Source organism: Pinus tabuliformis, chromosome Q, assembly GCF_031772625.1.
Source record: "Pinus tabuliformis cultivar Carrire ecotype Pingquan chromosome Q, CPIR1, whole genome shotgun sequence".
NCBI lineage: Eukaryota > Viridiplantae > Streptophyta > Pinopsida > Pinales > Pinaceae > Pinus > Pinus tabuliformis.
Genome location: NC_142296.1, coordinates 1,285,267,198 through 1,285,339,286, shown reverse-complemented (window position 1 = coordinate 1,285,339,286; position 72,089 = coordinate 1,285,267,198). Strand labels below are relative to the sequence as shown.

Below are 72,089 nucleotides of genomic sequence, written 5' to 3'. Positions count from 1 at the left end.
ATGGTGATGGTGGTGATGATTTGATTCCATGGTGGATGAGGAAAACCTACGCAGTAGTGCGAATCCACAAGCAATCCAAAGTTGTTTTGGTGTGGTTTGTGGGAAAGGAAGCAATTACAATGGAGTCCTTATCGGACCAGGAGGTCATTGAGGGGTTCCTTGATACCTTATCTGCATTCAGCATGGATCTGAAGAAGGGAAGCAACAACGTTGGTGAGGGAGATAAGAGTTCTGTGATAGACGACATTCTGAGGAGTGACTGGGGCAGGAATCCTCTGTTTTGGGGGTCTTATACCTATGTTCCTGTGGGCTCAACAGGGGATGATATTGATATATTGGCTGAGCCATTGCCATATGCAGAGGATCAAACTAGCAGCAAGCCTCTGCAAATTTTGTTTGCAGGTGAGGCTACTGATAGGCACTATTATTCAACAACTCATGGTGCCTATTTGAGTGGGTTGAGAGAAGCCAATAGACTGCTAAGACACTACAACATTCTGAGCTACTGAAGTAGTTTCGCTCAAACCAAGCATGTTTGTTGGAACATAATAATAGTGTGAGTCAGCTTCTCTGTATTGAGATGTTATGATTTAAGATCTCTGCTATTAACTTTCCTAGTTGATTTGACTTTTTCAGCTATCGAACTTCGATGCATCCATGTATCCAATAGATCAGATTTCTTTTTGGCCTAAAATTTTCAGTGGGGTTGTTCTATGAATCAGTGGAGGTGTTCCATGAACAATTTCATGATGAGGAATTTTCACCAAGAAAGTGCAATGCATGAATGTAAGGGGAGAAGATAAATGCTTGAACATAAGTACACAAAGACAAAGTGCACTTGAAATTAGCAATCATTACAGATATATTTGTAGCATAAGCATACTATTACAAATAATACAAAAGAGGATAATAATAGCTATAGGTGATTGTGACCTCATAAGTTAGTTCATGTGGTTAAAGTGCTATGAATTGCAAGTGTGAGGTTGCAAAGTCTCTAGGGTGGCTGCCTTTGTGAATTTCATGGGTGCCACTCGATTTCTTTGTTGGATTAGTTTTCCAAAATTGCAATTGGATTGTTAACCTTGATTGCCATCCTTAGATTGAGGGGTGTTGGAAGTAATGCTTCCATGCCATGTGTAGTTGCCATCGTCAGTTCCCAAGCGTCAGTCGAGAAGTTGTTGATTCCTATATAATGAGTTGGAATCGTGATCTAGATGTGTCGAAGAAAATGTGTTATGTCCTATATATGTAGCTTTTGTGATGAATAATATCAGCATGATTTGATTCATGGTGTGCAATTGTTCTCTCATCTCTTGATCTCAATTTTTAAAATGGTATCAATTTTTAACATGGTATCAGAGCCTGTTCTGGCCTAACTCCTTCATAGGATGGCCAGAAAGTTGTCATTTTGAGTTCCCAAGCTTCAGCGTAGAAGTTCTTGATTCCTATTTAATGAGTTGGAATTGTTGGGCACGGGATCCCCCAAGGGACGTTTTGGCGCTTAAAGCCTAGCTTTTGGTTAAAAGATGTAAATCCGATGTAAAGACTCCGAATTTTGTGGGTGCGGAGCACAAAGTTTGTAAATGAGTCACAGGGTTTTCCGCCCTCAATTTTGTAATATAATGTTGGCTTCAAAGATACACCCATGGTTCGCGGACCATGGGATTGTATAAATAGAGCAAGGCTCTAAGTTGTAAATCAGTTAGAAATAGAATAGTAAGAATAATGATGAAATAGAAGGATAGCAGAAGATCTAAGTGTAGAGTCGAGTCTTTGGGTCATAGAGTAGGAGAAGGCTTTGTAGCTGAGTGCGCAGAGGCCTAGTAGTCCACAGCTAAGTTCACGGACCCCTGCAACTGAGTGCACAGGGCAGGTTGAGTTTGTAACCATTGAAGCATTAATAAAGAGAAGTCTTATACCATTCTTGTGTATTCACTTATTGTTTTCTGCATTGAATGTATTGGGTATAAATTACATTTCTGCTGTTTATATGATGCGCAAACATATATGATTGTGTTGATTAAGTAAATGTCAGATAAAGTATATGTTTACACGAAGTTAAATAATATATGTAAGAAGATAAGTAAGATACACAGTGTAATCTGGGGAAATAGCGCAGATCGTTGCCATAGTAGCGTGAAAGCACCTCAGCCCCTGGCGAGGGATGCACAAAGGTATTCACAGTTGGACTAAATCGACCCCTCAAACATCTCAAGGGTGCAAAAACTTGGTTCCAGCATTCCCCCATACTGCTTCAGGTGAGATTTCAGTCCGCACACCGCGTGTTGATGCTGAAGGGGCCAGTAGTATACAGATTTGTTTGGCTAATTAACTCTGAACCTGGGTTAGGCCCCATTAATCTAACAAATGGTACCATTGCCGGGACTAGAATTTGCATAGAGATGTTTGATTTCATATCATTGAAATACAACTAAGAAGGAAATTGAAGGCTGGTTGGGAAGGAGGATTCATGAGTTCATGACATAGGAGAATAGGAATATGCGACTGATAAAAGAAGAGTGGTTAGACTGCTACATGTACACAGAAATCCACGAGATATTGTTCACATCTTTCCCTACTGAGCTATACGAGTGGATCGCAAAGCTAGAAGATAACCAAGGAAGGTGGAAGCTTGACGATCCTATTGTGTGGACCCCAGAGTTGGTGCGTAGATTGGAAGCATTGTAGGATCAAATTGCATGCACTATTGATCACTGGCTCGATCAGATTATAGGAGGATTCATTACTGAGTTTGCGGTAGACACTTCAGTTAGCTACAATGAGGTAGAGTGACGCTTTCTCAAGGGACCACGAGGTAAGTACGTAAAGTCTTTGAATACTTGGATTAAAATGTTATTGTGTAAAAAGAGGGTTATGCAATTACCTTGATGTTAGGAACTACATGAAGTGGAAAAACCTATAGAAACGAAGGAAGTAAGGGACCAGAGAATAGCCCTCTGATTTCACCTCCACGAGGGGATGAGGAAGAGCTCACGAAGGTCTCTCCACAAAGTGTGATTCATTTGATAAGGCAAACGATTCCTCACATACCACCCCCACCCAGATCCCCACCAGCTTCACCGACTTCACCTCCATCTTCACTCGTACCACCTCCACCACCACTGTGAGTCAATATGGCAAGCACGATAAATTTTCCTGTGTTCAAGGGAGTGGGAAATGAAGATCCAAAATAGTTTTGGTTCGTGGCAAGAGCCGTATGGGAAGCGTAGGGAGTTATAGATGAAAATATAAAGAAAGCAACACCGGTTAGCGCCCTACAGGACCGCCCACTGACATGGTATATTAAGCACTCCAATGATAATCCAAATGCGGGAATCATAGATATTCAAACAACACTAAAGAGAGAATTTAGCATGCCAAAGTCTGAAGCACAGTCGATCATTGGGTTCAAAGAAATCACGATGCTACCAGGAAAAACTCTTTGGGAATTGGATCAGAGGTTGAAGTGTACGATTCATGAAGCTAATATGAATCTGAAGGATGGACAACATCACAAATGGTTTGTAGCATCCTTAACGCCACATTTAAGGAGTGCACTATCGCAACAAAAGTTAATGACTCAAGCAAAGGTCTTAGAGATCGCGATGAGGCTACATGATACCTAGATGTAGGATCCTAATTTGGGAGTTCAGTAGATCCACATGGAGTTGAAAAACTTATGCCTTAAGATGTAGAGTCTGAAACAGGACATGACAGCTCACCCTGAAGTGCGCAAAGAGGTGTGGTCCATAAAATACAAGGGTCAGGGTCACAATAAGGACCATTTCCTCGTGTTCGCAAATTACCTCGCGGGAGGAGGACCGATGCTGTTAATACCGGAGGCACAGGTAGGACCTAGCACAACGGTTGCTTTGCAGTGCTCAATTTGTCAAAGAGGAGGGAAACAAACTACGGACAACTACCATTTGTTACAGAAGTATGCATAAAATTCGCAACAACTATTCTGTAACTTTTGTAGGTCAGTGGGACACGATGAGCGCACTTGTAGAAGCTATGAGTTAATGATGGATAGAACTCCCACCTATAGAGTTCGGGCTAAAACAAGACCCCTAGACTAGAATGCAAGAGTGGCGCGAACAAGATTTCAGGGGCGCGGATGAGGCCGAGGTGGAGGAGGACCTATAAGAGGTAATGAACAGCTGAAATGCTACAATTACAGGGGGCCAAGGTATTATGGCTGCGATTGTATGAATCCAATGCGTCCATCATGTCTGTATTGTACCTTTTTTGATCATGAGACAGAAGATTGTACTATGCTAATAGCTAGGATACGTGACAAAGGAGTGCTACCACCTCCCCTGACTCAAAACCTGTAAATGATGAGGTCTGAACTGCACAAGGAAGATCCGAATGTGAACATTGTGCTCCAAAGTGGAATCACAACGGGAGATGATAAAGGAAAACAACTCGAAGATAGTACTTGGGTTCACAAAGCTCTAGTGACACAAGTAGAGTTTGATTTGGAGTGCGCTAAGGAAACCTTCATGGAAGCTAAGAAGAGCTTCGCTGATGCCTCCACTTCAGGAAGCAAAGATAGACTGGAGCTAGAGATGGAACCATCTATGCTTATGATGTTCCTAGAAACATGTATGAAGCTATTGTGCGATAGTAAGACTATAAAAGGATTGCAAGAACTCATTAACAGATGTGTTGGGACCGCGCTAGGAGAGACGCACGTAGTCCGAAAGATTGGAAAGCATAAGACAAGGACAGGAAGAGAAATGAGGTTAACTGCATAGATTGGAGAATAGGAGATGGACCAAGTAATTCTGGATTTAGTATCATATGTGAATGTTCTGCTGAAGCAGACATGGGAGCAGATGGGGAGACCTATGCTACAATGGTCTCCTATTCAGATGCGAATGCTGAACCAATAGAAAATAATACCCATGGGATGATTGCAGGGAATCACTGTGGATATTGAGGGAGTGAGCGCGCTAGCAGACTTTGAAGTAATAGAGATTGTTGATGACAACAATCCCTACCCTACGCTCTTAGGAATTGATTGGGCCATTGACATGAATAGGGTGATTAATTTGAAGAAGCACAAGATGATTTTTGAAAAGAAGTCACTATGCGTAGTTATACCTTTGGAACCTACTGAAGGATCACACTATATAGAGCCGATGCGCGATTATGATAGTGATGATGATTTGGATTGCATATATAAGATAACAGTGTGAAACCAAGACTAGTTGAATCCTGTTGCAGATGGACAGATATCATGGGAGCGTGAAAGCTCCTGTATGTCGGATTCTGATGAGGAAACAGAGCGATCTCAGAACTGGTTACATGAAGTGACTACACTAAATTGTAATATGATGACAAGGTCGTTGCGCTGCGTATCGAAAGAAGTAAGGGAACTTCCTACTTATGATGGGTTAAGTGAGGTAGATACCTTCTTAGAAAAATTTGAAAGGGAGGTTCCGAAAAAGCAATGCTTCCATGCTTTGAATTGGGTACTACGTGCTATACCTTCAAGGTGGTGGGGTAAGCACAAAGGGAGCTTTGAGGACTCGCACAAATGCAGGATAATGATGCGAACGTGTTTCGGGAAGCTTAAGATGTGACTAACTGACAAGTATGATGGATGGGATGATCTACACACACACTTGGCCAAGTGGACAAAGGTTTATGGAGAAAAGCCAGAACCTGAGTGGGTGCACCTATTCTGTCATACCCTAGATGTTATACCCATGAATTGGTATATAGAGACGAAGCTCCACCATGGGATAGATGAATGGGATATCCTGCGCGAAGGGTTCATGATGACCTTCAGTTTTGAGAATGGATGGTGGGACAACATTGATGAAGTGTTACAAGAGGTAAAAGTAGCTATCTTTAGGATACCATAGGAGCTTGTAGAATCGATTAAGCCTGAATGGGCTACTCAGCTGAGCTACGCGCTAGAATGTTATAATGTAATTGCTGAAGAAGAAGACGAAGATCTGTGGACAATTAAAATTCCAGAAACAGAAGGACATCCCGAGGTTCAAGGACCAAAGATTGAGAACCGTGACATAACCGCGCCGGTAAAGATGAAGCAGGTGAACATTGTTATGGAGGCCGAACCTAAGTTTTCAATGCTCGGTGACTACTAGGACGACGCGATAGTGGATAAGGTCACTGAGTTACTCTGCAAGTACCAGGACTTATTCTCGACCAAGTTTACGGATTTGAAGGGAATCCTTGGAGATTTAGGAATGATGAGGATCACGTTAAAACTCGACACGAAGCCAGTTTAACAGAGGCCTTACCACTTAAATCCAAAATACAAGGAGAAGGTCCATGTAGAACTAAACAAAATGCTCACAACAAGAATCATTGAGCTAATGGAAGAATCCGATTGGGTAAGTCTAATGGTGGTGGAGGAAAAGAAGCAGAAGGACGAGATAAGAATATGCGTGGATCTCAGAAAATTGAATGACGCTTGTGTGCATGATCCATTCCCAACTCCATTCATAGATGAGGTGTTCGACAATGTCGGTGGCGGGAATCATATTCTTTCACTGATGGGTTCTCAGGGTACCACCATATCAAAATCACACCTGAATATAGGAGCAAGGCAACCTTCATGACTGAGTGGGGTTGCTTTCAATACACTATCATGCCGTTTAGGTTAAAGAACACACTGACCATCTTTTTGCGTGTGGTTGTTCAGCATTCAAGGAATATATTCATAAGTTCTTGAAGGTTTATTTTGATGATTGGACGATATTTGGGATGGTTAAGCACCATGTAGTGAGGTTATGCTTGATGCTGGATACCTACCGAAGATACCAAATCACGCTTAACGTCAAGAAGTGTATGTTCCTCGTTCCTTTTGGGAACCTGTTGGGACATGTGGTTTGTAGACAAGGACTGATGGTAGATCCCGTGAAGATTGTTGTGATTCTGAATTTGGAAGTGCCGCGAAGTGTGAAACAGCTGCCGCTACTCTAGGGCATACGTGGTACTATAGGAAGTTCATCAAAAGCTATGCCTAGATCACCACGCTAGTGGAAAAGTTGTTGAAAAAATATGTCACGTTCTCCTGGAACGATGACTGTAAGAAAAGGCTGGATGTATTGAAAGAAAATATGGTCACTGTGCCAATTCTGGTCATCCCGAACTGGGAGGAAGAGTTTCATGTCCATGTTGACGCGTTGAGTATAACGTTGGGGGTAGTATTGACACAAGAGGGTGGAGAAGACTTGGATCACCCTATAGCGTTCACTAGTCGCAGATTACCTAAAGTAGAAAAGAATTATTCCACCACTGAATGCGAAGGACTGGCTATGGTGTACGCGCTCCAGAAATATCAACACTACTTGTTAGGGGGACACTTCCAAGAATATGATTTTGAAGCTGTTGTGAAACCTAGACAATTGAATGCAGGACTTGATCACTTGTTGCGCATTGAGACAGGAGAGGAACCTACTAGTCTAGAGGAAGGATTACCTGACACATAGTTCTTTGTTGTGCGCATAGTGGATGGACATTTTGAAGATATAATCCACTTTCTCGTGATTGGAACTGCGCTGAAAGAGTGGTCCGTCTAGTAAAAGAAGGAACTAGTGGTGTGCATGGCAGACTTCACTATCATTACGGGGCACCTATATAAGATGGGGAATGATGAGATATTGCGAAGGTATGTACCTAAATTTGAACGAAGGAATATCCTCACGGATGCTCATGGGGGCGATACAGGAGGACATTATGCAAGGAGAGCAACTGCGCAGAAGATTCTCCACACAGGGTTGTGGTGGTCGACCCTTCATCAAGATTCAAAAGAACATTGCAAGGCCTGTGATGTATGTCAAGGAACATGTAAACCATCGTGGAGGGATGACATGCCTTTGAATCTGCAAATGATGATGTAGCCCTTTGAAAAGTGGGCAATTGACTTTGTAGGACCTATCAAACCTGAAGAAAAAATGGGCACGAGATATATAATCACTTCGATAGAGTAACTGACTCGTTGGGCAAAAGCGCAGCCGGTAAAATATTGCACGACCACGATGGCTGTGAAGTTTCTGTTTGAACACGTATTGACATGATTTGGATGTTTGAAGATCTTGATGAGCAACCGTGGTACACATTTCCTGAATGAGACGATCAACGCGCTGACAGAAGAGTTTCAGGTGTATCATCAGAAAAGCACACCGTATCACCCACAAGCTAATGGGACAGTAGAAGCATTTAACAAAGTACTGGAGACTGCACTGACCAAGGTATGCAATGTGTAGCGAAGTGATTGGGACTTGCACGTACCTACAGTATTATGGGCTTATAGGATGACATGCAAGAAACTGACGGGACAGACACCTTTCCGGTTGGTTTATGGAGTGGAAGTCGTAATGCCGATGGAATACATCATGCCTAGTCTGTGCATAGTAGTGCTCACAGGTATGACAGATCGCAGAGCCCTGGAGGAGAGGCTTGCATAGTTGGAGGAACTCGAGGAAGAACGATTTTTGGCTGGCTTTCACCAATAGGTACAAAAGCAGCGTGAAAAGTCCTGGCACGATTGACATATTAAGTTGCATAACTTCAAGGTGAATGATTTGGTGTTACTGTATGATAGTAAGTTTGATAGATTCCTGTGAAAATTTAGAATGCATTCGTTGGGATGTATGTTATTAAGGAGGTCACAGATGGAGGCATGATGTAGTTGGTAAAGTTAAATGGAGAACCTTTCCTAGGAAAAGTGAATGGCAGTCGGTTGAAGCCATACACGGGTGGCCTAGCTATCTGACTAGCCGACAGAAGCATAGTCTTAGCGCTCCATGCAGCTGAAAGGAGGCACGGGACTATAAACAGGTGCAGGGCAGCAGTTCAGATACAACAGTCTCTAAACAGCGTGTCCAAGAGGTACAACAGGCAGCTGCTCAGTGCACTGCCAATCTTGCAGCAGTCCAGGTAGAGTTGGGAGGTCTCCGTACGAAGATCTCCGCACCGATAGAGTGACTCGAGGGCGAGTCATGATGTTTTTTTTGGGGGCCTGTTGGGCATGGGATCCCCCAAGAGAATTTTTGTGGCTTAAAGCCCAGTTTTTGGTTAAAAGTTGTAAATCTGATGTAAAGACTCCGCATTTCGTGGGCGCGGAGTGCGAAGTTTGTAAATGAGTTATAGGGTTGTCCGCCCTCAATTTTGTAATATAATGTCAGCTTTAAAGATCCACCCATGGTCTGTAGACCATGGGATTGTAGAATAGGAGAAGGCTCTGCAGCTGAGTGCACAGAGGCCAAGTAGTCCGCAGTTGAGTGCGCGGACCACTGCAGTTGAGTGCGCAGGGTAGGTTGAGTCTATAACCGTTGAAGCATTAATAAAGAGAAGTTTTATAGCATTCCTGTGGATTCATTTACTATTTTTTGAATTGAATATATTGGGTATAAATTACATTTCTGTTGTTTATATGATGAGTGAACATATATGATTGTGTTGATTAAGTAAATGTGAGATAAAATATCTATTTACGTGAAGTTAACTAATATATGTACGAAGATAAGTAAGATATGCACTGTAATGTGGGGAAATAGTGCAGATCGTTGCCATAGCAGCGCAAAATCACCTCAGACCCTGGTGAGGGCTGCGCAAAGGTGATTATAACAGATCGTGAAGGTATCACAGGTCAAGATAGTGCGCGAAGTGACCTACGCGAAGGTATTCATAGTTGGACTAAATCGATCCCTCAGACATCTCAAGTGTGTAGAAACTTGGTTCTAGCATCCCCCTATACTTCTTTGGGTGAGACTTCAGTCCACGCACCACAGGTTGATGCCGAAAGGGCCAGTAGTTTAGGGATTTGTTTGGCTAATTAACTCCGAACCTGGGTCAAGTCTCATCAACCCAATAGGAATCATGATCTATATGTGTCAAAGTAAGTGTGTTATGTCCTATATATGTAATTGTTGTGATTAATAATACCATAATGAGATTGTATTTGTGTTGTGAAATTGCTCTCTTAGCTCTCGATCTCAATTTTTAACAAAGGGAAGTGGCCAACGGTGGGTGCACATTTCATCAAAATATAGATAATGTGGTTTGTAGTTGGTTCAATGCCCATTTAAAGAGGTTGAAACTTGAAACCTAATTCTTTTGGTTTAGAGTATATGTAAGCAAGCATAAAATCTACAGTAGTAGTATTTTTTACATAATGGTTGATTGGCTACAACACTGATATGCTTGCTTGCTTGAGTGTTTTGGTAGCCACTTGTAAAATGAATTATTTTTGGTGATCTTCTTGGAATTATAAAATGAATTTGATCTATGTCATGTCTCTCTCATTTTACTGAATGTATTGATTTTCTTCTTATGTTGTTAAATATTTAGTCTCAAATTAAGAATAACATAAATATTCCTATATAACTTAATGTTACATGCTTAAATCTATTAGGTGTGGAGCCTGATTATCTTCTTTATTCACAGGTTCATCATATTGGATCCCAATTCGTAATGGGGTAGAAAATCCACCCATTTTTTCACCGCTAGGGGTATGGGGGGGGGGGGGTTGACGACGGTTTTATGAGCCCCCCCCTGGCGAGGGTTTGGGGACAATGCCCCCGAAGCTAAAAATAGATGTAAAATTGCCTTGTAAAATGTTGTACTTTCATAGCCAATATGGTTCGTTCATAGGCAGATGATCAGATGGTGGAAATTATGTTTAATTTAGGGTTTTTTCCGTAGAATGCAACCCCTCGCTATGTATGAGGGAATTGTATTGTGGCTATGAAGATGTGTATTCTGAGTGAGAAAGAGAGAGGGCATTGTGTGAGAGCAAAGAGGGAATTACAACGGATCTGTTGTAGGTTATATCTATTCATTTTGATGGATAATATAAAGGAAGGAATGGTTGTTTCTTCGTGGATGTACCCCAAATTGGGTGAAGCACATATATCCGTGTCCCTCTTGCTTTATGCGTTTTCTATGTTTATATTTTTGCGATATTTTGTGTTCCATTGCTCTATAATATATAATATTTCTAACAAAATCCCACTCGATGTGGGGTCTAGAAAACTAATTGGGAGTGATTCTCATTATCAATTAATTCAATATGTCAAAATACAAAGGTCAATAATAATTAGCATGAAATGTAACCACTAAACATATGTTAAAATTGTAAGCACAAATTTTGGCTAATATCCACTACACCAACAAAATATCTAAGGGGCATTCAAACACTTCCAAATCCGCACCAAGCACGAGTATCCAAAGATGCAATTGAACAGATACAAGGAAAACACTCTCTACCTCTCAATGATAACTATGTCCTCCCACAAGTACTTCAACTAACAAACGGGTGTGAAGACAAGAACCTAAAAGAAAAAAGAACTACACAATACAAAATAAACTTCATCCCTCTCTACCTTTATAGAATAGCTCTAGGAGAATAACAAAAAAATCCATAGAGAAAAGGATTAGAGTGGGAAAAATAAAGATGATAAGAAAAAAAATAACTAGCAATGAAATCTACTAATTTGAAAATGTGTCCACATGTACTCAAATATTAGAGTCCTCAAAGCTTTAATATTTGATGTGGGTGGCCTTGAAAGCATATCAACCAACTTTTTTTTGTTGCCCTTCTTATACTTGATCACCAAATGAAACTACTGTAAAAACCCCATCCACTTGTAGTGCCTAGTCTGTTGTAGCTTATTATGGGCATGCAGGTACTCTAACGACTGGTGATCTGTGTGTATTATTGTCTCCTTTCCCTTTAGATAGTTCTTCCACTTCTTTACAACGTGCACCATGGCATAGAGATCCTTGTTGTAGGTAGGCTATTTAAGAACTTCCCAATGAAATACTTCAGAATGGTAGCAAACGGGCCTTCCTCCTTGCATCAAGACAATTCCCATTGCATACCCACTCACATCTGTCTCCACTTGAAAGGGTGATTGCAAGTTTGGTAATGCCAGAACTGACCGTGCTTCACTGATCTTCTTCTTTAACTCATCGAAAGCCTTCTACTGGCATTTTCCTCACTAGAAACTCTTGCCATTTATTGCTATGGCGTGGAGCGGTGTTGCTACCACTGAAAACAAGGCTACAAATTTCCTTAGATACTTTGATGCTCTAATAAAACTCCTAACCTCAGTAACATTAGTAGACATTGACCATTTCATGATGGTCTCCATCTTGGAAGGATCTATCTTCACGTCTCCTCCACTAATCACATATCCCAAATACACAAAGGACTGTTGTGCAAACTCACACTTCTTGAGATTTGCCAACAGCTGGTGCTTCTTCAATGTTTCCAGCACCTGTGTCAAATTTGAAATATGCTCCTCCCAGATAACACTCTATACTAGTATATCATCCAAATAGACAATAAAAAATGAATCTATAAAAGGGTGCAATACATTATTCATTAATCTCATAAATGTAGCTAGTGCATTAAATAGGTCAAATGGCATAACTAACCATTCATACAAACCCTACCTAGTTTGGAAGGCAGTCTTCCATGTGTGTTCTTCTTTGATTTGAACCTGGTGATATCCAGACTTCAAGTCGAGATTGGTGAAATACTTTGCTTACTGCAACTGATCTAGTAGATCACTTATCCATTAATATATATATTAATAGTAATATTAATATTAATATAGTTATAATATATTAATTTCTATGTCAATGTTTATAATGGAGTTAAATAATTTAATTTTCATATTTATTGAATTTAAAGAATGAAATTTGTGATTGGTTGATGTGACATTATTAGGTTGACGTGTGTAATTTGTTTTTTGAATTATTATGTTTTTTTTAATTGTGAATGGTCGAATACTCTATCTCTAGAAATGCACTTGAATCAAAGTTTTTATTCACCATAGTTGTTCCTCTGATGCTTTATTCATTGTAGTTGAGGGATGTTGTAGTCTAAGACATGTTGTATTCACTGCAGTTGAGCGACATCCTAGTGTAGGCCTTTTCTTGATTCACTCTAGTATAATCTATCATCTAATATCTCCTCTCCGCAAGCTTATTTCAATTGGTCACTACTACTTCTAAAAGGTGGTGACAAGTACCAAGATTGCATAGGTGTATCTCTGCATAAGTTTCATATGTATCTTTGTTCCATGACAAGAAATCAAGTAGATATGTAGCTGAGAATGACGAAGATGTTGGAGTAACTAAATCCAACCACCTGCTAGTGTCATAATTATTACTCCAAGTGTCATAGTCAGTTCCAATTCAGTCCAATTAGTTAATTGTTTGTTGAGTTTTACTCCAGTCATTTATTGATGATGTCTCCTATGTAATCTACTTAACAGTTTGGGAATATTGAGAAGAGTGACCCTTACTCCACAATTTTTTCAATCTCTAACATGGTATCAAGGCTCAACCTACATAAGACTCCTTGAGAGAGAAACATACAATGTAATACCAAACTGGTCGTGCATCAAAATTTGAAAAATTAAAACGTATATATCGTGATATTGAAGAGTGAATGAAAATGATACCTGCAAAAACAACATGTTGCAGCTAATCTAGTGAAGTCCAAGAGGATGAGGGAGATCGTCTCCTTAGTTGAAAGAGAAGGTTAGAGGAAGTTTATTTAAAAAATAATAATAATAATTGTAGAGAGCCCATCACACCCCCAGAGAGAGAGGAAGTGCGATGAAGACGACATCCTTACAACATTCCCAAATTTGGTGATACTTCACACTGCCTTTGGGTTAGACACTGTGGTTTGGATGCACATGAGGGGGAAATTGATTCCCAAGTGGGGCATGCCATGTTAGAAAATTATATATTATAGAGCAATGGAACACATAAAACATTACAGAAAAATAAACAGATAAAACACATAAAACAAGAGAGACATAGATATATGTTGTTCACCCAATTTTGGCCATGTCCACGGAGAAACAACCAATCCTTCCTTTTATATTATCCAACAAAATGAAGAGATGCAACCCACAACAAATCCACTGTAATTTCTTCTTCACTTTCACACAGTCTCCTCTCTCTTTCTCGCCCAGAATACACACATACATAGCCACAGTACAATTCCTTCATATATAGAGAGGGGTTGCCTTCAAGGGAAAAAAATCTAAATTAAACATAACTTCTACTGTCAAATCATCTGACTAATGAACGACTCATATTGATTACGAAATTACAATATTTTACAAGGCATTTTACAACTATTTTTAGCTATGAATTCAATGCAAGATAACAAGTGGTGAAACCCTGTAGGGAGACATGAAAGTCAGGATCAACCTTAGTATTAGTATTTGTTGGAGTTGTGCTTATTGATGCCCTAAAACTAGAGCCAAGAGTAAAGTTAATATAACTTGTACCTCAGTTAATTGAGTTGGGTTCAACTATTCAGGAGTTGCAAGAATTATACTGGTTCACAAGCCATATAATGAATGTAGTTTAGGCAAGACGAATCCCATATTCTTTGCCCTCTTCAAATATAATAGTTCCACAACAGTGTATGCATTATGATTCTCAAGAATAGAGCAATGTACATATCATATCAGCATTTAACAAAATTTATCATCTCCACAGTGAGTGAGTTAAGGTTAATACACTGAAGAAAACAAGCACAAAAGGAGAGAATACTATAAAATGTTCAGTTAGACTAGTTAACTTGGGTAAATGTGGGAGGAGGGTGTTACAGTCTGGTATCAAAGCATGGTTCACCCCTTGGACTAGATGGGTGGAATGTGTTTGTTGTTTATACATGTCGGTTGCATACGTGTTCTTATGATTGGGGTCTATGTGCTTGTTGTGTATGCATGGTGGTGGTCATTGTTGTCGTTGTGATAACATGGAAAAGTTGATGATGCTGATGTCAGAATGTGTTCGTCATGAATGCATGTTGGTTGTATATGCATTTTGTATGCATGTCAATGTCTATATGTTGTTATGCATGCACTGTCATGGTTATGGTTATGCATGTATAGTAGGTCAGAAACACATCATGAGGTGATTGTATGCAATTAGGTCATCGGGATTCTATTGGTATGTTATTATTCTAATGTGTTAGATGAGATAGAGTATGAGATGTAGATCATCAAAGCGAGGTTGTAGCACTATACTTCGAGGTAAGAGCATATTGTCATATAGGCTTGTATATTTTGCATGGAGATATGTGGTTAATGGTTGTTATAATCATTAGGGTTAATTATATTCTTGTCATTATATTGATGTTATGGTTACATGTATGATAAATGCTAGTTGATCAGTGTAATCATATGCATATGTATCAAGTGGCCATGAATGATAGTAACTTGTTGTTGTATGCATTGTGGTCATATGCCTGATGATTATGGTTATTGTAGCTGAGGTCTTGATGTTATTATGTTTTGTGCTAATTTGGATTGAACTATGTAGATGATCATGGTTATGGCATTCATGTATGAGTTAATATATTGTGATATTATGTTGTACTAATCTAGACTGACTGTGCATATGTGATTCTTATGCATGAATGGAAATTGTTTATGAGTTTATGATGTTGACATGTTAGCTAGTTATTGTTATGGATAACATGACCGTATTTATGTTTCAGTTGATATGTTGTGAAGTTATATCATGCTAATATAGATTGATTGTGCAGACAAGATAGCCTCCCCTAAGATATATTAAGGTATGAATTTTCTTATGTCATCTTCTTGGTGCTTGAATGGTTGATTATGTTGTCTATTTGGTGCTTGAATGTTTGGTGTCTATTACGTTGTCTAGTTGAATTATATAACATGGTAAATTTATAGTTTGTTTGAATGTTTGATTAATTACATGATATGAGTATGTGTTTGTAAGATTTCATGAAGAAATGATCTTGTTTTAAGATGGTTGCACTAATATAATATGTTTTGAGACAACTGATATGTAGTTGAGTGTAAGTGGGCATAAGTTGTAGTATTACAAATTATGACTGTAAGTTGACTATTGATTATCACATGGTTGTTAGTCTTTTTAAAGGTTGATTTCAATTATTAGAAATGATGTTTTGATCCTTGCAACATGTGGCTGACATGTGTAAATAGTTGCAGCGAAACATGCTTAGTAATAGCATGACAAGGAAACAGTTGAATTGTTTATATAGCTAATAGTGGGGTGATGTGAGAGTACATAGTAAGACTTGATTGCAACAAGGTAAAAAGGTAAAAGAAGGGAATTGGGTGAGGATTCCTTTGGCTATGTTTAGGAACCACAATTCCAAATGAATGAATGCTTTGAATACAAGAAGTATTCTTAACCTAGATTTTATCTCACATTATGTGGATATATGTTATATTCCTAAATATGTATCTGACAAATATATTAGTTAGTTTCTAGTTATAGTTGGATTTTTCAAGAGAATTGGAATCCCTTAAGGAATTATATGGGCAGGTGTATAATGTGGCAAAGTGCTTGGCACAACAAGGTAAGATAAGTCGTATATTTTTATGTTTATCTATGCACTGACAATTGTGTGTTTATGGTAGTACGATGAAGGTGATTGGATGGCAAAAGAGACTGCCATGAAATATTGAAGAAGGCTTAGGTTGAGCTTTCCTTGCCAACCATGGGGATTGAGTCATGGTGTTGTTTCTAGACTTGTACTTTTGGTCTTTTATGATTTGTTGCACTTGATTGCGACTTTTTTTATGTATGATGCATGATCATGCCACTTTGTTTGTGGTGTTGTGTCTCTATTGGTTTTAATGGTTTTCTCCTTGTTTGTTTTTTGTTCTTTCCTTTTGTGTTTTGAGGTTCTTGGGAATGGGTTGGGAAGGAGGAAGTTAATGGAGCTTCGGGAGAGCTGTGTGATACTTGACAGGGAATGTAAGGCCTAGATGAAGCTCAGTGCATGAGTAAGGGCAACTGAAGGCAAGTGTATGACAATAATTTAGATTGGTTGGTTCCATTGATGTAAATGGATGGTGGTAGAGCAATTATGAGAGAGGTAATCAGGTAAGGTAAAGTAGATGGATTTGAGGCGTCGAATGCCTTGGCTGTGAACAGAGTTACTAATGAAATGAGAAAATTAGTACCCATTTTTTAAGGTAGCAAAAAATAACCCAATTTTGAAAAGTGGTGATTCAGAATACACATTTCTTTTTTAGCATGTTTTTGACACCTTAAATTTTCTTATGAACATTTTTTTTAAATGTTAATGATTTTCATGTTGATTTTGAAATGTGTTGATGCAACATCAACCCATTTTTTTTCTGGAGCATATTTTTAACACTTTAAATATTTTTATGTATTAAGTATACTTTTTTTTTTTAAATGTTAGCGATTTTCATATTGATTTTGAAAAGTGTTGATGCCTGCATCAACCGCTTTTTTAAGAAGGCTTATTTTTTACACTTTAAATTTTCTAATGTATTGAGTATTGATAATTTTTTTAAATGTTTGTGATTTTTAGGTGAATTTTGAAAATCATCAATTTTTAAGGCATATTTTTTACACTTCAAAATTTTCTGATGTCCTAAGTATGCACGATTTTTTTTTAAATGTTGATTATTTACCAATTGTTGAATTTATCTTATTCCTCTTCTTGTTTTTAATTCTAAGATTGTTTTTTAAAGAGATTTCCAAATATGTGATTTTTAATTATTTTTTACAATGTTTTTTTTAATGGAATTTTTAATTATTTTTGAAAAAAAAATTTAATGACATTAATATTGTAAGGTTAGGATTATTTTATAAATTTATATATAGCTAATTAATAATCTAATACACAAAAAATAATGGTTACTAAAATACACTATATATATATATATATATATATATATATATATATATATATATATATATATATAGATAATTCTAAAAAAACTAAAAAAGGAAAAAACAAAAAAAACAATTTAAGGAAATGTTTTGAAATTTTAATTAAAAAAGATAGTGAATTAGATAACTAAAAAATAAACCAATAAAAAAAATTAAATACAAACTCTTATTTTTTTTAAATGAAAAAATAAAAAAATTACTAAATATATTAAAAAAACATTTAAAAAAACCATTTAAAAAAAAACGAGTTGAAAAATAAAAAATAAAAATTATTATAACAAAAATAAAAATAACAAACATTGTAAAGAAATATAAAATATAAACTTTATCAAAAAATAAAACAATTAAAAAAATATAAATAAAAACAAAAAAAATTATAAAAAATATAAAATGTAAACCTTATAAAAAATAAAACAATTAAAAAAATATAAATTAAAATAAACTAAAAAAATTAGTAATTAATTTTTTTTTTTTAAGAGTTTGAAATATTTACATTTAATTAAAAAAATAATTAAATAATAAATACAATTAAATTTTAAAAATATAATTTTTTTTTTTTTTAAAGTTTTAATTAAAATTTATTTAATTGAACCCGGATGCGGGTGAATTAAATGACAATTTATGGAATTAATTAAGGTTGCAGGCGCGTGGTCCTGCCAGATGCAGATCAGTGCTATTCTCCAGGCTTACATCCGGCTCAAGTCGGCTCACATCTGGCTCAAATCGGCTCACCTAAGGTGAGAGCGATCCCATCTGAAAATTGACTTAAAGGCTCACTCTGTCCGAAGCATGGCTACTGCTGGTACAATCATGGCGCTTTCGGCTCTCCATCCCTTTATTTACTCCTCGTCTTCTTGCCTATGCCTGTCCCTTGTAGCTTTTCTCTGCAGCAGGTCAGTTTCAGCCTTTAGTGGGTCGCTCTCGGAGGCTCTTGCTGTTGCTATTGCGCCCCCCTTTCTCCATTCTCAGGCCAGTTCTTTGATCATTGTTAGAATCCTCCTGGTGCTGTCTCATCTCCCCTCCAAAGATTCCTGTGTTTCTGAGCCTTCCCTCTGTGGCCTCACCATGGTCCGGCATCGCATGAGAAGCCGCCATGGAGGAAGCCGTGGTGGTCGGGGGCGCTCTCAGAGGGCTCAATCTATCGATCAAACCCCGGCTCCTTCTTCTCAGCCCTCATCTCAGGCAAACTCGCCTCCTCTCAGCCCATCCCGCAGGCCTTTCCCGCATAATGCTTTTCAGTCTACCCACTTTAAGTTTCAAAGCAGCCTAAATAGGCCCATTATCTCGGCCAATATCACTATAATCTTTTCTGAAGAAGAGGCTCCGCCTCAAGCTATAGTGTGCAATTTGGCTGAGCTCTCTCAGGGTGGTCATAGTAGGGAGGACAACCAAGGTGATGAGCAGAATTTGGCAGATGAAGGCAAGATGGATGGGCGCGGCAAGAAGCATGACAAGGGGGGCGCTCCTGGTGACACTCTGCCACCAGGTGGCAGCTCTCATGGTACCTATGTCTCGATGGCCACTGCTGGTTGTTCCAGCGACACCCGTCCCTCGTCGGCTCCTCCTGGCGGCAGTGCTGCTGGTGACGTTGCAAGAGATGAAGGGACTTGGTATGGCAATGCTTGCCCGGTGGTGGAGGAGCTTCCGGACCAGGGCATGGAAATGTAATGCCACCTGGACAATTTTGTGTCTTCCCAGCTTTTTTCTAATGGTTCTTTTGGCTAAAGCTCTAACAGTTTTTGGGATGGTGGTTCTGGTTTCCCCTCGGCAGACTGGAATTTGGTTCTCTTTCTTGGCAAGGCGCAGCCTGTAGCTCTTCTGCGGATTTGGTCAGCTTCTCTGTTTTTATGTTTCCGATCTTGACAGTTTCAGATTCCTATGATATTATCGTTGTATTCAGGTTCCAATGTTCGACTCCTTGCTTTATGTATCTAGTCCTCCCATTCTTGGGACGGTTTGCTGCGTTGAATGCTCTCAGATGCTCTTGCCTGAGGCTTCAACTTGTAACATTATTTTGATTTTCCTTTAATAGAATTAGCCTTTACTGAGAAAAAAAAAGTTTATTTAATTGAAAAAATGAAAAAATAAAATAAAAATAAAATAAAACTATTTTTATTAAATTTTAAAAGAAAATCACCATGACCGAGTTTTTAAAATATTTTTTTATTACATTTTTTCCTTAAATTATATTTTTTTTAATTATAAAATTTAATTAATTTTTGGAAATTAATTTTAATTTTTTTATTTTATATTTGGTTTAAATTTAATATATATATATATATATATATATATATATTTTGTTTAAATGATTTTTTTTAAAATGTTTTTTAATATTAATTTTTTCTTTTCACTTATATATATATATATGATGATGATGATGATGGCGGTGGTGGTGGTGGAGGATAACGTCCACTGAGACCAAATTGGTCTATCAGACCTATAATTTTCTTAGTTTTTAATTCTCTAGCTCCTCGTCTTTCTTGGCGAGATTGGTGTTGTAGCTTTCTTTTTTTTCTCTATCGTCTTCCAATTTTCTTTATCTTGCATCTCCTTCATCTCTTCTGGTTCTTGGGACATTGGTGTCTTAGCTTCATGATCTATTGTGTTCATCCTTTGAAGATAGTCGGAAAATAAATTTGGTCTAGGAGATCTGCTTTGGTATTAAATGAAGATTTATTTTGTGCGGTATTCGAATCCTCATAACTGTTGATGCTTGAGGGGTTTTCGAGTTCACTCTTTTGTTGTTCGGCGGGGCTTTCCCCCTGCTTGTCTTGAGAGTTGTTTCTTTCTTGCCCGATTTCTTGTGATTCAGAGTTTTCTCGAGAGTATTCTTCTTTGATGACAGTGTAGTGTTCTTTTTGTGCTCCTTCCCACCATGTAGATCTGTGGTGATTTTTTCTAGTAGAATTTTTCTGGGAGGCTTTTGGGCAATTTTTGGCTAGGTGGCCTGTCTCAAAGCAGGATCAACATCTGAAGAGGACACTTTCATAATCGAGTTTCTAGTTCCACACATAGTCTTTACTTGTTAGGTGTATTTCAACTGGGAATCCAGCACTAAAGTCCATTTCTACACAGATGCGTGCATAGGTAGTTATGGCATATTCCTCTGTTTCTGGGCACCTGCAGTAAAATTTCCCAATTGCATTTCCAATGGCTTTTAGCGAGGACAAATTCCAGAGATGCAATGGTAGGTTTGGTAATCTCACCCAAACTAGTGCTAAGGTTATGACTGTTGTTGAGGGATCGAATGATGGGTTCCATGGCTTCATGAATAGGCATGAGTTTTCCCAATTGCATTTCCAATGGCTATATATATATATATATATATATATATATATAAAATTGTTTTTATTTTGTATTTAATTTTTTTTTATTATCTAATTCACTTTTTTTAATTTTCTTTTTTAGTATTAAATTCTTAAATTTTTTCCTTCATTTATTTTTTTATTCCTTTTTTATTTTTTTAATCTTTTTGTGTTAATTTTGTTTTTAGAAGTTTTATGCTTGTTTATATATATATATATATATATATATATATATATATATATATATATAGATATTAATATTAATATTATTACTATTATTTTTGTCTTGATGATGAATCATTGTAAGTGGTTAAAAGCATGTTTGAAAACTACTTTATGATTTCTCTAAAAGATATTTTATATTTATTTTTTTATGTTTCATTGTTTTTGGTCATTTTTTATTTTTTTTTTAATTTTAATTTTTATGATTTAATATATTGTTTTATTTATTAGTTATTATTTTTTAATTTTTTTGTTTGTTTTACTTTTATTTTTTTCAATCTTTTAATTTTTGTTTTATTTTGTATTTTTCATTTTTATTTATTTATCTACTTATTTATTATTTTGTTTTATTTTACTTTTTTTTTGTAGGGTTTGTGTCGATCATTAACTAGCAACCTGACGTTAGTATGTGTCAATTTGATAGTTTATTTTAAAGTTATCATTAAAATGGACAAGTCTGCCCCACAACGTATCAATTTCATAGTTGATTTTTAAGATTTCATTGCAATAGTTTAAGTCCGCCTACACCACATGTTAATTTGATGGTTGATTTTTAAAATAGCTACAATTCTGGCATTTAAACAAATAATTACTCTTGGTATAATGACTCTTTTATTCAGATGTTCATTTTTAAAGATTTTTTAGTCATATAATTTTTCAATAATGCCATGGTTGAAATATATTGAAAACTTAAGGTTTTTTGTAGTCATGATATTTGGTTTTAATTCCATGGTTGAAGAATTGTCAAAATTTTAATGTTTTTCTAAGTCACTATATGTTATCTTTAACGTCACAACTAAAAATTCTTTGAATTTTAAGGCTTTTACGAGACATGATAATTTATCTTTAATGCCATGCTTGAAAATTGTTGCAATTTTAATGTTTTTTTGGAGTCTTGATATTTTATCTTTAACGACATTGCTACAAATGTTGAAAATTTACCCAAAAAAAATAAAAGTAAATAAATAAAATAAAAAAATAAAAAAATAATTCCAACATCAACTTTTCAATTTCAAGGTGTTTTTTGCACCAAACAAAATGGATTTTATTGTTTTTTTTTTTTAAATATTGAAACTTTACTCCGAAAAAAAGTGGTGATGCAAAATCAACACTTTTTGTTTTCGAACCATTTTTTCATTTTTTTTAGGGTTTTTGGCTAGAACTCTCACTTTGAGGTAATAGTTCTCGTTTGATAAGTAATTGTGTTTATGTTGGGAATGGTTGTTCTTAACCTTGACCTTATGATATCTAGTAATTATGTTGTGATCATGATTATGATAATGTCTATATATGTATATATGCATGTATGTGTGTCACTATCTAGCAGGATCATGATTTCTTTATGTTAATTTTATGTGTGTATGCATGTATGTCATTGTGTGATAGGGTTTTCAAGGATCATTCTTGTGGAGGAATGATCTCTTATGCAAGTGAATGACATGACGAGGTTCTTGACTTCATGAGGAATCAAGTGGGAAGAGTAGCCTTACAAACTTATGAGGTCAGTATCATGTGGATATGATTTAATATTATGTGATTGTACTATGTTTATGTTTATGCAATGACAAGTAATGCTGAAAGATACAATAGTGGAATGAATGCAGTGTGATCTGTGGCATGCTGGGATAAGCATGGATAGTGGAAAGACACTAGAAGCAAGTTTTCTTGGAAGCGACATTGTGGTCTTAGGATGTGCAATATTGGTTTTGTGTACATGTATCATATGGAGTATTGTGTACATGTGATGTTGTATCCCTGTTGTATATATGGTGTTTTGTGTATATTGCATATGCAATGTTGGGTATAGATGGTACTATGTACATGTTGGATATGTAGTGTTGTGTACATATTGTACTGTGTGCATGATGGATATGTGGTGTTGTGCGCATGTTAGATGTGTGGTGTTGTGTAAATTTGGTGCTATGTACATGTCGTATATGCAATGCTATGTACATATCGTGTTGTGTGCATGTAGTGTTGTGTACATGTTGTACATGTGGTGTTGTGTATAGGTTGTGTTGTCTACATTTTGTGCATGTGGTAGTGTGTACATGTGGTGTCGTGTACTTGTCATGCATGTGGTGTTGTGTACATGTGGTATTGTGTACACATTTTTTTGACAAGTGGTCCAATGTACATGTGGCGTTGTGTACATGTTGTGCAAGTGGTGTCGTGTACATGTGATGTGCACACATTGTGTATGTGGTGGCGTGTATAGGTGGTACTATGTACATGTTTCACATATGGTGCCGGTGCACATGTGGTATTGTGTGCATGTCGTACATGTTGTGTTGCGGGCATGCGGTACTATGTATGTGCATTATGTAGTCATGGTATCATGATGTATATTCGCTTTGTTGTACTATGTGTACACATATGTATTGTGTTGTACACCAGATGTAGGCATATGTATTGTGTTCTATTGTACACCGGATGTAGGTGTATGAATTGTGTTGTGTTGTACATTGGTTGTAGGTGTATGTGTTGTTTTGTAAACCAAATGTAGGTGTATGTGTTGTGTTATATGTTAGGTGTAGGTGCATGTGTTATATGTCAGGTGTAGGTGCATGTATTTTATGGTGTTGTATGTCGTATGTGGGTGTATGTGTAACGAACCTCCTTAGCCTACCCCGGAAAAATACCTACTAGGCTCCATTAATTAAAATTTGCTTTTATATCTAGTTAAATTTCAATGGACGTACAGGTGGATTTAACCAAATCATTACATGCACAGTAATCATCCAGGCAACTATACTCAAAATCTTAGCTACTGAATATCAGCAAGATAATGAACCATATTTCACACTCTTATATTAGCCCTTAAGCTTAATCCCAACTTGGAAAAAGGGAACAAACAAAACTATGAAATAACTCTTGCAAGCATTAAGGGATATTAATTTAAGTTTATTGTAGCTATCATGGTCATACAACATGATCAAAATTTTGTACACATAGTCAATATGTTATCAGCCAACCTTTCATTCACATGCATAACTAGCTAGAATTAGCCTGAGTGGAGGCAGTCATATTAACACGCAAACATAGATAATTGAACCATTGGTTATAACATGAGAAGCATTTATTTTCGCAACTGTTATGCTTGCATAAGAAATTACCGATTTAGGAAATTATAGGCATACAATATTCCATTATTATTATACCATATATCATATTCATCAGATTAGAGGGAAACACCATTAAATCTATTAATACATAAGCATATCTAATTCACTCAAACCTTCTCATGGTGAAGAAACTTAAAACTCTTCTCATAAACAACTGGAACTATAACACAAAGAGAGAGAGAGAGAGAGTAAGAATCATCATACAAAACATTCCACACATCTAACACCAACTAAAACCTCACTTGGAGGGAGGAGCACCACCACCCAACCATGAATCACCTTTGATCCCCCCGAGCTAAAGATATTGCCAAGGATCAATTGTCCTCAATTGATCAATGCATTGGGTATTTAATACCCTCTTTCATGATTTAGTTTCCATTAGCGGCATCCCGCTTTTATGGATTTTTCCATTTGCCTAGGTCTTTTTCGGAAAAGCTCATCTTTATCTCCCACGAGGCTTTTCCTCATAAAATATTTCTTTTATCTCGCACAAATCTTTTATGTCTGATGGATCTTTATCTCCCTCCATCTGATGGATCACCAATCCTTACAAGCTTATCTAGAATCACATCTAGAAGCTTTATCATGAAAGATTCATTTCTATCCCATTCCTCAATGGGATTTGGAAAGAATCTCATCTCTCTTGGTGCTCCACCCTCCAAGTGATCTATTTTATAATTTATTTAATAACACATTTTCTTTTCATATTACATATCACCTAGCTTTCATCAGCTTAGGTTTAAATAGTTTAAACCACAAAGGAGGGTATCACACCTAAGTTTCCTCAGCTTAGGTTTACAATCATTTAGCACACAAGGAAAGATATCACACCTATCTTTAACTCAACTTAGCTTTACAATAATTTTTCACACAATGGAGGGGTGTTACATACTCCCCCCCTTAAATTTTTACACTGTCCTTGGTGTATCACTGCATCATGTCCTTGTTCACAGGTAGCCGATTTCTAAACCAACAGCTCTCATGGCTCTGCCATCTGCTGCAATTTTCCCAATGTACATCGGTCACAAGGAGTGCTCCTCTTCCATAGCTACATTGGTCACCAAGAGTGTTCCTCTTCCATAGCTACATTTGTCACAAAGAGTGCTCCTCTTCCATAGCTACATCAGTCTCAAGGAGTGTTCTCCTTTCATAACTACCTGTAACATTGTTTTCAAACCATTTGTGAGAATTTATAGATGCAAAATTTTAACTATGATACATATCATAATATGTTACTTAATATTACTAAAGCAAATGTTGCTCATTTTTCATTTTATCTGAAGAATGCATGTTTGCTTCTGGCATTCTTCCAAGCCTTTATGTTCTTTGTTGAACACCTACTTCTTTACAGTTTCTCTGCATACAACACATCTGTTAGCATATTTTCCACATCAATATGTGTGCAATGTCATAACATATTAGTTCACATAAAAATATATATATTCATCATAAATTCTCTTCATAATCATATGTATACTTAACCATGGTTACTTATCCTTGAACCACTTCTTTCTTTTCTTCTTCCACGCAACCACCCAGTTGGTTGTCCTGCCATACATCTACCCAATGTCTTCATGCATACCTACACACAATGTGTATTATACACACTGATATACATATCATATTTCAAACATGTAACATATGTAGTCATACAGGTATTGTATGTACTGCTGTACATAGTACCATCTATGCTACAGCCCATCATACCATTCCCATGGTATCACCTGCATGAACAAAAACTTGTCCACATATTTTCTACCATGTTAGTATCATTTCAAACATGCCTTTATATTTTCTTAGAAATTGAAACAATTGTGCTCAGTTGACAAGGAATTTATATGAGCATGGTTCATTTCTATAATCCAAGAAAGTTTTATGTCAAGTGTAGATCAATATTAGTAGGATAGTATGGTATTCACACATCTTTCATCTTATTCATACCTTTTGCTAAATGTTCTAAAGTAGACTATTAGCTCATATCTTTTTGAAGTTTGATATTCACCAGATCATTAATTCATCTCGTATGATTGATTATTGCCCTTTTTATGCCTCAACAACTTGTTGGCCATGCATAATTCAGTGTAGTCATACATGAAAGTTCTTACTACTTTCAATCCTACACCCCTTTTAGTTGTAAGTGTTTATGATCTCAGGGTGCTTTCATGTTAGCTCATCTTTAACATTAAATCACCCTTAACCAAAAGATGAGTTATCTATTTTATGCATTTTTGTTTGAATTATGCAACATTTATTATGTTGTCCAGGCACCTTATCAATGCAATCCAATAAGAGGACCTCTCAAAATTGCTTGATACAAATTATGCATTTCAATTGATATGATATCAATCTATTTAAATAGATTGTTAGATACCATTTAATTGACCCAGTGGTCCATACCATTTGTGCTACTTCATCAATTACTATGGTTTGCACTCAAGGATACTTATATGTTCTATTATGCATATCCATCGAAAGATGCATATGTCCTAGAAATCTGTTTAAGTTAAATTTCCCCTTAACCATACTTTCTTCCAACCAAAGAACAAATCACATTGTATGTAGATGCATTAATCAAAGGATTAATTTGAATGAAAATTTGTATAGTCTTGTACCATAAGTTGTTCTCATCATCATAACACTATTTCCCGAAAACCTTTACCATGGTATAATACCTTCATAGCAATTATACCCTTTATAATTTGTTTTTTTTTGTTTCTTTTGTTTTTTAACATGGTGACCATAGTTTAATCTTTAACCCGAGTCAATTACCACATATTCTCAAATAACCATGGTAAATTTCTCTTCTGGTGTTATCATAATCCATTTTTATGAAAAATAAATGTGATTCTTTCACATATGAAGGAAACATGTGGGAGTGTACCCCTCACGTAATCCTATCTTCCTTCCATATCCATTACTTGTTATTAATCTTAAAGAAAATCTAATAGCATTACTTTTAAGACATTTGCTCATTGAGGCACATTGCATGCTATAAAAACTTAGTTATAAGATTTTTTTTCCTGACAGTAAAGACTAATAATCTTCAGTTTCCTTGTCCATCCTGACTTTTAAACATAGTCATAAGTTCTTCATGCATACTTGCCTATTTATTATTGGCACATAACAACTCCTACATGTAATAACTTCAATATAGTTCAAGCAACTCAAATCCCCTACACGGAGGAAAAATCCACATTTCTGCATGCTATGCATATTTATAAGCATTGCTTAGCAGCATAACATTGATTCTACAAGTCATAAACCATCAATCCTTGCTCAACACAACTATGTCCAACATCTAAGCAACAAAACATACAGTCTATAACAACAACTCCACACTACTTTACCAATATAATCATTAGGTCAATCACACTCTTTCCTTCTATAGAACATACTCCCCATTAATAGGCATTGGGGTAACCAACATCTTTATGATTATTGAGCAATGAATTTTACTTTCTTTCAACATGTAAGAGACCATAAGGTTGACTAACGAATCCAGAATCAATACTAGAATTCAACAGGAAGTACTTACATGGAAGATTCATATGACTCATTACTATGCATGGATATTAGGCATGATTCTCTTTCAACATGTTTATTTTAATGACTACTTAACTGGACTATGGTAACAACATACAAAACAATCCATGACAATACATGGGTATATGTATCAATACACAACAATAAAACAATGATGCAAGCATGGACTTTCTCCCTTATATAATCATCCTTTAATGTATTAGGGGGAATTTTATTTAACCATGCATCTACACAACTATCATCTAAAAAGTAATACCAATTTTGCCCAAGTTTCCTTTTATGTACATCTAGTTTCTATCATGCATATATATGTATTTTACCTTTACTTCTGAAACCACAATCTCCACATGATCAAGCATGACTAGTTTAGAGAATTACATGAAAAATCAACCCAACAACATAACCTAAAATTGCAGGTAGAAAATTTCCTCAGAAATCATAACGATTTAACTCTTCTATACAATTCCATTGAGTAGTTATTTTCTTAACCGCATGCAAACTACTTTTTCCATGTAGAATTTCCAAGTCTTGCCAAAGAGTTTTGACATCTATGTTGCACGTACCTCAACAATTCTAATTTGAAATATACAATTAAACCATTAATGAACTCATTCATTGTGCTTTATTAAAAAAAAATTCCTACTCACAAAGAATACCTCAACAATTCTAATTGGATATACACAATTAAACAATTAATGAATTCATTCATCGTGCTTTATTAAAAAAAAATTCTAATTCCTACTCACAAACATTTATAGAAACAAATTCTTCATGTTTTACATGCTTGACCATTTCAGATTGCACTTGCTTACTTGTGCAACTATACTTCATAAGTTTCTTTATCTAACCTTGATCTCATGCTCCAAAAAATATGAGATGTTCATGCACTTTCTTGTCACAGGCATGATCACCTTCCTACCCCATCCAAACATCCTCATATTGTATAATGTTGTAGCAGATAATCCACCGCAACCAGAAATCTATTCAGAATGGCGATGGAAATTCACATATATTAATTTCATTGCTATAAAGCCATTTACATTCAATTCCGTATAGAGGCACTATCATCTTGTGAAGATCAGAGACTTATTTTGTAATTCCTATGAATGTATCGTCACAAACACAAATATGTGAGGTGATTCAGATCGTACAAAGATCGATGCTCTCTGTTGCAACGAAATAGTCTAATTAATTTTTCATTTTCTGAATCAACAACAATTTGAAAATTACACATGTAATTCTGAAAAATAGAGAAGGGCAATTGCCACCTAATTAATAACATATTCCCAGATAGTATCACTATGAGCACAACACAGATAATAACTTGTAGTTTTGTTATCGGTCTTTCACTATTTGACACAGGTACTGACTCCATTACAATTCCTGGGGTTCTCTCTTTCTTGATGACCTTCATCTACTATCCCTGGAAATGTGCTCCATAGGCAACCCACGAGATGAGTAGCTTTACAGTGCGAGTGTGAGTATTGAACAAATGTCAGCATAGAACATCAACTTCACCAAAAACTAATTCGACAAGCATGTTGCTTTCAGCTGTGGAGATTTCTTATTTCTCTGTATGATGCTCGTCTTACGCATGATTTAAATGGATGAAAACACATAAGCCTCAGGATTTTATAATTTATAATGGTTATTCATCTTTCACCTGTGGTGTCCGTAATTTAATTTTCTGATGATCCATTTCAAAAAATGTTAATCTAAACACCTTACCTTTTTGTTTTCTTTATAATTTGGTCTGAAATCGTCGTCAGAAATTGTTAGAATCACATATTTGGTTGACGTGGACATTGGGAGGATAGTATTTAATGTTGTTGGTACATTCCAAGCTCCCTCTATGTCCATTTAAATTTTCATTTTACCTCCCACACTCTCAGCCCACCAATGTTATCTATTGATTGTGCATTCACTTGAATTAATGGTTAATTCAAAATTTTGGCGATTTGATATGTGATTCACTAAAGAAGTGGAAGCAGGAATCACAAAATCGAGCAAATCAAGCTTCAGGGAAAATGGGAGCAATAGATATTGACAGGAGAGTACATTTGAATCAAAGACCTCTTCTGACTCGCACTCGTCCACAGGATTTTGCCAGTTGTCGCAAAGTTGATTAAGCAGTGGAAAAATACTGTAGAGATTCCAACGATGTCATTCTATTATGAGAGATCTCAAGCTTGAAATTTCACTAGAAAGGTTAAAGGTAGAAAGGGCACGGTGGTATTTCACAGGGCTTCAACACCTTGAGAGCCACAAACTTTTCCAGAGATGGCAAGGCCCCTAGTTCAGAGGAGCACACCTTCACCTACAGATGCTCCAAATCCTCGAATTCCCTAACCTTTGAAGGAAAATAGATTCACTTCGTTCGAAAATACCTTTAGAATCTTCAGGCTTTTTAAACTGATCACCGACCCAGGAATCAAAGTAAAGCCATTATTATACTCACTCTGGAGGTTGCATTTTTCCTTGTCATCCAACAGTCCTATCAGAAGTGGTCAAATTACTGTAAAAACAAATTCTTTTTCCAGACTAGAAGAATTGTAATACGAATGTGTGATGAAATAACTGGCCTCGTCCGCTTAATGGAAATATTCAAGAATCTCTGGAAAATGTAACTGTGTGCTTATGAAGGACGCCTATAAGAATGGTAACAACTAGTGCATGGAATAACAAGTGTCTTTCTTTTTTCGATTCAAATAAAAGGTTCTCAATATAGCATGTAGGCCGACTTGATCCTTGAGTTATGGGTAAAAGTAATAACACATGCCAAATTACAAAATGCAAAAAATCACTACCCAAGTGATAAGCATAATCCTGAACAGTCAAAGGAGGATAATGTTTATCCCTACCCTATAATACCAAGTGCTTCGAGATTTTAAAAGTAAATTTTAGTAGCAACGTTGCTTTTACCTTGTTATAATGGTGTTTATCGAATAAATCCATCAATCTATGAGGGAAAATACTTCTAAGGATAATCACCATCCACCCGTGAGTTTGTGCCTTACTCGACCAATGCTTGATTTCCTCCGCATCTGTGGTAAAAACAACCTAGAAGGTAGAAAGAAAACATCATTTACCCATGTGATTTTCTCCACTCAATTTGAGAAGGTGTGGTTGCCTTACCCATTGGCGTGCATCGTTCTTTTGATATTAAAAAAAAATTTAATTAAACAGGGGTGTTACACATGGGTAATATCACCCACAACAAGAATATGTTCTAATTATCCCGATTGTAAAACAATTTAACAACCAACGTCTGACAGTTTGCGTAGAAGCCTATGACTTCCTTTGTTCAACCCTTACGATACCATTTTCATCATTTTATTTGTTTTCCATGCAGTCACAACCTTGTTTAATTGGAAGGCAGAAGGAGTTTTCACACCTAATCGAGTCAATGATGTTTTAATGGCATCATTCCATCCGTGGTCAGGCTTTCATGGTCTTATTTACAGCCTTCCACCACCTTGTTGATTATTCGTCCGCACCATTTATCCCATACACATATTTTTACTATGCGCACTCAAATTATATTTTACACTGATTGTGTTTTGGTCGTTACCAGCTCGTTACCGACTTGCTAACTGCTAAGATGATGCATGCACGAGAAGACATTTCGACATAATGGATTAGAATTTCGCTCATCATCATAACGGAGTAGCATGAAATATTTTAATATTATCATCATATTTTATATGAAATGGTTTTAGCATACCCGAATGTCAATGCTTCCATATTTCCTTAATTTTAATTCATCCTGCACCATTATGTCATAATTTAATCAATTTAAATCCTTATTTTATAAGGCCCATATTCATTGAAAATATTATATACAAGTGAAATTTATATTATTGACCACTCAATAACCATATTAGTATTTGGATTCATTCTCAAAGAATCCTAATTTCCTTTAACACCAAGGAACATATTCTAAGTTAAACTTCACCCACGATGGAAAGAAGTAAAAAAATTCTTAATATTTTCCCATGATGCCACAATGTTAACTCATTTACAAGGTTCGCATTTCTCCTCGAATGCATAGAACCCTCGTCACTTTTAACTGCTTGGAAAAGTTATATAAATGTTACTTCCATAATCATATAAATCTTGGGATTCCTCCTCTAGGAATTTGTATCCTCCAAGAAATTAATGTATTATACACATGTTCTATGTTTCAAAATTTGGCTTTACCCTTTATAAATTTTGGGTGATTTTTTCTGTTTTGGTTCTCCTACTTTGTCATATCCCAGAGAGGTGGATTGGCCCATAGGCCAAAAAGATTGAACTTGAAGCTCCAATACCATTTGTAACAAACTTCCTTGGCCTACCCCAGAAAAATAGCTATTAGGCTCCATTAATTAAAATTTTCTTTTATATCTAGTTAAATTTCAATGGATGTAGAGGTGGAGTTAACCAAATCATTACATGCACACTAATAATCTAGGAAACTATACTCAAAATCCTAGCTATTGAATACCAACAAGTTAATGAACCATATTTCACACTCTTATATTAGCCCTTAATCTTAATCCCAACTTGGAAAAAGGGAATGAACAAAACTCTGAAATAACTCTTGCAAGCATTAAGGGATATTAATTTAAGTTTACTGTAGCTATCATGGTCGTACAACATGATCATAGTTTTGTACACATAGTCAATATGTTATCAGCCAACCTTTCATTCACATGCATAAATAGCTAGAATTAGCCTAAGTGGAGGCAATCTTATTAACATGCAAACACAAATAATTGAACCATTGGTCATACCATGAGAAGCATTTATTTCCGCAATTGTTCTACTTGCATAAGCAATTACCAATTTAGGAAATTATAAGCATACCATATTCCATTATTATTATACCATATACTATATTCATTATATTAGAGGGAAACACCATTAAATCTATTAATTCATAAGCATATGTAATTCATTCAAACCTTCTTATGACAAAGAAACTTAAAAACTCTTCTCATAAACAAACTGGAACTATAACAGAGACTTGAGAAACTCTTCTCATAAAAAACTTGAACTATAACATAGACTTAAGAAAATATTCTCATAAACAAACTGGAACTATAACAGAGATAGAGAGAGTAAGAATCATCATACCAAATATTCCACGCATCTGACACCAACCAAAACCTCACTTGGAGGGAGGAGCACCACCACCCAACCATGAATCACCTTTGATTCCCCCTGAACCGAAGATCTTGCCAAGGATCAATTGTCCTTAATTAATTGATGAACTCGGTATTTAATACCCTCTTTCATGATTTAGTTTCCATTAGAGGTGTCCCGCTTTTATGGATTTTTCCATTTTCCTAGGTCTTTTTCGGAAAAGCTCGTCTTTATCTCCCACGTGGATTTTCCTCATAAGATATTGCCTTTATTTCCCACAATGCTTTTATGTCCAATGGACCTTTATCTCCCATCCATCCTATGGATTACCAATCCATCCACGCTTATCTAGAATCACATCTAGAAGATTTATCATGAAATATTCATCTCTATCCCATTCCTCAATGGGATTTGGCAAGAATATGCTCTCTCTTGGTTCTCCATCCTCCAAGTGATTTATTTTATTATCTAATTTAATAACACATTTTATTTTCATATTACATATCACGTAGCTTTCCTCAACTTAGGTTTACAATCATTTAGCACACAAGGGGAGATATCACATCTAGATTTAACTCACTTAGGTTTACAATAATTTATCACACAGGGGAGGGGTGTTACGGTATGCATGTGATGTGCACTATGTGTATGTGTATGTGGTTGAATAGAAGGCATTGGGTGTTTGTCGGGTATGGAAACTGATTTGGTATGCATACTGAAAGGACAAATGATAGATGTAGAAGCTAAGGATCGATTATAGGATAAGTATCAATATTTTATTCTTGTATTAATTATGCATGTGATCTATGATTCAGGTTTATGATGGTTACATGTGATCTATGATTCAGGTTTATGATGGTTACATGTGATCTATGATTTTTATTATGATGGTTGTGTTTTGAGCTAACTAGATGTGATATGTTTATACATGATGATTTGATCAAATAACTAGTATGACTTATTGCGACATGAAGTAAACATAATTGTAGATGTACCTTGTTGATGAGCTATCAATGAGGTATGATGCGAATTTATTTCTATTTATTTTGAATCTAATGGAAATTATGTGCTTGGTACAGGAAAGCATGGAAATGCCTGGTTTAGGTGGTTGGGACTGTTTGCAAGCAACAAAAAAAGGAATTGGAATAAGCAAGTTCTTGTCATGACTAGTAGGGGTCAGTGCAAGTATTTTTTCAATTATTTTCATCTTTATGATTGTTTCAATGTTATATATCATTTATGGAAGTCTCATGAAGTTTTTGGCAGTGGCCTGAGACCTAGCCCTAAAAACGTGGCACAAAATCTTGGGTCATAGGCTTAGAACTAGCTTAAAATGTCCCTAGTTACTGACATTCCCTTGTTTTGGGAGAGATTGGAGGGTCCTAGTTATATGCATGCCAATTTCATGGGAGCGAATGAGGCTCTAGGCTAGTAAAATGTCAAGTTACCTCATGGGTTGGTGACTGGGAAGGGTTGGTTTGCTCCTAAAGGTTTTGTAACATGTGTAGGAGGTCAAATTGGTTGCTTTTTGTCAATTCCAGTTCCTTAAATGTACATGGGGAGTTGAATCAGATCACAGTAGCCTCTCATCACATGTTTACCCCAATGGGCCTATTAACTTGGGTAAATGTGGGAGGACAGTGTTACAATGATCAAGACTTCATTGGCATACAACAACAAATAAACCAAACATCATCAACTGTAAACACCAAGAATCAATTCAAACCCTAGTTTGTATACACTACTTCCAGAAGGCATATCCACATATGTGTGTGCTTACCATACAAAAAACCAACATAAAAATCTTCACATATTGAAAAACATTTCGCCGAATATATATACAACCCTATAGAGACAAATCTATACATGTGTGCTGCTATTCCAAAACATACATGCGTATAGATTTGGAAAATTTCGCTGCAAACATAATTTGCCTTCCTACAACCTTTACTGTTAATACTAGAGACTTATAAATAATTCATTTAGGTCACAACATCATTATAATAATAGATTCATCAGTATTAGCTACTTTGACAAGTAATTCAATCAAACATATATGTGAACAGACATTTAGATCTTTGAGATCTAAGTCTTCTCCTTGCTCCATGTTCCACACATGTTTCAAATCACATCACACATGTATAACCCATTACTTGCACACGTAACACATTGATATCCATCTCCTTATATAGCTTTATCCTTAGCCAATACCTTAGGCAAATCCATTAGTAATGTTGTTAGTATTCTTTCACAGGATCAAATAATCATTCTCGCTCCCATTACTATGGGCCAATACCATGGTAAAGACCCCTGGTATCTAGATTACCAATGATGGTGTGAATTCTGTACATAACTTTTCTTCATAGTACCTATGTATGTATGCGACCTTACTTCATAGGACTTGCATATACTTTCCCAAACATCACCTTTATCATTCATTTGACTTTGACCTTCCATTTCTCTTTCCATACCATTTGTAGCATCTGTATCAATATACATAATCATATAGTTATCATATTGTTAACATATTTATTAAGTAGGTTTCCATCAGGAACAATAGATTAGCCATAATGCCAACAATCTTCCCCTTTGGATTTGATGGCAATGAATTTGGTGTTTGGTCATCACTTGTAATCACCTACAAACACCAATATTTATCACCAAGCTTCTCTCCCCCTTTGACACCAAGGGAAAAGGGATGACCAATGTTGAATGAAGGATTCTCTCCCCCTTTGTAGAGAGGATCATTGTAGGTTTTATTTGTTGAATATGAAAACTTCATAATTACCATATGTTGAACCTTTAAAGATATAAAATAAAAGAACACGATTTTATGACTCAACCAAATATGACCTCTTTCTATCACTAGTGACTAATTATTACATCAATCACCCAACACAATGGGGTTACATATTTGACTCAACATTACATCAATTTACCAAAATAATGGGATTACGTACATAAAGGACTTGACCTCAATAGCCCATATATGATTGAATTTTATAATGATTTACAACATGGGTCTTTACATGAAATTTACATCAAGAGACATATATGACACTTATAACCAAAATTGAAGACCTCGTTAATGGGGTAGAAAAACCATAATAGTCATCAACATCCACCATACACCATATAGGAATCTGCAACATGAACATCTGGTAGCAGTAATCATAGAAGCGGAATGAACATCCTCATTATTAAGAAGCTATGTAAGATAAGGTAATGTAGCATCAATCTCTTCAACATCATTTGGAATCCCTGCATTATTGATAACTAGTGACATAATAGCAGCATATAAATCTTCAGAAGTAATAGTGGCGACATAAAAAATTAGCAATGATATGCAACAAGACATGCTCAAGAAACCATAATGCCAACAAGGAACTATTAGGGGCATAGTAGCTGCTCCCCCCTAAACCAAATGACTGTATAAAACCAATGTCAGAGTCAAAATACCAAACATGAAATGAGTGGATATAGGAAGCTCCCCCTAAATCTTTGCCACTCTTTATTCATCAATGAGATGTATACAAATCTGTCTAAGTCAGAAATCATGTATATATGTGGCTTTCCTTCACTTTATCAATGTACAAAAATTAAACTATAGTGATTTTTCATAATTGCAGCTCCTCCTGAACATGCCCTATTTATTTCTTGTTCACATCCTTTTCATCATATGCACTGTCAGTAATATAAACATTATCAAAATATCAAAACATTATAGGGACTCATAATCTACATACACATGCATAACTCCTCTTGATATGATACACTAGTGATCATGTGGACACAATAATCATCACTTGCTCTTCATGAGGTTTTGTACCTCTGATTCACTTATGCAGTCATAGTTAGAAGTATTCTTTAAGAGAAATGGACTATAGTAGGGCATCTCCTCTTTTACTTTGAATCTAAAGAAGAGGAGGAACTATACCTCTTATTTTTGCCTCAATTCTTCTCTATTAGCACATATAATTTATCTGGATTTCTGTATCCTCTTGCTATAATATTTCCAGTTTCTTCATCTATAACTTTTCATTTAGTTGATGTAAATACAATTATGCATCCTTTGTTAGCTATTTGACTGAGACTTAGAATATTCTTCTTTAGACCTTGAACTAATAATACGCCATCTTCTTTTTCATACTTCTCATGTTTGATTCTACCTTTTCCCATAACATTTTCTGGAGCACTATTTTCAAGAATCACCTTACCATCTTTATTTTTCTTGAGAGACTCAAACTTTTCCTTATCTAAACTTGTGTGATGAGAGAATCCGCTATGTATGTACTATTCATCTTCATATTCAAATGAACAAAGAGAAAGAACACACGTTATCTGTTCTTCTTCTTTCTGCTTATTATGAGAAGTGATGGTGGATCCATCTTTCTCAGGTCTTTCTGTAACAATATTTTTATCTAGTTTCTTGCCTTGTTGACTATGGAGATTGATTGAATTGTTCCTGCATTCTTTTGCTACATGCCCAAAATTGTTACAAGTATAACATCTTATATGACCAAAAACGGGAGAAGAGGAATTATAATATTTCTGTTTCATATTACTCCCATTGCAATCAATATATTTGTGACCAAATATGTTGCAAGCAAAGAAATGTCCATTAAAGACACCTAAGTATCTAGGAGCTAATGATATTCCTGTGAAGTGGCTATTTTCTTGAGATCAAAATTTTCTTTTGAAATTTGCTGCAATGTGTCCATAATTATGACATGTAAAACATTCAACATCATTTATGAGAGGAGATCATTGATTAATATTTCTATTATTGGGAGCAGATGATTTCCTTTGAAAATCAAATTTCCTTGGATGTTGATCTTGCTTATTTTTTGTCTCTTTATCCTTCAAGTTCGTTGCATGACCCTGTGAGCTAGAATCTCATTTTATAGTTTCATGAAAGCCAAGACCATATTTAATGGAGGGATACCTTTGATTTCTAATAATATTGTCCAATATCTTTGAGCTATCTTGAAATCTCAATTTCTTATCCTTTTCTGCTAACTTACCTTCTAGAATACTTACCTCAACCTCTTTTTCACCTCTAGTCTTTTCCAATTGAGTTCTCAACTCAATGATTTCCTTCTTAAGCCTGTTTTCTTGTTCTTCAAATACTTGAAGAATCTCCTCATATCATTTGTTTGAATTTTTCAAGATCATATTTGAGAGAGATGATTTCTTATTCAAGTCATTCACAGTGAATGATTCTTTCTTTAAACTCTTCGGTTGTTGTATCCTTTTAATTCACTTTATTTCTTAATGGTGCTACTTCATCTTCTAGTCTTTGACATTGATCTTCCTTTTCCTTATACCGATTCCTCATTCCTTCAATTCTTCTTCCTTCTTATAGCTGATTCTTTAACTCGATGATCTCTTCTTTGTAGGTATAATCCCTTTCATCAAATAGTTGTAGTAACTTTTGATGATCTCTATTCTCATCTGTGAGCCTTTTAATTTCTACTTCTAGGGACACCATTTTTTAATATGATTTTTCTGCATAATGATTATCTTAACTTTTACCCAAGAGGGAAATATCAATTAATTCATTATCATCATGACTACATAAGATGGAAATCTATAATCAATACCTGGTGATTCTTCATCACTATCTTCATTAGATTCTTCTAATCTTGATCACCATAAAGTGGGGTTTTCCTGTAGCTAAATATTCGCTGACATTAGTAATTATCACTTCATCTAACATATCTCTTTCAAAATTTTCTTGGACTAACTTCTTCCTTTGAGCTTCCTTCTTCTTTTGCTTCTTTCCCATTGTCCCTGATCCACTCTCAAGTGGTTATGCTTCTGCTGGAGTAAACTTCTCTGATACCATTTGTTAGGAAAAATACTAGGGGGGGGGGGGGTGAATCAATTTTTTAAATCCACTTCAAATTTTCATTTCATATTTTGATTTCTATATGCTACTGTCATTCATGTAACTAGTGTATGTACACAACTTCAGTGAAAGAAAAGAACATATATCCAATTAACTAACTTTTCATATATTTCATCACTTTTTCATATTTAACCAGTGCATCATTATTTCATTATTAATTCATTAAGAAAATACCATGAGAAGTAAAGAACACATATATCATAAACACACATGAACACTAGGATTTTAGGTGGAAATCCAATGTGGGAGAAAACCACCATTGTCGTCATCTTTGTCTTCTTCTTTTGTTATAAAGGAAAACATCTTACAATCTTATATTGGCGCAAACTCTTACCATCATGTAGATACTCTCCTGCAGAAGGCTATAACCTTCTCTCATTCTATAACACCAACTAGAATGGAGCTACAACCCCCTAATATTGTTTACCGACTCCTACTAGAAGGGAGAACCTACCCCCTACACAAATTTACCAGCTACCACTAGAAGGAAGCTCTGACTCCCTCATTGAAGGATCCAACCCTCAACACCTCTTATGGACCACGTTTCATAATATTTCATACTGGATCCAATTGACTCAAACCATCAATATTATAGGCCACCTTTCACCATATTTTCAAACTAGACCTACTTCCAACATTAAGCTGAAACCAAGCTGAATACTAAATATGAAAGATAATCACTTAATCAAGTGAATCACGTTAACACCTACAAACCAATCACTAAACCTCAATCAACCAATGCAACTATATCAAGTCATTACATATCAGACATACACCATCACAATCAAATCCTACCAATGCACAACCATTCATCAGTAAACCAAACCATATATTGTTATTCATAATAGAAACATAGTGTTGTTCATGCCAATCCTTATCAGAATTAAATTCAAATTGTATATGTTATTCTTTAGAATAAAACCAACATATATATGTGCTTCTTCTACATAAGAACTGTGTACATATCTCAAATCACTGACTACTGCATCATGAATCACTGCAATACTCAAATAACCACTGAATCAAGTACTGAGTTATTCACAGATCACTGAACCAATCACAAATTACCAAACTAGAGAATCATTACTAACTGATATTCCAATCATGAACAACCAACCTAATAACCATTGTCAAACATATACCAACATGATTAAGACTTCATCAATAGACAATCGTAAATAAACCATAAATCATCAACTATAAACTTCAAGCATCAGTTCAAACCCTAGTTCATATACGTTGCTTCCACAACGCATATCCATGTTTGTACACAATTACCATGCACAACACCTATGTACAAATATTCACATACTGAAAAACATTTCGCAGGATATATACATCACCCTACAGAGATAGATCCATGTATATACAGAACTTTTCCAAAACATACTTGCGTATAAATCTGAAACTTTTGCTGCAAACATAATTTCACTTTCTGCAACCTTTACTATTAATGCTACAGACTTATGAATAATTCATTTAGATCACAGAATCCTTATAATAATAAATTCATCATTATTGTCTATTTTGAAAAGTAATTCAATCAAGCATATATGTCAACATACTTTCAAATCTTTCAGATCTAATTCTTCTCCTTGCTCCTTCATGCACACTTGTTCCAAATCAGATCACACATGTATAACCCATTACTTGCACACATAACACCTTGATCTCCATCTCCTTATATAGCTTTAAAATTAGCCAATAACTTAGGAAAATCCCTTGGTAAAGTTGTTAGTATTCTTTGATAGGATCAAATAAATGTTTTCGCTCCCATTACTAAAGGTCAATACCATGGTAAAGACCCCTGATATCTAGATTACCATGGTGCGGATTATGTACACAAATTTTCTTCACATTATCTGCATATGTACGCAACCTTTCTTCACAGGAATCACTTATACTTTCTCAAACATCACCGTTATCATTCATCTATCTCTGAAATGTCGTTTCTCTTTCCATACCATCTCTAGAATTTGTGTCAATTTGCATAATCATCATGTTATCATATTTTTGACATCTTTATTAAGTAGGTTGCCATAAAGGACAACACATTAGCCATAATTCGTACATGTTGATGCCATGTCATCATCTGAGACAATTCAAAATTTTCGTCAATTTTCCATGTAATTAGTTGCAGTCAATTTATCCAAAATATGCCACAAATTTGAAAACCTTTAAGTAAATATTTACAAACTAAGAAAAGTCTAAAACTTGATACTTACAATTTTCTTTAGATAAACATAATAGTGAAAGTTTACAAGCTATCCTTAAACCCATAGTTTGAAGTCTTGCAGTCTTTGGAGTCTATCTCTACTTATTGTTTGGATTTCAAATTTTGATGTCTATTTCTACTTATTTTTTAGCTTTCTATTTTTGGGGAAATGATGCATTTTTTGTGTGGTTTCTTGTGCCATTTGGTAATTTCATGTTGTTGGTTTGGATCAGAAATGGTTTTTCTACCCTAGTGTGGTGAATCCAGTAATATAGTTGATCACATCTATGGTTGTGCAAGTGATTATTAAATCTCTAACACTTTTTGTCTATTCTTCTTTTCATTTTTAGGTACTCCATTAGAATGATTCTTGCATAGACTAAGAAGAGGAAAATCATAATCATATGCAATCTCTATTGTGTATGCTTTCTCATGTATGTTTGAACATCAAAACAACCCATTACAAAACATGAATTTTGTTATATTTATATTCATATGGTTTTGTTGTCTTTGATGTCCAGTTGAAAATGTATTCAGTCTGTGCATGTAGAACACCCTAAAACTATAAATAAAGATGAAGCTATTGTAAATGTGCACTGATATTTTGTATCATACAACTTTACATTAGTGGTACTCTAGTCACCATATCTAGTAAAAAACATAGAGGTAGAATTTAAGGGTGACCCTTAAGGAGTAGTCAAACTTAATTTCAATGTTTTAGACCCAGTGTGGGTGATTGTGCTACCAAATACAAATGCCATCATTTTATCCTCTTGCCATTGGTTTCTAAATTCAAGTGTCTACGTTATGAAATATGAGGTGGTCGGTTGTCACAAGTGTTAAGAAATTAAATCCAAGAAATTGGGCTTCTATCTTTCCTTCAGACATGTTATTCAAGATGCACTTAATGGGATCAACTCATTATTAGGATTCAAAGGCATTGCCTTCTTGCAAAAATTCATAGTAGACCATTTTGAAAATAGCTAGTGGGGCTCAAGAGGAACATGCAATAGGACAGTTACCTAAAAAAGGATGAGGTAAATGTCAACAATGTTGAGAAAGAGATGCACAAGATAGTTGTGGATGAATTCAAGTATGGAACAAAGGAAGAAGCTCCAATGGTCCAATCAAAAAGCTGGTTCATACATACTGCAATCCACTTAAGCCAGATGGGAAACCAGACAAATAAAGGGACTTTGATTTTATGTCAAAGAGAATAAATAATAAACCTATTCCAATTGACTACCTGCATTGGTGATTGTCTTGCCCAATTGTTACATAGAATGAAATTTTACTGCAAATGAGCAAGGATATTTAATGATTTCCTTTCATAAATGTTATCCATGCTTCCTTTCCTTTATTCTATTTGAAATGGTTTTTACCTTAACATTAGTGCATCATTATTTTTTCCATAAGTAGAATTAGGAGCTAAATTACAAAGAGCCCATTATTTCATTATGTTCATGGAAAGTTGCATGTAGGATTATCATGTTCCTATAACACATGTTGAATTTCATATTTAGAAGGTTCAAACAATTTATTAATGCTATATTGTCATTGTAATATGCTATCAAAGTTATACAGATAGAAAACATAGAGCTTTTTATGGGTGTTTACAGTGGAAAACAACTATTGGTAAAATTGTCAATGATTTTGTTTCATAACATTCTGGCAGATACTCGACTTTGCAGGGTGTTGGCTTAGGGGGTCCTAACCCAGGTTTAGAGTTAGTTGTGCCAAACAAATCCCTACACTACTGGCCCTTTCAGCATCAATCCGAGGTGCATGGACTGAAGTCTCACCTAAAGCAGTATGAGGGGATGCTGGAACTAAGTTTCTGCACCCATAGATCAGTGTGATGTTCTTATGCGACCTAGATATACCTTTGCTTAGATCTTTGAGCGCTTATGGCTTACAGTGGTAACTTCCTTGAATCAGCTTCTAGACCTCTGTGAAGGTCTACGACTGGCTTTTGCGTACCCTAAACAAGTGATTTAGCTACTTACGTGCACCATAGATTACCCCTAGAAGAGTATTTACTCAGATCCACCTAAGTGTTCGATAACTTTAAGAGACAATGTTATAATCTTTGCCTAATCACTTAACATTAATTGTGTTCTAATAATATGATGAATCAAGTAATACATCATTATTTTATAAAGACATCATTTCATCTCAGCATATATCACAATCATACATAACATAAGTAAAGAGCCAAAACATAGGAATTTATGTAATAATCTTCTTTATTGATATTCACTATATGTTTACAGACTCAATATTTCTCTGTGCACTCAGCTACAGGGGTTCGCGCACTCAGCTGCGGAGACTACTCTAGGCCTCTCCAAACTCAGCTATAGATCCTTTCTCTCCTCTAAGACTTCTATCTTTGCGCTAAACTTCTTCATTTGTACCCATATAATTCTTACTTTCTTGCCTTAGACTCTCTAAGACACTCCTATTTATCCAATCCCATGGTCCACAAACTATGGGCAGATCTCAAAAGCTGACTCAACTTTACATAAGGAAGGGTAAAAACCCTTTTTGACTCCTAACTAGCTACGCGCTTTGCAACCACAATTTGTGGAGAATTTTCAACTTTTTACATCAAAATGTGGGATTTTTTCACAAAACTGACCCCAGGGTACCCTATCCCAATAGGTCCCCAACACAAAGGTCATCGCTTGCCCCCAAGTCACTCAGTTGGCACAGTGATCTTGCTATGAAGATCCCTAAACTCTACCTGTACAACTGCGACTTCAACCGCGCTCTATGTGGACACCTAATTCACTTTCTCTACGAGCTGCTTTGTTGTTATTCCTTCACCGACTCGCTTGATCTTCTGTTGTGTAGTCTACAAGTTCACCAATTTTTCTTGTATGTTGGATGAAACTAGGTAGGCTTCATCCAACCAAGGTTCTAACCTGGTCTTAAATACTGCTTCCTTTTTCTATGTTGCTTCCACCTGTGTAAGGAGCTTCTTAGGATCCTGTAGCTTGGTGAGGCACTGTGCTGTAGCAATGGTGTGCATTGTCGCCCTTACTTCATCGTACTGCTGCTGAAGCTCACGGATCCGGGTATTCAATATTTGAATTGTGGGATCCTCCTGTAAGCTCATCACTACTTCCATGGCTTGCTCAAACAAATGTGTACAATTAGCAATCATGACATCCATAGTGGCTAATCCTTCCTTGATGGCAGTTTCACGTTGTTCCCTAACTTCTGGTGGAGTCAAAGGTTGTGACTTAAGCTCTAGTTCTGTGATTTTCATATTAAGCTAGAACTGAACTCTAGCCACCTCTACCTTAGCATCGTGGACAACCACTGCAAGTTTCCTGATCTTGGCCTCAAGCAGTGCCTCCTTAGGTATGTGCAACTTCGACACTATCTTGCAATCCTTTGCAACCGCAGCCGCTAGCTAGGTGCTTTGCGCATGGATCATCTCTTTTTCCTTCAGGGCCTCCATCTTTTCGACAAACATTTGCTCATTGTTCACCCAATATTGACTTATTAGGCTCAGAGTGTGTTGCTCCTGTGCTCGTAACTCCATTGTCACACATGTTTGCAGTGTGTGAAGATATTCATTGGGGAGTGTTGCAAGTTTGAGGCCAATGTTCTTCAGAGTACTCACGATGACCTTGTCATCGGCCAATTCCGCACTCAAGGACCCTTCTGGTAGAATGACTGCCTGAAGATCCACTGACCTAACCATCTCGGGAGCTTGACTGGTCCCTGGTGTCAGGCTCGTCTGTGCGGTAATCACATACCTTGTGGCGACCTAGATCCTATTGGTCTGGATTTGCAATTTGTGCAGATCATTATGAATAGTGCCTAGCGACTGCAGGGGTTGTTGTTCGAACTACTACAACCGTTTTGTAGTGGTGTCACACACTTCATCCTTGATTTAGTCAATATTGCCTTCTATGAGTGTAATGGGATTGAGTGGTGGCTTCGTCACTTTTGAATTCTTTCGAGGACCCCCTTTCTGCTGTTCCCTGTACCTCTTCACCCGGAATGGAATGCTGTTATGAAACCAGCTCAAGAAAATATAGAAAAGATAAATCCACGCCTTAGAATTCAGCCTCTTCGAGGGGGCAACCTCCTTTACATTACATAAATGAACAATTCTTGGATGATACAAATGACAAAACCTCCTTTCTATATATAGGAGTCTAAGGAGTCACAATATAATCCAGCCGACCTAACAATAATAATATAAAGCCACAAAAATAACAATAGAGGGATTCTAAGGGGCACATAAATAACAATATGGGGGTAATAGGGGCACAACAATATAAATAAGGGGTATAACTACAATAGTAATAGGGTAATCACTAGTATTATAGGGACCCAACATGCCCCTCTCCTTCAAAAAAGTGTTGTCCTCAACGCTTGAGCAGTTCTGGATACTTCTACATAAAATTCTCATCCTCCCATGTGGAATCTTCAGCGGATAAGTTCTTCCACTTGATAAGATACTCTGAAATTGATCGATTTCGTAGCTGTCGAGTTCTTGTTTCTATGACTGCTTCCGGTTCCAATATAATTTTTCCTTCCTCGTCAAGTTCTGGAAATATTGTTTGAACTGGGAGCTTTTTGCCTATAACCTTCTTTAAACATGAAACATGGAAAACTGGGTGCAATCGAGAAGCTGCAGGAAGCTCCAATTTGTATGCCATAGTACCAATCTTTTCCAACACCTTGTACGGACCATAATACTTTGGTGATAATTTATTATCCTTCTTAGCTTGCTTTAGGGACATTTGCTTATATGGTTGTAGCCGTAGGAATACCCAATCACCTACATCAAAACTTCTTTCACTGCGATGTTGATCTGCCTGTTGTTTCATTCTATTTTGTGCCAACACGAGGTTATCCTTTAAGAGTTGGAGGACTTGTTGTTGATGTTCGATGTGGTGTTCCACTACCTGAACCTTAGAATTTTCTCTTAAATATGATGTGATTGATGGTGGTTGGTACCCATAAAGTGCCATAAATGGGGTCATTTTTGTTGTTGTATGGAAGGAAGTGTTATACCACCATTCAGCCAGAGGCAACCATTTGACCCATTGTGTCTGTTTATCAGATACAAAGCAACGAAGATATCCTTCCAAACATTTGTTTACTATCTCAGTTTGCCCATCAGATTGAGGATGATAAGATGAGCTATGAGCTAACTGAGTACCAAGACAAGAAAATAATTCTGTCCAAAAATTTCCAGTGAAAATGGGATCTCTATCACTTACAATAATCTTTGGGTTTCCATGTAGCTTTTGAACTGTTTCCATAAATGCAGTAGAAACTGTACTGGCTTTAAATGGATGTGATAATTCACAAAAGTGTGCATACTTGGTAAGTCTATCAACTACCACCATGATGACACTCTTTCCCTCAGACTTGGGTAAACCTGTGATAAAATCCATTGAAACCTCCTCCCAACATTGGCTTGGAATGGATAAAAGTTGTAATAGACCCGGTGTCTTAATTGTTTCAACTTTATTTTGTTTGCAAACCAAACATTCCGCCACAAACTTTTGAATATCTGATTTAAGGCCATCCCAAAAAAATTTCTTCTTAACCCTGTGGTAAGTTTTTAAAAATCCTGAGTGCCCTCCTAAGGGAGAAGTGTGCAATTCCATAAGAATCTTTTGTTTTAGCTGGGAATTCTTACAGAGGTATAAGCGATCTTTGTACCATAATGAATCATTTTGCCAGCTAAATGTATCAGAAGTACTGGAATCTTGTTGTAGCTTTTGAATAAGTGCCCACACTTCTTCGTCATTCTTCCATTCCTCCTTTGCTTCGTTTATCCAATCTGGTTGGATAATAGAAATGGCACACAACAATGCTTCCATATCCTCATCCTTTCTTGAGAGTGCATCTGCCACCACATTTTGCTTCCCTTTTTGTAGATGATTTCAAAGTCATAACCCAACATCTTTGTGACCCACTTTTGTTGCTCTTCAGAGGATAATCTTTGTTCTAAAAAGTATTTAAGGCTATCATGATCCGTTTTTACCTTGAAGTGTCTTCCCATTAGGTAGGGTCACCATTTCTTAAGTGCATGGAGTATTGCCAACATTTCCTTCTCATAAATAGCTTTGCTTAAAAACTTTCCCTTGATTGGACGACTTTCAAAAGCAATGGGTCTTTCATCTTGCATTAAAACAGCACCAATTCCATTTCCTTAAGCATCACATTCCACAATAAAGGTTTTTGTGAAGTCCGATGTAGCTAAGACCGGTGCTTGGCACATTGCCTCTTTAAGATGTTTAAAGGCCTTTGTTGCTTCCAGAGTCCATGAAAATGAATCTTTCTTCAATAATGTTGTTAGAGGTGCTGCTATTCTCCCATAATTCTTAACAAACTTGCGATAATACCCTGTCAACCCAAGAAATCCTCGCAGATGCTTTATGGATGTGGGGATTTTCCATTCCTTAATGGCTTTAATTTTGCTAGGGTCTACCTTAACTCCTTCATGAGATACAATATGACCCAAATATTCCACCTCCTGGACTCCAAAGAAACATTTGGATCTTTTTGCATATAATTGTTTCTCCTCCAATAGTTGTAGCACCTTGTCAACATGTTCAACATGATCCTTCCAAGACTTGCTGTAGATTAGTATATCATCAAAAAATACTAACACAAATTTTCTAAGGAATGGTTTGAAAATTGAATTCATCAAACCTTGAAATGTTGAAGGTGCATTGGTAAGGCCAAAAGGCATGACCAAAAATTCATAATGACCCTCATGAGTTCTAAATGCCGTTTTCAGAATGTCTTCAATCTTCATTCTGATTTGATGATATCCCGAACGAAGATCCAACTTGGTGAAGTAAATTGATCCATGCAATTCATCCAGTAATTCATCAATGACAGGAATGGGGAACTTATCTTTAATAGTGAGCTTGTTGAGCTCCCTATAATCTGGACACATGCGCCATGATCCATCCTTCTTGTGCACCAATACTACTGGAGTTGAGAAAGAACTTTGACTCGGTTGAATTATACCAGCCTCTAGCATTTCTGCAACCATACGTTCAATTTCACTTTTTTGGACATATGGATATCTGTACAGCCTGATGTTTGGAGGAACACTTCCTGGAATCAGATGAATAGCATGATCATGATCACGCATAGGTGGGAGACCTTTGGGAGTCTCAAATACCTTGGAATGATTGTCCAGGACATTTTGGAGATCTGGAGAAATAGATGATTCCAATGTGGAAACATCTAGCGAACATAATTGTGCAATTACACCTCTTTGCTCCTTTTTTAGAAGCTTTGTCATGCCATTAGAGCTTATTATCTTTCCTGGTTTCCCTGCAATACCCCTTAATTCAACTTCCTTTCCTTCCACAGAAAATTTCATGAAAAGTTCTTGAAAATTAAAAGCTATTGTACCCAAGGATTGTAGCCATTGGACTCCTAGTACAACATCAGCACCTCCCATTGGAATGGAAAGCATTGGGCTAGTCAATACATATTCTCCCATGGATAGCTTGATATTATGGCACTTTCCAGAACAATTTATTGTTCCTCCATTTGCAATCATCACTTGACACTCTGGTGTTGGATATAGGAAGCAATTCAATTCTTTTGCTACCCTACAATGAATAAAATTGTGGGTGCTTCCTGAATCAATCAACACTATTACCTTTTTCTTCTTGATTTGTCCTTCTATCTTGATGTTTTGAGGAGTGGTAATTCCCGCCAATGCATTACAAGATATGGTCGGATTTATTTGTTCTTCATATAGGCTTTGTTCCTGGAATATATCCTCTTCTTTTGACCTTTCTTGCTCCTTTTCTTCTTCCTCTTCACAATCTATGTAGAATAATTTCTTCTCAGCACACTTATGACCTTTTGTGTATTTTCTATCACAATTGTAACAAAGCCCTTTTTCTCTTTTTTCTTCCAATTGTTGCGGTGTCAACCTTGTAGGTTGTGGAAGACTATGGGCAACAACACTTCTGTCTTTATAGTTGTGAATGGTATGCTTCCTAGTTGCCACAATTTTGCTTTCCATTTTTCTTGCTAACCTGAATGCCTTCTCTAACGAATCAGGTTCCCAAAGGCGCACATCATGTTGGATATTATCCTTTAAAGACGCTATGAACACATCAATCCTATGCTCCTCTGGAATATCTTTTACCCTTATGTTCAATTTTTGGAACTCCTCAATGTGCTCCATTATTGAACCCTTTTGTTTGAGACTTATCAATTGGCTAAAAAAAGTGTTGCTTTTTGTATCCTCATAATGTGTTATCAATTCTTCCGTAAAAATTGCCCAAGTGATAAATTGTTTACGAGAACAAAGCCATTGATACCATACAAACTGATTTGGTTCCAAATATAAAGTTGCCATACGTACCTTTTGTGTGTTTTGCACATTATTGAGATCGAAGAATTGCTCCATCTCTAATATCCATGTGGTGGGATCCTTGCCATCAAACTTCCTCATATCGATTTTTGGAACATGGTGAGTCTTCGATCCAAAATTAGCGTCTATGGTATCATGATTAACATTTCTTTTGTTCTCATCATGAGTTTCCTTTACTACCTTTTCACCATTAGTGACACTTTCTTGTAGCAACTTCTTCAATTCTTCCATATCTGTCTTCAAATATATCTTCAAATCTGCCATGTCTCTCTTCAAATCTGTCTTCGAATCATCCATCTTAGCTTCCATGCCCTTTATCTTAGATTCCACGCCACTTATCTTAGCTTCTGTTAGCTTTTGTGAGCGTGACATTTGTTGCACTTGTTGTTGTAATCTTGATATATCATGTAGCATTTCTTCTTCTTCTTCATGAGTCATGCTAGAGCTTTCAGGTTCCTTACTAGGTGTTTTCATTTTCTTTCCTCAGGGCATCAGTTACCGATAATAATCCTTTACTATGCCCTTTGAATTCCATTAAACCAAGCTTACACAAAAATTTTAAAAAAACTACACGCCTTTTTTCACTTTATAGAAGCCTGATATTGAATCTAATTTATCTCTGTAATTTCGAATCATCCAATTCTGAAATTGATACCTACAGTAGCCCTCTGCGTCCTCTTTCCAATGCCACAAGTCTGAGCCAAATTGGATTCTCCAAGGAAGAGTTATGTGAAATCTCCCACAGTGACTTGCTTTTAGACTAGTTCAGTAGAGCGAACGTGTACGACGTGCCACGAGTCACTGTTTCAACCTTTCAATCTAAAACACACATACACGAAACTACAGTCCGTCCTCTTTCTGTACCTTTTTACGAAATTTCAATCCGATCCTCAGAGAGAGAGTTATGACGATTTTCCCCAGGTCACCTGTTTTGAATGTAATTCAGGAGTTTGCAAAAAGGCCAACTTCCTCAGATCATATATCCGAAAATATGGCACGAAAAGCTCTGAAATTCAGACCCAAGGTTCAGCGCCAATTCTTCTCAAACGGGTTTCTTTTGCTACTTCTGAAACATCACAAAAACAAAGTTATAGCGAAAATTCCACGATGACCTGTTTGGAGCAGTGAAACCCTAGAATCCAAAGCTCTGATACCAAATGTTATGAAACCAGCTCAAGAAAAGATAGAAAAGATAAATCCACGCCTTAGAATTCAGCCTCTTCGAGCGGGCAACCTCCTTTACATTACATAAATGAACAATTCTTGGATGATACAAATGACAAAACCTCCTTTCTATATATAGGACTCTAAGGAGTCACAATATAATCCAGCCGACCTAACAATAATAATATAAAGCCACAAAAATAACAATAGAGGGATTCTAAGGGGCACAGAAATAACAATATGGCGGTAATAGGGGCAAAACAATATAAATAAAGTGTATAACTACAATAGTAATGGGGTAATCACTAGTATTATAGGGACCCAACAAATGCACTATCCTTCATCACTGCCACTGCCCTGCTCTGACTATTCTTCTTCCTTGGTCTGAGGTGAAGAGGATTTACTACTTCACTCGAAGTCACACTATTCCTATTCAGCCTGCTGCTTTGTAGCACGCTCCTTTTCTAGCCGGCCCTTCTCCTCGACATCCTTACTTCGCTTCTCAAGCAACTTCTGGACCACCTACTTTGTTGCCTCCTTCTTCTTCTTCTCTGCAGAACTCCCTATGCCTTTGCTGATACCTACAGCTAGATCGGAGGGAGAGTGCCAATCTGCCAGCCAATGCTTGATGACTTCCTAAATTGCATCATCCATGGTAAGATAGAGTAGACCAAACGACTTCTATTGCGGATCTTTCCATGCCCTGATATACACGCGGTGAAAGTTTACCTTGAACTCCATGTACTTCGACAACTACTCATACATAATCAATCAATTGAGGTCGTTGGTTGATGGCCTTGCGAATGCTTGCCTCCATCAAAAACCATATTTTTTTTGTCTCCATGACTCGTGCGGAGTCCTTCATGGCCCAAAGGGAGGCAAACTATGTAGCATCCATCAATCCTTTATCCAAGGGAGGAAGCTCACTATCCTCCGGCAGCTCCCAAGCAACTAGCACAATGGAGAGCAGCAACCACACGCAGTGGAAGGTCTTGCTCGCATCCTAAGCCTCGTGACAATTTGTAAGGAACTTGCTGCAAAGGTAGTGTGACCAGTTAAATTGCATGCCCTTCATGCACTGTGTAGCTAACGAGATCATGGGCGCTAGAACCTTGTCCATCCGACACTCCTCATGAATTTACTAGCTAATATCTGTGTGGCTATTTGTACTGAGGGGTCAGCGATGGATGTTATGAAGAACCCGTGTGGATTCTTGACTAGGTCAAATTTCTTCTTCATCTTTTTTGCCAAGTCACACTCACTGGTCTTTCCGCCAAACTCCTTGGTCAGATTCAAGCTTGAATGGGGCAGGAGAGTGATTCGATGAATAAGCATGTCCATGATGGGGATAGGTGCACTCAGCCATAAACACCCATCATGCACTAGATTCAGCAGTTGCTTGATGAAGGTGATATTGATATTGGATTGGTGATAGTGGGGCACCCATAGTAGGTTCAACAACCACAATTGATTTACTCCACAAATCCACTCAACTAGCTCCAACGGAGTGACATCTGATTCTTTGTAATACACCCGCTTCATGTAATTCTCTGCTGCAAGTTGGGGAAACCTTTCATGGTTAGCCAAACCCCAGAATTCCATTTTTAAATGGGGAACCCACGCCAGGTGTGGGCCTTCAAAGGTGATGCTTTCTGGTAGCAAGGGCGTGTTAATGAGGAATTTCACTGTGTCTGGGTCATTGGTGACCTTCACCTTTCCTTTACGCGGAGGGATATAATCTGGTAACTTGGAGATAGGATCCATGCCCTCAGCATCTATATCCTCCGCATCCTCTTTTGCCTCTAAATCTACCAGCTTCTCCTTATCCTTCACTAGCGGCTTATCTTTCTTCTAGGCCTGGCTACAAAGTTCTTTCACGATGACTCATGCACTGGCATCGAATACTTATTCTTGTATTTATTTGGCTTGGGGTTTTCACGCACTAGTGTAGGCTTCAGCCTAGGTGACCTCGGCGCCGTAGGCACAAGAAGCCAGAGCCTCCATGCGCATAACTTTTGCAGCTACTGCTTTGGAGGCAACCATTCCTCCGGTGCTTGCAGTCTCACCTGGTCATGACATAGTGCTGAGAATAAACTACTGGGTATCCTTAGGTAAAGTATCAAACACAGAGCTTGCGACCAAATCTGTGAAAAACTGAGGATTCATAAACAACGGACAACACAACTCAAAAATTCTAAGGATGAAAAGTGTTCTTTGCTGGATGGCCATGCGTAATTTATAGGTGAATTTGAATTGAAATCCGACCTTCCCCCCCAAAATCCCTCCATTAATGCTAAATTGGTGGTAGATCTTCAAAGATTTTAGCCTTAAATGCCGCCCCCTGCTCCTTTTAACCATCTCTTAGCTGTCAAATCATTAACAGTGACTATAACGGTTATTTTCTAGCTATGTTGTGCGGAATCTTCCTTTATAGCATAACTCCCTCCATGTCGCTTCTGGTACTGTGAAATCACACCTTTTCGTGAGGCCCTCCTGTTGCATAGCTCCAAAAACCAGGCAGCATAGTTTAGAGTCCCATGCTCTCTTGTAGCTTCCTGGAGCACTAAGACTGTGCTACCATCATTTAGTCATTGAGCTAGATCCCCTGTGTATGGCTTCAACCAGCTTTCATTTATCCTTTCCAGAAATGGTTCTCCATTCAACTTCACAACCTGAACTACGCCACCATATGTATTCTTTGATGACATATTGCCCCAACCAGTGCATCTAAGAAACTTAGCGAACTTAATATCATATAATAAAACCAAGTCAATTATGTTGAAGGTACACATTTTGATGTGACAATCATGCCAAGATTTTTCACATTCCTTCTAGACCTGCTGATGGAATCCAGTCAAAAACCTATCTTCTTTGAGCTCCATTATCTGTGTGAGCCATTCTTCCAAGGCTCCACAGTTTTCCATTCCTGTGAATGTTGCTATGCAGAGACTAGGCACAATATATTCCATACGCATCACAACCTATACACTATAGACCAATTGGAAAGGCATCTGACCTGTTAGCTTTTTGCAAGTAGTCCTGTATGCTCATAATACCACTAGTACTTGCACGTCCCAATCATTCCACTATGCATTGCAAATCTTCGTCAGCGCATTCTCCAATATCTTATTGAAAGCCTCAATTGTTCCATTGGCTTGAGGATGATATGGTGTACTTTTCTGATGGTAAAACTAGAACTCTTCTATCAGCACACTGATCGTTTCACTGAGAAAATGTGTACCATGATCACTCATCAATAAGTTCGAGCAACCAAACCTAGTCAACACATATTCAAATGAAAATTTTTCTACTATTGCCCCTGTAGACTCCTTCATAGGTCGTGCCTCTGCCCATCTGGTGAGATATTCAGTCGCGGTGATGATATAATGCGCACCTGTTTTATTTCCTAGGGATTGAATCGTTCCTACAAAATCAATTGCCCATTTCTCAAATGGCTGCAAGGATAGTTGTGGATTCGGAGGAATCTCATCTCTCCGCGATAGTCTACCCGTTCTTTGACATGCATCGTATGCCCTACAATATGCTTTAGAAATTTATGCAGCATTAGCCACCATAACCCAGCATGTAAAACCTTCTGCATTGTTGCTTTTCCTGCATAATGCCCTCCTGCAACTCCTCCATGAGCTTCAATGAGGATACTATTTCATTCAAAACCAAGCACATATCATTGAAGTATCTTGTCCAATCCCATCTTATACAAATGTTCGACAATTACGGATAAATGTGTTGTGCGCACGACCAATTCTTTCTTCTACTGGCTGGTGTATCCTTCTGGAGCTGTCCCTGTAGTCAGAAAGTGGATAATATCTGCAAAGTGGTTATTCACTATGTGCACCATGAAGAGATACATATCAGGCAACCCTTCCTCTAAATTAGTAGGTTCCTCTCCTATCTCGATGTGCAACAAATGGTTAGGTCCTACATTCAACCTTCCGCGCTAGACAATTACCTCAAAGTCGTATTCTTGAAACAACAATAGCCATCTGCATATCTTCCCCCCTAACACTGGCTTATTGACTAGGTACTTCAAGGCAGAATGGTCTATGTACATTTTGAAATGCTCAGCCAACAGATAGTGCTTGAACTTTTGGAGCGCGTACACCATAGCCAATCCTTCACACTCTATTGTGAAGTAATTCTTCTCAGACTTTGACAATTTTCTGCTTGCAAATGCTATAGGGTGATCCAGTTCTCCTTCAGCGGGTTGTGTCAGCACTTCTCCCAATGCAATACACGAGGGATCATCGTGCACATGGAATTCTTTATTCCAGTCTAGGAAGACAAATATCAGTGCAATAACCATCCTTTCCTTCAAAACAACTAGACTGCGCCGACATTATTCATCCCAATAGAATGTAGCATCCTTCGCAACTTCTCCATGGTCGCGGTAATTTGAGCATAAGCCTTGATAAACTTTCGATAGTACCTAGTACGGACTAGTGTTGTACACAACTGTTTAACACTCCTTGGGGCTTCCAAATTGATTATTATCACGATCTTTGCAGGGTCCACCATGAGTCCTTGCCTGCATACCACATGACCCAACAAAATCCCAAAGGGGACACAAAACAAGCACTTCTTCAGGTTCAACGCAATCTGATACCTTTGGCATGTATCCAACATTAAGTGCAGACTGGCTAGATGGCGCTTTGTTAGCCCAAACACTGTCCATTCATCAAAATATACCTCCAAGAATTTTTGAATAAACTCTTTGAATGCAGTGATGACTATGCAAAAGAATATTGACGACACATCCTTGAGTCCGAAGGGCATCACCGTATATTGAAAATACCCCCATTCCGTCATGAAGGTTTTTTTACTCCTATCTTTTGGTGCGATCTTGATCTGATGGTATCCAGAGAACCCATCAGTAAATGAGTAGGCCTCCTATCCTCCAACATTTTCTAGGACCTTGTCAGTAAATGGTGTCAGGAAAGGATCATGGACACAAGCATCGTTAAGATTTCTTAGATATACACAAATCCTTATCTCATCCTTCTGTTTATTTTCCTAAACTACCATTGGGCTAACCCAATCAGATTCCTCCACTGGTTCAATAATACCTACTTCAAGCATCTTGTCCAACTCCAAGCAGACCTTTTCTTTATATTTTGGATTAAGGCGATATGCCTTTGCTTAACAGGCTTCGCGTCCATTTTCAAAGTTATTTTCATCACTCCCAAATCACTTATGATGCCTTTCAAGTCAAAAAAATTTGTAGGAAAAATATCCTAGTACTCGCAGAGTAACTCAACAACTTTATCCACTGTGGCATCATCCCAATAATCCCTGATCTTCGCGAATTTAGGCTCCATTTTAGTACCAATGTTTACCTTCTTAGCCTTTAGTAGCACTGTGATATCCGGGTTCTCTATTTGAAAACCTTCAACCTTGCAGTGGCATTCCGCTTCTGGGATATTGATATTCCTTGGATCTTCATCCTCCACTTCAACAGTCATATTATAGCATTCCAATGCATGGCGCAACTAGGTGCTCCAATCTGGTTGAACCAATTCCAAAGGATCCTGTGGAATTCAGAAGATCACTTCCTTAACCTCTTGTAGTGCCTCATCAATTCTTTCAAATCCTTCTTCAAAGCTGAAGGTAATCAAGAATTCTTCTCTTTATATGTCCCACTCCGTAGTGTTGTGGTAAAGCTCTGTTTCCAAATACCAATTCATAGGGATTATATCTAGAGTTTGATATAACAAGTGCACCCATTCTCGCTGCAGCTTCATTCCATACACCTTAGTCCCTTTGGCCAAATGATTGCACAGATCATTCCTCCCATCATACTTCTTAGTTAACCGTACTTTAGGACAACCAAATCGCATCCTCATCATCCTCTTGTAATTGTGCCACTCATCAAAGTTGTCGTTGTGCGTACCCCAACATCGAGCGGGTGTATCGCGCAATGCAAAATCCACTGCCCCCGATGACACACAGCACAGTGATTTGTTCATCATGTTGCAGTGCAGTGTGGATACTTTGTGCAACCTATTTTGCCAATGTTCCAATTCTTCATCTCAATCTAGGTAGAAAAACTTTTACAATCCCATGCAATTCGTCCATCAATTGTCGGATTAACCTAGTCTTGGTCTCACACTATTATTTTATAGATTTGATCCAAATCATCATCACTTTCCTCATAGTCGCAGACTAGTTCAGTATAGCGCGGTCCTTCTGTAGGATCCAATGGTACTACAACATGGAGCGATTTCCTTTCAAATGACATTGTCTGCTTCGTCAAATTGATGACCTCATTCATGTCGATAGCCCAATCAATTCCTAGGAGTGCAGGGTATGGGTTGCTATCATCAACAATCTCTATCACTTCAAAATCAGCCAATGCGCTCACACCTTCTATATCTACAGTGACTCCATTAAATTGTCCCATAGGGATAATCTTTTGCTGGTTCGCCATCCTCAGTTGAATCAGAGACCATTGTAGTGTAGGTCTCCCCATTATTCCTGAGGTCCATTTAGGCAATACGTTTGCATCAGACCTCAAATCCAAAATAACTTGGTCCATCTCATAGTCTCCTATTTGCGTGGTAAGCCTCATCTCAGGCCCTGTTCTTGCCTTATGCTTACCAATATTTCTGACTACGCGGGGTCCATTAGGAGCATTATCCTTAACATCAAACTTGTTTATCAACTCCTGTAGTCCTTTCATAGACTTGTTATCACATAGTAGTTTCATACAAGTTTCCAAGAAGGTGGTAAGAACAAAAGGGTCAACCTCTACAAGACGTTTGTCCTAACTTCCTGAGGTACTGACCTCAACAAAGCTTTTCTTCGCTTCCATGAACATTTCCTTCACATGATCCAGATCAAACTTAAACTCCTTTTCTGGAGCCTTACAGACCCATCCACCTTCTCTAGGTTGTTTTCCCTTATCGTCACTAGTCATGATCCCGCTTCGTAGCACTATATTCAAATTTGAGTCCTCTTCATGGGGCTCGACCCTCATCATCTGTAAGTTCTTGGTAGGATGCTGAGGTTGTGCCTTCTTCTGCTACATCTTGGCCATCAGCATAGGAAATTCTTAGATGGTGTGGTCAAACTGAGTGCAATATTGATAGGATGGGCATGTCTTATTTGTACACTCCCACGCGTAGTGTCCTAGCATTCCGTAATTGTAGCAAATGAACTACCCATGACCCCTACCAGGTCCTCCTCCTCCTTGGCCTCATCCGCGGTCCTTATATTCTCCGCACGCTCCCCTAGCGCCCTAATCCAGAGGCAAAGTTTTTGCTTGCATTTGATACATAGGCTTCCTCTCCATCATTAATTCATAGTTTCGACAGTGGCGCTCATCGTGGCCCACCGATTTGCAGAAATCACAAAGAAATTGTTGCGGCATCTGTACAAATGTTTGCAGTAAATGACAATTATCTATTACATGTTTCCCCACCACCTAATAGATAGTGCAGCATGGCATGGGCATCGCACTTGATCCTGTCGGAGCTTTCTACCTTAGGGGCATTGGCCCCCCTCTTATGATGTAATTCGCGAAGATAGGGTAGTGATATTTATCATGCCCCTAGTTTTTACACTTGAGACACCAAACTTCTTCACGCACTTCCAGTCGAGCCGATTTTTCCTTTTTCAAGCTCTGTAACTCCAAGTAGAGGTTCTGCAACTTTGCATGAATCCGTTGAATTCCAAAAGAAGCATCTTGGATAGGCGTCTCATGTAATCTCATCACAATTTCCAGGGCTTCTGCCTGGGTTCCTATCTTTTGTTGTGACAAAGCAATCCTTAGGTAGGATAGGAGTGCGATAATTAACCAATCGTGGTTCTGGCTATCTATAAGATTATATTAGCTTCACAGATCCCACACTTCAGCCTTTGATCTAGCTCCCCTGGCATTTCACTAGGCCTCATTGTGATTTCCTTAAATCCAATTACCGATTGTGAGGCAGATTTAGGCTTACCAAATTCCTTGTTCAAAGCGATCTAAGTATCTACCAATGATGCCAATAGATTATCAGTGTAGTACTTAACATACCATGTCAGTGCGTAGTCCTGCATAGTGGTGACTAACTGCACCTTCTTTATATTATCATCCATGATTTGTTGTGTTGTCCACACAAACTTCACAACAAACCAAAACTAATCCAGATCCTCACTTCCTAAACCCTTCAAAACTGACAACTTCATTGTATTCAACATGTTGACCGGCGGTGGAGGTGGTGGTAGTGTGGGTGAAGGTGTATGTTGTGGAGGTGAAGGTGGAGGTGGTGTGGACCACGGGGGCTTAACTGGGGGAGCAATACCATACCACATGAGTTCATATTGGGGGATATTTTTTGAGGAAAAAATGACACAATATATTGGAGGATTTATAGGTGGTAGAGGTTTTTTATATTGGCAGGTATAAAAAATGTTAATGAAAAAATGGATACCTAAAATATTTAATGAAAGTAGGGGGTTTTAAATTGGGAAGGTATATTGGGTTCATGTTCGTAGGGGGTTAAATAATGTGTTTTATCGAGGTATTTTCCAATATGTATTCAAATTAAGGGTATTGTTTAATATGCCACGAATGCACGTGATATGATAGAGGTTCATTGAGTTAAGTCCCCGTGGTGTGGACAGATGAGGAATTCACAGAAGACCATGCCTTATCAACTAGACAGTGCTCTGTGGTGAAGCTTGTGCTACTCCCTCGTCGTCACTTGAAGGAGGTCCAATCAATGGACTATATTCAGGACCTGCTTTTCCTTGACTTCTAAAGCTTCATCCACTTCACGTAGATCCAAACATCAAGGTAGTGGCATAATATACTTTTCACACAGAAGAATATTAATCCAATTATGAAAAGATCCAAATACTTACCTCACGGTCTGTTGAAGAAGTGTCACTCTGCTTTACTGTAACTAACTTAGGTATCAACCACGAACTCTGTAACAAATCCTTCGATGACTCGATCAAGCTAGTGATCCACTGTGCGCATGATGTTATCTTCAGAATCTTTCAACCTCCACACGAGCTCCGGGGTCCACACTATCGGACCATCAAGCCTCTACCCTCCTTGTCTATCTGCCAATTTAGCAATCCACTCGTATAGTTCGATCGGGAAGCTGCAGAAAAATATTTCATGTATCTATGTGTATAAATACCTATACAACCACTAGTCTTTTGTCAGGCGTGGATTTCTGTTTTCTTGTGCAGCAAATTCGTGGATCTTTCTATCCAACCACTTCTCAATTTCCTTCTTGGTCAGATTCTAGTGATGCGACATCACACATCTCTTTATGTAGATCCTGGTCCTGACAACGGAACCATTTGTTGGCTTAAGGATTCCTGACCTAGGTTCAGAGTTAGTTGTGCCAAACAAATCCCTACACTACTGGCCCTTTCAACATCAATCCATGGTGTGCCGACTGAACTCTCACCTGAAGTAGTATGGGGGGATGCTGGAACCAAGTTTCCACACCCAGAGATCAGTGTGATGTCCTTCTGCGACCTAGATATACCTTTGTGAAGATCTTTGAGTGCTTATGGCTTACAGTGGTAACTTCCTTGAATCAGCTTGTAGACCTCTGTGAAGGTCTATGACTGGCTTTTGTAGACCCTGAATAGGTGATTTATCTAATTACGTGCACTGTAGATTACCCTTAGAACAATATTTACTTAGATCCACCTAAGTTTTCGATAATTTTAATAGACAATGTTATAATCTTCGCGTAATCACTTAACATTAATTGTGTTCTAATAATATGATGAATCAAGTAAATTTGCGCATCAATACATCATTATTTTATAAATAAATCATTTCATCTCAGCATATATCACAATCATACATAACAGAAGTAAAGAGCCAAAACACAGGAATTTTTGTAATAATCTTCTTTATTGATCTTCACTATAGGTTTATAGACTCAATACTTCCCTGCACACTCAGCTGGAGGTGTCCGCGCACTCAATTGCGAACACTATGCTAGGCCTCTATGCACTCAGTTATAGAGCCTTGCCCTCCTCTAAGACTTTTATCTCTATGATAAACTTCTTCATTCGTACCTGTTAACACCCAGGTTGTTCCCTTTGACTCCTGAGGGAATACGGCCGAGGTAACGACTAACCAAGCTTTGGATTACATGTTCTAGCCTACCTGTAATCAGAGAGGGCTCTCTCTTTCAGTTTTATCTTTACTTTTGAGGATTTTAGGCTAGTTATGATGTGGAAGTTTGTTTGAATTTTGGTTGCAGACTGTTGTTCAAGGAAGGGCATGCAAATATGAAGGATAGTTCAATCCATTGGGCATGTGGAGTCCAGAAATAAGTAGGTTTTGATGTCTGTGATAAAGAAAGGTTCACTGCAAGGCTAGATGGGTATTCATGATACAAACTTTGATTTTTAGCAAAGAAAACAGTATAAAATTACACCAGGAAAGGCAATTAAGAGTTCTTTCACAGTACAATACGAAACGAAGAACAAATCCTACTCAGCAGCAACAGAGAATTACTGAATAAAGACTTATCATGTGACTAGAGAAAATGGGAGCATTTAAGAATTCTGCAGTTGCAGCTAACCTTGAAGAAAACATATTTGGCAGTAAGGATTGAGTTTAGGGTGTCTTTAATGGAAAAATCCTGAACTAGTCTTTCACCTTTCTACCAAGATTAAACACCATACATCACAGATAGATTACAGAAGAAATAAAACATAAATATAGTTAGAAAACACTTATTGTATCACGCCATAACACGAGAATCTTGCAGCAGTCAGTAATTTCATCACAGCACATCCGAGCCAAACATATCTCCTAGAAACCAATAGCTCCTTTGTATTATATCTTCTAGAGGAAATACAGCCGAGTTCTCTTGAACAAATGAGTAACAACAACCCCCAATAAACTGCGCGGGGGTGCATATATACAAAAATATCTTAGTTTTGAGTTATTGCACAATAACTGCTCTTACCAACTTCAAAGATATTTATTACAAAATTAAAAGCTACTTTAATGAATACATAACAGCTACTTGTTGTTTGTCAGAAGTTCTTGACTTTTAAGGGCAACTAGCTCTGCGGGATGCTTTGCATTGATTCTGAATAATACGCCTTTATTGCTCTGTTGTGCTGTAGCTTTCTCAGCCCTGTCATTTGCATCTGTCGGTGTTGCTTTAGTGGCCAAATTGGTTTGCTGAGTTGGCTCTGTCCACTCATCTCCAGTCATAGTAAATATATCAACTATCTGAACATGATGATTTATATTTGATGTACAAAAATTTGATGAAAATCTATTTATTCACAACAATGTCTGTATCATGCTTGTCCACCATTCCTGAGTAGGCAACTGATGTCTCAAAATTGTGCCTAATGTTTCATCTGCCTCAGTATATTTGTAGTAATTTGGAGGCACTTCAAATAGATGTCTAATCTCATTCATGATAAAAAACAAATTGTCTATTCTGTCATAGAGACTCTGCCCAAATGCAGGCCCTGTTTCCTCTGGGGTACTTGATGTTGCAGTGATCTGATTTGTAGCAAATGTATTTACCCTCTTGGCATAATTTTCATAGGATAGTAACCTTCCTGCACTGTTTCGTAAGCTGGAAAGTCCTCTGTTATGCAATGCTGTAAATTTCTCCATGAATTTGTTCACCTCTGTCTGCATTTCTTGGCATCTTCTATCCAATGTTTGCACAAGATTTCTCAAAATGAGCGCCCTTTTAACTAATAAAATGGTATCAGTCCTGTTAGAGATACCCATTGCTGCCAGCTGAGGGCCTGTGCGGTTGTTCAGGACATTGATCATCCTATTGGCTATCTCAGGCATATTGCCTAGAGATTCCATTGCTCTTTGGCTTTCTTTTTGGGCCCTACCTATGAGATCTATGTGCTCATGGATGGTTTCAATATATTGTCATTGATCTGTTATAGACTGACCAATGTTGGCCCATAGGACTTTCTTGATTTCAGCCACCACTTTGTTAAGAGAAAGCTCTTTCTCCAGTTTTTTTATCTTCTTGTCAAGAGCCTTCACCTCTCTTGTTTTTTCAGCTACAATTTGCTTTGATTTATCATACTTTTCATTAAGTGTAGCCAATTTTTCTTTGGCCTCATTTAGCTCTGCCATTTGGGCCTCCAGAACTTGAATTTATTTCATCATATTTTGCATATCCAGGCTGGGTGCCTGTCCTGATGTTGTTGCTGGTGCTGCTGTTGTGTTTGATGCTGATGTTGAAGGGCCAACCCCAGTTGTTTGTCCTGTGGGAGGACTGATAATTTGAGGCGGTTCCTCAAGGTTAATCACTGGCTGAGGGGGCTGAGATGTCTGCCTTCCTTCTTTCTATTTCAGGGCTGCTTGCAGTGCATCCTCTGTTTCTACCAATCTCCCTTTTGTTTCTACTAATTGCTTGTGTAAAGTTAGCAGCATGGCTACTACATCTCGGTCCTTTCTTTGTTGAGCAACATCATCTGTTTGAGGGTGAAGGGTTGCTGGAATTTTGACCATCTTCCTCAAAGCTACTATATCTGCCTCTTTTTCCTTTAGTAATGCCTGAACAACTTTGGGATCACTTGGGTCATGCCCAAGCTCTATAATGATATCCTCCAAAGACCTAATCCTGTTGTCTTTGGCTTGAGAAAATGCTTTCTCCAATTCTAGTTGGGCAGTAGTATTATGGAGACTATTTTGCAGTTTGTCTGCCAGAAAGGTTTTTTCTGCAAGAGTGTAGTAGACCAACTCACCCATTTTCTTATGTAGCTCAATTTGGTCCATTGGGTGGATGTCCTTTGAAAATACCTCAAGGTTGGTTCTTATGTAATCTGCAGCTGACTGTGGCTGCAGCATAGTAGGCATGAAATGACTCATAGTCATTTTCCCCTCTGTTATGTCATATGCTGACATAAGCCTCTGTTGGTTTGTGGGAGCCATTTTGAGAAAGTGGTTGTAAAGCTGGAGTCTGACTGGCTCATTCCTCTTCTTGATATCAATAAATTGCTGCTTTATGCTAGATTCTACCCTTCTTTGCTGGCTTGAGGAGCTGACCTCTCCTCCAAGTGTTCTTTCTTGTTCCTGTTGGAAGGAACTGGCTGATGCTTCCATGCTAGGGGTGCCCATACCCATGGATGGCCCAATAGGCATCTCTTCTTCAGAAAGAGGATTTAATCTTTTCCTTTTCTCCCCTTGTTGACTTGTTGATGTAGTGAGGGGAGTGTCTTGCTGTCTATCCCTCTTCTTGGTTCTTTCTTCATTCAATGGGGTTTGGAGCACCGAGGCATCCACTATTGTTTCCTGCCTTGGAGGTACACTCTCTTTAGCCTGTTTCTCTATAGATATAGGGGCCTCAGCAATTTCTTCTTGCTGTTTGGGCTGCTCTTTCTGCTGTTCTGTTGTTGGGAGCGGCTGATCCTGCTCCATCTCTTTCCCTTTATCTGTGCTGGCTGCCTGAGGAGTAGTTTGAGCTGCTTGCTGAGGAGCTGTAGAAGATGAGGCAGCTGCTCCAAGTTGAGTATGAGAAAGAGAAAAAACCTGCCCACAATATTCCAGGTCAGCTTCCTTCTCAAGATTCTTGGCTTCTTTTAATGCTATTTCTTCTTTAGTACTTGCCTCTTCTAGAGTGCCCTCTTTCCATCTTAATAGATTTGCATACTTTTCAATATGAGGCAACCTGACATGATCATAGCTAGCCAACTTATATTTGACCCTTCTAAGACTAATGAAATGATTGGGATCATAGGGTATCCAGAGGAAACTGGTTTGCAACCCGAGGCGCTGCAGGATCTTATCTGCCTCTTGCCATGCCTCTTCTCTTTTATTGTAAATAAATGGGCCTAGCTGATTTCTGACTTTTAACTGTACCTTCTTATTTTTGCTGTGGAAATGGACCATGTCTGCATTTCCAAACTGTCTGAAATACTCTAAGGCAAAGAGTCTCATAGGGACATATCTTGGTAGCCTATATGGGGCTAACTCACAACCATATATTCTGATCACTGTATGGTGTTGGTAGAAGTACCAATCCCCAATGTTGTAGGCCTTTGAGAGCTGGAGGATTCTTTGCATCTCATCTGTCAATCTTGGAGGAGGGGCACTCAACAGCAAGGACATGGCTGGATGGATAAACAGGTCTATGAATTCATAGTAGTTATATGGTGAAAAGGATATGTGATGAAAGACTGAAGACCAAAATACTACAGACCTTTGGTTCCCTTGGGCATCAAACTTCTTGAGAGTAATAGGGAAGCTATCAGGCTGATAGAATAGAAACAAGTGATAGATGTAAGAAGTGTATCTAAATATCCTTTCCCTCTCTAGATTTATCAATTGCTCATGAATTTTATTGGCAATGTATGCAACATAATCATAGTCAACAGAAGGAGGCTTCCCAGGGGAGAATATAGACAACATGGCCAGAATGGTTTCGTCAACATCCTCAGATGATCTGTATCCCAGGACATAACTGATCATATCCACAAGCATTTTGCCCAACTCATTGAGATATACATTTCCTATAGGAGGGGTCCTCACAGTTTGAGAGCCTGATTGAATGAATAATTGATTGATCTTTATAATCTGGGCACTGGACAGCTTGCCTCCTTGTTTTATCAAATCCATCATGGAGAGAGGAGTCAATGGATTTGTAGTATGAAAATGTAGCATTTGATTTATAGCCTCAGGCGTGACATGGAACAAAACTGAGCCTGAGGAATTGAGGACAGCTCTCTGACATGGATCATAGTTGGCACTGCATCGATGTATCAAATCTGGGAGGATATTGACTTGAGGGAGGTTGAAAATAGGCAAATTGGAGTCCCAAATCCCTAGGATATCATTTCCACTGAGATGTTTGGCTTTCAGATCATTGAGTACATGATGTGGTACTTGTTGTAATCTGGGATTCCCTCTGCCATTTGGTAGTCTCTGTCAGCCAGGGCCTGCCATTCCAACTCTCTTTGTGGGGCATTTAAAGGTGCAATGTTCAATGCAACCAGAGTTTCCATGGTTTTTGTGTGTTTTAAGCAGAATTTCAGCGAATTGCGGGCAAATACAACGCTTGCACAGTACGTTGATACAAACTTGGAGGATTTGTAGTGACAACAAGGTAGCTGAGGTACAACTGGGCACAATTTGGCTGATATGAGGGCAATTGACTTAGTTGCAGGGCAATGTAGCTTAAATTCTCGGTGAAATTGGTAGTTTTATGGTGTTTTAACAGTGCAGAACGGAATAGACCAGGCGCAGGAAGAATGTAGTAAATACCTGGTCGCAGCGCAATGGCGGAGGCTTGGTTCGAGTTGACTTGTAGGCGGCCACGGCACTGGAGTGAGTTTCAGCAGGTTGGCGGCGAAATGGTCGTGAAAATGCATGCAGGGAGCACAGTGGTCTTTTGTTGAAAAGTGCGAAAAAAACCGTGATTTTTGGCCAAATATGGAAATTTTGGGCTTTGGCACTTTTTTTGGATGACGTCAACATGATGTCAACATGACGTCATCGGGTGGGGTCGGGTACGGAAAGGTGACGTGGCAGCCAGTGAGTGGTTCGCATGGATGGGGGACGTGGCGGACAGCTCAGGGCGATGGCGAACGGAGCGGTGATGCGACGCTGAGGTGGCAGTGACGTAGGCGTGACATGGTGGGCGGTAAACAAAAGCGATAAGTGGTAATATCGGACCTCTTGTTGTACGTGCGCGGTTTTGGCAGGAGGCCGCCCGATACAATGCAGGGTTGACGCGTGGCTGAGCCCTGACGTCACCCTCTGACAAATTTTGGGTGCTATCATCCGGGCATCGGAGGCGGTCCGAAATTGATGTGAACCGTCGGACGGGAGGGCCCAGATATGACGAACGACCGGTTGTGTAGATGATCGGACAATACGGCGGGGAAGCGGAGAATAAACACAAATTTTTCTGAAAATGTGCGCCAGGGCGGGACTTTAGTCTTCGGCGGGTTTTTTTGGGTTTTTCAATGTTTTGTTGGCGAAATTGGGTTTTTTGACATTTTTGCAAAATGGGGTTAGGGCTATAAATCAAGCGGATCTTGATTTAATCCCAAAACACTATATTAGCACTGTCTTGCCTTTAGCGCTTTGATTTCTTTGCACTTCGACCCTTTAGGACTATAAGGCTATATTGCCTAAGGGAAGGGATATATACATATTTTTGGGCTTTCTATATACAATAGTAATATGATGATAGGGAAAAGGGGAATTAGGGAGTTAAGTATAGATAGGGTTAGTAGTTAGTATTGGATGGGGAATATAGAAGAGAGGAGGCAAAGACTAAGTTTTTTAGAAAACAAACTTAGTTAGGAGAGTAGATCAAAATGAAAAGATTTTTACACAGGAAATGTGGCTCTTCTATACAACAAGGATCAACAAAAGAGTTTGACTTCTGCAATGAACAAAGGTGGCATTGGGATGTTAGCAAGGATTTTGATGGGGATGACTGGGGAGTTAGACATGCTTCACTTTGCTGTTACAAAACTGCTGAATAGGAAGATTTGCACTGGCCACCATGTGTTTCCTTTGCTTAGGCCAGTGATATGAAAGAAATCATGCTTCTGCAACCCCATCTACCTACCCATTCTATTGCCTAGCATTTTTTATTACTTCAAGAAGGGTGCACTTAGACTTGCAAACCCTCATGTGCCCTTTTCTTTTCCTTTGGCATTTTCTTTTGATTTTCTATCTAAGGCTAGCCTTATTACTTCCAAGGCCCCACATTAAGCAGTTGGGAACCTTCATTCTCTACCTAACTACTGATTTGCCAAGATTGAACAGTTTGGACAGATTTCTTTCTCTAATCTACAACAATAAATTGAAATATGGCATGACCTAGCTTAGACTGTTGGATCACCCATTCAGAAGTAGGACAACATCAAGCAACTGCAGATAGGTGTTTTCCACACAAATATGAGATATTTGCACCCATCAAAGTAGGGCATATTTGGAACTTCCCCTGTCAATCATGAAAAATGAAACCTATTGGTATAGGTAGCTAACAATGGCTCCACTTGGGGATGGTTTTTCTACTTTGAAAGACCAAGAACAGCAGGTCAGAATGCCTTGACCCTTGACTTCTCATCAAAACTTGAAAGCTTTCTCTTTGGATTTCAAAACTGGAATCTTTCACCATTGTGGAACTTCTGAAATAAAAGCATTTTCCTGCTTACTTACAACACTTCTGAGGTTGGACTATCTATATGCTGAAAGAAAATAGTATATACAACTTGATAATGTACAGGGCAGAGCCCTGCTATATACATGGAAAGTAATCAAAATAGTGCTTTAATATCCGGCCATTTACAGGGCCCTCTTCAGCTTCAGTGCCATCCAAATTCTTCAAGAAATAAGTGTTATTTCCTTGCACTGCTTGAATTACAAAGGGTCCCCTCCAAAGGGAGTCAAATTTGCCATGCTTTCCCTTTTCTTCTCTCCTTGAATCCCATTTAAGCACTTTATCACCAGTAAAGAAATCTTCAACCTTGGTTCTTCTATCAAAAGCTTTCTTCAGCTTCTCTTGTAGGACTTGGACTCTGCTATACACTTGATCTCTGGTTTGATGTAAACATATTATCTGGTTTATTCTTCTTTGCATGTCATTTGGTTCAGCCTGACTTTCTTGAAGTAGCCTCATGACAGGGACCCCTAATGATGAAGGGAATTTGGCTTCCATTCCATAAACCAATTCATATGGGCTGACCCCAATAGATCTTTTGGTTGTTAGCTTGTCTGCCCACAAGGCATTTACAAACTTCTTATGCCAATTTTTCTTATTTTCTTCTAGTATCTTCTTAATGATGTTGACAAGACTTTTGTTGGATGATTTAGCTAAACCATTGCCCTGAGGGTAGTATGCAGTAGAATGGCCCAAAGTAATGTGAAATTTGTGGCAAAAGTTCACCATCTTCTTGGATCTGAAAGCAGCGACATTGTCTGTTATAATCTTGTCAGGACAACCAAATCTGGAGAGAATATTAGTCTCAAGGAACTGAATGATAGTAGCATCATTTGCTTGTCTGCATGGAACAACCTCAACCCATTTAGTAAAGTAATCTGTGGTTGTTAGAATCCATTTATGTTGGCCTGAAGATGAAGGATGAATTTCCCCAATGAAGTCCAAGCCCCATTGCTGAAAAGGCCTTTCTGTTGCAATAGGTTTTAAGGGAAGTGGTAGTAACTTTCTTTTTCCCTCAAACAGTTGACACTTGTGACATATAGTGGTGAAATTTTTAACATCAACGAACATAGTGGGCCAATAGTAACCTGCCCTTAATATCTTATCCACAGTGGACTTCCAGTACAAATGTCCACCACAATCACCTGCATGGAATTCTTTCATAACATTGTTAGCTACATCCATATTCAAGCAATTCAGCAGTATACCTTCATGATTTTTCCATAGTAAATTACCATCTATAACACAAAATCTTGAAGCTTTCATTTTTAGAAATCTAGATTTGGTTCTGGACAATCTTGGGGGAGCACACAGGTTTTGCAATATATAACAGATATCAGAATACCACAGGGATTGTTCAAAGGCTACATTGATCTTTAGAGTCGCCAGCTCCGATTCATTGTCCAGTTGGTTAACATCCAAGGCTTGGAAGTTTGCTTCAGACATCAATTTAGCCAAACCTTGCCCTTTTATTAGTTTTGTAGGTCTGATTTCAATGTCAAACTCTAAAATGTTAGCAATCCATTTTCCTCTTCTGCCCTATAAGTTTTCTTGAGTCAGTATGTCTTTCACAATGGGATTTGGCACATAAGCAATAACATGGGAGTATAGGATGTAGACCCTAAAGTCTTTGATGGCTTTGACCAAAGCATAAGCTTGCTTTTCCATGATCTGATATTTCAGAGGTGCATCTCTAAGGGCTCTGCTAAAGAAAGCAATAGGTTTTTCATTCCCTTGATCATCTTTCTGTAATAAGACAACAACAATGGTATACTGGGAGGCAAAATAGAAAATGATAAATTCTCTGTCAAATTGAGGATTTGTTAAGACTGGGGTTTGGGTGAGGGCCAATTTAATACCTTCAAAAGCTTGATTTGCTTCTACTGTCCACTTTACTTTTGAATCCTTCCTTAGCATGTTGTTTAGTAATTTGATCAATTCTACTAAGTTTGGGATAAATATCCTTAGAAAGTTGATCTTTCCCAAGAAGGCTTGTAGTTCTTTAATATTTCTTGGATGGGGCATTTGCAAGATGGCCTGTATTCTGTCTGGGTCAATTCTATTGCCCTCCTTTGAAAGGATATGACCCAAAAACTTACCTTCTTCCAAACCAAATAGAGACTTCTTAGGATTTAAGGAAATCCCATATTTCCTACATGTTATGAATATTTGTCTCAAGTGTTTCAGATGTTCTTAGTCAGACTTTGAAAAAGGTGTGAGGTCATCTAAGTAAATAACAACGAAGTCACAAATCTCTTTAGCAAAAGCAATATCCATTGCTCTTTGAAATGTAGCTCCTGAATTTTTTAACCCAAAAGGCATTTTGACATACTTGAAAGTCCCCCATGGGGTTGTGAATGTTGTTTTATCTTGATCATCAGGGTGGACTAGGATCTGATTGAAACCTGAAAACCCATCAAGTGATGAGATTCTTGAAGCCCCCACCACTCTTTGTAGAATGTGATCCATTTTAGGTAAGGGATAATTGTCTTTGAGGGATACTTGATTCAAATTCCTTAGATCAACACAAAGCCTAATCTCACCAGTCTTCTTTCTTGTGGGGACCAAAATTGAAATCCAGTCTGAAAACCTGATTGGTGCTATGATACCAGCTTTAAACATTTTTTGTACCTCTTTCTCAATTGAACGGAGAAGCATAGGATTGATTCTTCTCAATTTTTGCTTGAATGGATTTTGATTAGGCTCGAGAGGGATGGTGTGTTGAATAACAGAGGTATCATAGGACTTCAAATCCCCATAACTCCATGCAAACACATCTTGGAACTCTTTAGAGAGGTCAATGTATTTGGGCTTCTGGTCAGGAGGTAAAGATGCAGACACTTTTATTATCTTGGGTTTTTCAATAGTTCCAATGTTGCATTCTTCTATGGCAGCATTAAGGGGTTGCATTTTTTATTTTCTAGGAACATCATTTGAGTCAAAAATGTCCTCCAATGGAGTTAGGCCTGTTGGTAGAAAATTGTCTTTTAGCTCTATGATTTTAGCCTCTGCACCAGCTATTTCATCAAAATGAAATTGTTCAAGTTCTTGTATTTTTTTCTTGTCAAAAGTTGTTGGACAAAGTATTTGATTTGCTGTTTTGGGTGATATAGCTGTTTGGTCCTTTTCAGTTAGGGGCTGTGTGTCTTTCACAGAATCAACATCAATGTTCAAACCTGAAAATTCATGCTGCAAGGTCAAGAAACTATTTATCTGTGTGTCATCCTCAAATACTTGCCAATCTTTAATATTGTTTGGGATAGAAGGTCTGTGTTTTATCTCAGCTGTAAAACAACGGTTGGGTTCAAAAGGCAATTTGCATGTACTGGCAAATGTAGCTAAACTATGTGCATGAAGGTTGTGGGTCCTAGGTATTTTGGTCATTTGAAATTCAGTGAAAGCTTTGAGTATTTCAATAGCAGCAGATCTGTATGATCTTAGTCTTTTGTCATTGGTGACAAAATTTCCTTTCACTTGTTGAATAATGAGGTCTGAGTCTCCCATGATTGAAACTTTTGTGGCCTGTAAGGATCTTACCAGCTTGAGGCCTAGCAAAAGAGCCTCATACTCTGCCATATTATTAGTACATCTGAAATTAAGCCTATAGGCCCGACCCTCTGCATGATCGCTTTGTTTGTTATGAATCCACACTCCAGCTCCTGCCCCTAATTTGTTGACTGATCCATCAAACTCAAGGAACCAAAGGATCTCTTGATTTAGGGGAGATTTGACAGCCTCTATATGACTTGGAATTATGAGCTGGAGGTCTTGTTTTTCATCTGGTTTGTCCTCTAGAATAGTCTCATCAATTGATTTCTCAATCTTGATTTCTTGGGAACTTGATTGCTCACTCATATGCAGATCTTGTTCAAGTAAGACAGATTTGTCATCACATATTGGACTTGTATCATCATTGAACAGAATGAAGGAATCCATGTCAGAATGGACTGCATAAATAGGGAAATTTTGAGGTTTTTCTTCACTGCTCACCATGTATTTCATGAGTGACTCTCTGTATAGCCTCTTTGGCTGCCCAAAAATAGAGATAGTGGCATATGACATATCCAATTGCAGGGAACCTTGGAGTTTGGCTCCCCATGATCTTGATAACAGCATTCCATATTTGGGTGGGATATCAGCAACTACAACATCCATTAAAATTGTTCTATTTGGGTACTAGACAAGGGACACACATAGATCTTTTA

General features: G+C 37.7%; 2 pseudogenes; both read left to right on the top strand.

The window, feature by feature from the left end:
- Positions 1–750, top strand: part of LOC149224535 (putative polyamine oxidase 5) — a 3,624-nt pseudogene extending 2,874 nt beyond the window's left edge.
- A 40,835-nt stretch (positions 751–41,585) lies between these two features.
- On the top strand, positions 41,586–42,499 carry LOC149224534 (protein trichome birefringence-like 24; annotated as a pseudogene).
- Positions 42,500–72,089: the final 29,590 nt, after the last annotated feature.